The sequence below is a fragment of the Mytilus californianus genome, unplaced genomic scaffold (assembly GCF_021869535.1).
Source record: "Mytilus californianus isolate M0D057914Y unplaced genomic scaffold, xbMytCali1.0.p SCAF_6, whole genome shotgun sequence".
Taxonomy (NCBI): Eukaryota; Metazoa; Mollusca; class Bivalvia; order Mytilida; family Mytilidae; genus Mytilus; species Mytilus californianus.
Window position 1 is genome coordinate 23,975,836 of NW_026262712.1, and position 61,227 is coordinate 24,037,062.

The window sequence follows — 61,227 nt, forward strand, 5'->3', positions numbered from 1 at the left end:
GAAATACTTTTACACAATATACTGATGAAATAAATTGTGAGAACTGCTTACAGACTGCGTGGTACTGTTCAATAGTCCACAGCTAGTATATAAAAAAGGATCGTGCAATCGATTAAATATATGCGCGGATTACAATATGTACCGATATACTACTATAATGTAGTTCATTGTATTGTTTGATACGTGTTTCCATAGTTGCTAAGTCTTTAGTTTTCTGTGTTGTGTTTTGTGTACTGTTGTTTGTCTGTCTGTCTGTCTGTCTGTCTTTGTCTTTTTTAGCCATGGCTTTGACAGTTCAATTTCGATTTATGAGTTTGAATGTCCCTTTGGTATCTTTCGCCTCTCTTTTATGAAGCAGAAAATAAAGTGTTTGGTGATTGCTTTAGTATAGATAAAATTATATGTTATAGATATTTCATATCTTTTGGATAGTTTTGCGGTGTTTCGTAAATTATACCATAGCTTTTGTTGAAACCCCCGGCAATAACCTCACGAGACGAAGTCGAGTGAGGTTGCCGAGGGGTTTCAACAAAAAACTATGGTATAATTTACGAAATGCCGCAAAACTATCCAAAAAATATGGAATATCTGTTTTAACCTATCGCATCTTTTGATGTTTAAAATTGTATATTTCATATATTTTGTTTGTTTACTTTAAAAATAGTTTTGATAAGAATCAGTTAAATAACCCTTTTCGGGCCTTACACATAAAGCTCCGCCTACTTTTTAAAATAAGCACGGGATTCTGAAACAGCGGGAAAATCAGTAAGACGAGATGTTTCGACAGCGATGGATGCACATGTACATTGGTGACGGATAACGTTACAGACGAACAAATGTTAAAGGAATTAGATGTTCTGGATATGGTCATTATGGACGCAAGAGACCCCAGATTAAAAGTTGAACTGCAAAGTGTTAGTTTTTTTTTATTTTATCAAAATGTTAGAATGTTTCAATTTTTTAATATTCATTTATAATTCTGAGGAAATTAATTTCACAAGAAACTTTTTGAGAGTTTGGATGAATCATTCCACATTTTAATTTGTACTGAAGCCCAAGTCGTACATTAATTAAAAGGGATTTCAAAAGTTCATGATTAAAATCACATGTTGACTAGCAATAGTTTACACAAAAAGTAAGCTTCATTTAGAAAAACCAGACGCTATCTAATTTTAACATTTCAACATTATTGTTATTACTTGAGCAACCTCGTTAAAGTCTTGATGTTAGCAATGTATAACAAATCGGGTGCGGGTCCAGGAAAGGGGGATATAGCAAGCCAATATTTGGAGTAATACAATGAAAAAGTCTATGAATTTACCAAATATGAAGCTCCTTAAAATGGGCTTGCTCCCTGCCCTCCCCCAAAAAGCCGCCTCGGCAAATTCAAACCTATACATGTAGCTGTACAGTGAAGCCTATGGAATACAATCCAAGTATAAATCTCAATAACCAAAAATCAACTTGTATTTTCCAGTACAATATATACACATTTATATACTTTTTAAAACTTTATTTGTTTGTTTATTTGTTCTAGGAGAGATTTTTTTTCATTTAAAGATATAGGACAACAGAGTTGGTGTACGTGGGTTCGATTCCCACCCTAGGCATTCATTTATATCGGCTGGTACAAAGAGGGCAGTTTAGCTTAGTGGCCCCGCACTGACTCTGTTGTTCAAATGTCAAAAAATTCAGGCAGCAAGGTCTTGCTATCTTTCTTTTTCTCGAAGAACCTATACAACAAAACCATGGTATAATTGTGAAAATTATACCATAGATATCTGGTATAATTTTCGGTTATTGAGATTTATACTCAGGTTGCATTCCCATAGGTTCCATTGCACAGCTATAGGTTAATATATACACATTTATATACTTTTTAAACTTTATTTGTTTGTTTATTTGTTCTAGGAGAGATTTTTTTCATTTAAAAATATAGGACAACAGAGTTGGTGTACGTGGGTTCGATTCCCACCCTAGGCATTCATTTATATCGGCTGGTGCAAAGAGGGCAGTTTAGCTTAGTGGCCCCGCACTGACTCTGTTGTTCAAATGTCAAAAAATTCAGGCAGCCAGGTCTTGCTATCTTTCTTTTTCTCGAAGACCCTATACAACAAAACCATGGTATAATTGTGAAAATTATACCATAGATATCTATGGTATAATTTTCGGTTATTGAGATTTATACTCGGGTTGCATTCCCATAGGTTCCATTGCACAGCTATAGGTTAAATAAGAGTAAAACAAGTTATTTGTAAGCTTAAATATATTTAATGTCATGATAATCGTTCTACACTTTTGTCTCAAACACATTGCCATGAATATTTTTTACATCCACAACACCGTGGGAGCCAAGCTCTTTTAGTTGTTAAGAACCATTTTCCATTTTTTGGACAGGCCACCAGTAGATCTATATAATAGTAACTGTCAGGCTGACACACAAACCACGTGTACCTATTTGGTGATGTTATTCCATCACATAACCTACAATAAAAAGAGAGAAAATTTACTATTTATATTTGTCAGTATCACAAATAACTCCAGACGTTGCAGTGCTCCTTAAGTATAACAAATCAAAATTTAGATGGAAAGTTTCACGCCTTCCTATAACAATCATTTGGTCAATAGATTCATTTACAGAATAGAAAATGGTTTTGAATATGAATGACATATTTGCCACTGAAAGTTAAACTAATGACAATTAATCAGAATTGACAGTACTTAGTTTTTCAATATACTTTTATAAGAAAGAACAAAATATCTGGGTGAATGGACGTCACTTATACACCAAACAAACGACACAAATAACCAAAATATACCTCGGTTATGTTCATTCATTATTCATAGAGGTAGGGCTGTGTTTGTTTCATTCATAGGATCAGAATCTGAAAGTTGTTAAAACGTAGCGGATTTGAATATTGTAGAATCTAAATAGCGTATTTAGAAAAGATTTTCAACAATTCTTATACACATTTGAAACCAAAACCATAGCGCTACACAATTGTGATAAAATACTATGGAACAGTATTGCATATTTTACAATAATTAGTAAAAATTTATATGCAGATGCAGATCCAGGATTTATAAAGGGGGCTCCCAAACTAGACAAAGATTGGAGTAGAACAGGTTAAAAGTCTGGATTAACCTTTAAATGAAGCTCCATACAAAGGAGGGTGCCCTAAATCCACCTCTGGTATAGAAGGACATCATTAACCCTTAAAAATGTGTGTGTGACTGAAAGACATTACATAGCTTTACTTCCAAAAAGAATTTAGGTTTTGATTAAGAATTTTGATCTTTATTTTTTAACGGAAAATTTTGGACCACAAAATAAGTAATTGAAAGGATTGAATTTATCTAATGTGTTAGCCATGTTAACTTAGCTGTGTTATCGAGTATGATTGATATATACACCACATATTTTCCAAAATCATAGCAAAAGTATCTAGCAAAAGATCCCGAACCTGAACCAAGTTTTTCACGCTACACAATTTCTGTGCATAATATTAATTTAAACGCATCGCCTACACCACTGTCAATAATATTGATAATAGTTCTTACATTCATAACAATGGTATAAACAAGATAAACGTGTCATAATTTGATTTTTGTTACCATAGTTATAGATGCTTACTTCGGGTTACATTTAACATGTGGGCACACCCAATTCCTCCATTCACGGTATAGCCAACAACCATCTACCCATTTTCCTTTAAACGTAGTAGAAGTAGGATTAGAGTCGCATAATGAAGTAACAACCCATTTTCCTTTTTGTGGCTCTGTGTATGGATCAGAACTGTAATCGTCATGTTTGGCAGTGGCGGAACGGAAATTGCTTCTACATGAAAAATATAGCAAATATATGTGTTATAATATTAATTGCCTATATCTTATGCTTTTTTAAGTCATTTCTTTATTCAAATATCCATTTATTCAGTAAGATTTGATTTTTTTAATCTAATGTTATCATAACCGTTCTAACAAATTATAGATTAGAAATAAAGTTATCTGTTTATTTTCTAATAGTCAATGTATATATTCATCAATTTGCAGTGATATATGTTACAGTAAAATTTGTTTAATTAGGGATTATATGTATAATTTGAGGTAATCTAAAAGTTAGTGATGATATATTATTATTAAAATTTTCAGGAATATTCCCTAAATAAATTGTCAGGCATTATTCAAAATAACTGGAATTACAATGTACTTAAGTTCAATAATTTATTTTATAAACTCATCTGAAAACTTAATCTTTTCAATGTTTGTCCCGTTTAAGCCAGGACACTATTAAGTATGAATTCACGAGAAAACATTCTTGTAAATAGTAAAAATAAAAATAAATTGAAATAAAAAAAAAATGTCCATTTTATGTTATCATTTCCCTCCTTAAATGACAAACGACGAGTACAGCAGGTTATATAAGCTTTATGTCAAATTGGTTTAAAATGTTGCTATACGAATAAAATTCCTTGAGTACCGATTTCAATTCCCTTTTCTACTGACTGTATACCTCTCTGGAACATGTCACTTATTCGTATATGTATGCAGCTGGATCAGAGACGTGCATGGAAAAAAACCCAAAGGAATTTACATAATCGATGTAATTAAGTTACTAAGCAAATTCAAACGTACCTTATCCCGATCTTAACTTTGAATGTAGATAGTGCTAGGGGCCGTCTTAAACTTGCTGTGAGGTGAGAGGTTTTTTTTTGTTTGCTCCGTGTTGAAGACCCCATTGTGATTTTGAGATGAAAACAGCAATACAAGCGCTGTTCCTTTGCTTTTTGTGTGTATCTTTGCTATGCATGTACTGATTTTGTGTCATGGATGGATGGATACCCATATCCTTTTTTTTTTCTATTATAGACCGAGAAGACATGTACAGAAATCGAGACCTATACGGAGACGACTTTCAATATTTCTATATTGATTGTTCACGTGAGCAGACCGGTATATTGGAAAACTTTGTGAAAAATAGGTATATTTTGGCAAGGATTTGTAAAGTATAGTATACAAATCCTTGATTTTGGTAAATTATAATATGCTAAGGACTATGTGGGACACTCCGAAAACTGATATTTTTGAAAATTTTGTATCTACACGAGTTTTTCAATTCTTTTTTTTTATCAATATGCAGCAATTCTAATGACGATACAACATAACACATAATTTCTTTAAGATATAGGATTAATGTTTAGAAATAACTTTTGACGAGCATCGTCACCGGCATTGTTTTACTATTGATTTTCTCCACTATTTCATATAAGAGTGAATTTTCTATTGTTCTTTGTCATCGGTTTTGCAACTGAATAAAATATCACTGGAAAACTGTTCACTTTAATAAAAGATTTGATAAATGCACAGGGCTGGGAATGAAAACTGTCTAATTAAACCCGACGATAAAGGTGTAATACCACCAAATCATAGTACATCACATCCGGTTGCATACGAAAAAGGGTCGAAAAAAATATTCCCTTGAATTTGATAGTTGTAGGAAATTAATCTTTCTTTTCATTGTAGTAAAAAAAATCTTGGTCAAAAACAAATATCTTGGGTGTTTCAAAGCACCGTTATTTTTTTATTTAGTGTTTCTATAGAATGATAGCATCGATATCACGCATTATATCTAGTCTTAGGTTGGGTTACCACGATGGAAACTGTTCTATTAACCAACACCATGGATACAGGGCCCTCGAACGTCTGGACGATATAACTCTACCCCCCATTTCACAATGGGTTTTGGAGTGCATTCTGACGTGAACGATTTACAACTTGTTGTACTGTACGAGGTTGAGTCAGTTTGCTGTGAACATAAATCAGTGTGTCGTTGAAACATACATCTAGCGTAACATCTTGCAACTAGCAGATGTTGTAGAGCTGATCCAGCACGTCCTTCCAGCTGTAAGGTTTGAGACGTGACTGACCATGATGATGATTCAGATATCACCGCATAATTAATAACACGACAAACTAATCAACAACAGGAGCCTATAATACCAAACACCTCGTCCTTTAGTACCCGGCGGATATCTGTCTCAATGTCAATCATACCGTATCCCCTTTTTCTTATACGGTCAATTTTAAAACAGTTGAAATCTAAACATCTTAGGAAATTTAAGAGAACCAGCTTATAATTAACATATAATATATGTTAATAAAACATCAATGCATACTTACTTATAGCAGTACTTTTTTAGACGATCCAACATTCCTTGTTCATCGATATTTGACCTCTTGAGTCGTAACTGTTTTACAGATGGGTCACTAAAAACAGAAATATATAAAAATTGACGTACGTTCACAATACCTTTGTTTTTGGTACATATATAGAACCTTCTTTACCTGAAGTTTAAGCCATAAATACACAATGTAATGGGATTTTTGCGGTTTTGAAGTCCCACATTTTATTATATCAGCAGTCTTCGTAAACATGTAGTAAGCGTTTCCTAAAAAAAGTAGATGACACTGTTAACAATTTTTGTCCCTATATAGTTTAACGTTGTTTGGTTGGATCAATTGCCAAATGTGTTAAAATTATTGTAATTTAAACATAGGGACAAGTGTTCCGGAGCGACAGAGTAATTCGAAAGATGTTGAAAATCCTTTGGAAAATTTATGGCATAGGAAAATCTTTTGGAGAATATAAGGCATATGTAAATCATTTGTAAAACAAAAAGCCTAGATGATACCATAAAGAGATTGACCAGACGTAAAAACTTGAAACACAAACAATCCGACATCACCGAGAACTTAAAGATTTCGCAACCCGAAATTGCAATTAGCATGCACTTGGGAGTAATCTTACAATCCAGCATACACGATATCCACCATAAAATTACTGGTACCATATAAAAGCTATTTCAAAGATTTTAGTTCTTGATTTTTGTGTTGTATTGAAATTTTCGTAGCATTATGTTTATTAAATTGTAATGTTTTTTTTCTTGTATAGATATCTTTTGTTAATCTTTTCTGATTTTTTTCTTAATTTTCTAAATTTGACTAACTCCTACAGTTTTTTTTATCTATCATGCCTGTTCTATAGTAATTTCATGAATTTGATACCTTGACCGAAGACCTTTTCCGCTGTAACTGTATCCCTGCAACTGATAGTCTGGTTGTGACAGACATTCATTCGATCCACAAGTTACATAAACCACTCCAAACAAGAGCACACATAATACCTGCAGATAGATCATGAGAAAAATCCATAAATATGTAAAGAAATAACGAAGACTGTCAGTATTGTTCCGTGCACTTCACCTATATTATGCAGCAGGCATTTATTGTACTTTTATTAATAATCGACTAATTTATTTTGAGCAAGTACGACATTCTGAATTTGAATTATCTGTGAAATGACGTAGTTGGGTCGTGTTTGTGTTGTTCAGTGTTTAGTTTTCTGTGAAGTGGGCTGGTTTTTTATGTTTGTTTGGTTTTTTTTCGTCATAGTGATTTATGTCTGTTTCCAACTTATGAATTTCGATTGACCCTCTTTCTATATCTCCTCCCTTTAAGTGCATAGAGTTAAACTTATAGCACTGTTGACTACCAGGGGCGTAGCTAGGCCATCATGATGTGTACTCAATGCCAGAGGAGAAGTCATACGGCAGGGGGTATGGGTGCTGCTCAAGGCCCCCAGAAGCTCTGGGATAAATGGTGCAAAATCCTGCATTCTCGCAATTTTCTTGGACTTAAAATGAGCTCAAGAAAATATTATTTTCATGAGTAACAAGTCAACTTCTGAAAATAAATTTGAAAAAAATATATCAATTAGAGAAAAACAAACAAGTACTGTTAGCTTAGAAATTTGGTTTATCTATTGTGTAGTTGGTTGAGCTTGGTTAGGTATTAAGTACAATTAAAATATATGTTGCCACCACCATATATTTTAAATGTCACCTATTCAGACTCAACCTTATATACATTAGAAAAACCAAATTTCTAAGCCAACACCGTGCAACTTAAAGGGTTTTTTTAATTGAGAAAGTACATAAATAAATAGAACTGCATTTCTCTATGTTGTATTTCATAAGTGAACAAGTAGTCTTTCTATCAGCTTTTAATTCTCAAAGTTAAAGAACACGTTGAATGAGGCACCCGTCTTGCATGGCCTAACGTAATACAAAAAAGTCAAAAAACGTTGATCGTCAAAAAACAAAAAAATAAAACATAAAAAAACGGCGAAAATGTTGCACGAAAATTACCCTTTACCACCCCCGTTCAACTTAAGTTTGACTGGACTATTTAAAAATCTGTTATGATGATGTATGTAACTAAGACTATATATTATCATCTCACAGGAAAATCATAAGAATGAATTGTTGTCCATGGTCTCTTTAAAACGTCATATTTTATTTCGTCAGTTATTTTGAAATCTTTAGAAAAGATGTCAGGGTAAGGAGGCATACATAGAAGACGAGACAATTGTTTAATGACACCCCGAGGACTCAGTCATTTATTATCAATTATTTGCATCAGCAACATAATCACGATGCTGGTTACATAAATGAAAAGAGTAGTTTCAGGAATGGAATATAGCTACAAAGTAATTATTAACATGTTTCTGTAATACTTTTTAATTAAGTTTATTACTTTAGTTTTATTCTTACTAAATTTACCATATTTTAATTTTTGTCATATTTTCGATGTGTACGCAACTGCGTTTTTGCGTACGGGTTGCTACGCGCCTGACTACTTCCGTCAGTTAGTTCTTTGCCGACAAAAGGTTCTTTGTGTTGCACTGTATGCATAAAATATGCATTTACGTCTTATTTGCTCATTTAAGGCATTTAAAATTCACGTATTGTGACCTGTTTAAGAGTTACTTGCTGTTGTAAAAAATGTGCCAGTTAATTTATCCCATCAATGTATTCTCACCTTTTGGAAGCAATACATTAATGTTAAAATTCCCTTATGTATTTTCCCTAGGATTTCATTTGCGACAGAATGAACAAATTAGTGTAATGAAAGAATACCGCCAGTGCATTTAAATACCGTAATGTGACCGAGTTGTCTAAATAGATCATATACATTTTATCACTAGCCTGTCAAGACTTCGAACCCCGCACGTGGCAGGTGCGTTCGACTCCAATCTTTATTGACTGGATTTGACAGTTTTTCTACCAATAATCGGTGATTCTTTCCGGGCACTTCGGCTTCCTACCCCATTAAAAACTGACCGTAACGATCTAGCCAATATAGCTGAAAGATGCGTCAAACACAATCAATCAATCAATCAATCAATCACCGAAAGATCTACACACCGAAAAGAAAGTACGCTTACACTGATGCTACCAAAACGCCTTGTTTTCAGAGGCTTTAAAATTATATATTTACCCAATCTCCCTTGGAACTCAATCTAAGATCACGAACGAAAAGCATAAAGTTAACTTGAAGAAGTCAGAATGAATATTCATGAAATATTTTCAACTGGGCTGAACAACACTAAATTCATCACATACAATGTCACTTTGATAATCCTTGTTATTTGTTTAGTTTATGCAGAGGTTTCAGAAGCTGTCCGCGAACATAACTTGTTCTAAAAAAAAATGCACCCTCTTAAAAGCAACCCGGTTGTCAGAAACGACCAAACAGTCTTTGGAATAAATAATATATTCCAGTATTACTATTCAGACTTAAATTTAAGACTATTTAGGTCTGAAAACAAATGTCTGCAAATAAAACAAAATGATACATCTAATAATGTATAACATTCAATTTTGATATTTTCAAGAGATGTTGCTGGATCCTGGAGTTTTGAACTAGAGGCTCTAAAGAGCATATGTCGCTCACCTAGGTCTATGTGCATCTTGAACAATGGACACTCTCCTACATTGTGGACTAGAACAGAATTCATGACAAAATCTCTTTTTTGTTGATCTTGTATTGCTGAAATTTTTTCTGTTTACAGAGTTGACCGATCAGCTTTAGCTTTATCCCACCCCTCTCCCCCAAAAAGGGTATAAACCGATCGTCATTTAAAGGCAATTACTCCTATACGGTTCAACTACTGTTTAGAGTAAAATTTGTATATCTGTTTTGCTGATAATGTTTGCTATTTAAAGTGTTTTCTCACTTTTAAAGATTTCAAGGTGATAAGCAAAAAAGCCCAAATTGGTTAAACTATCATCATTAAAGAGCAAGACCTCCAATAAGGAGTCTACTGACGATTTCTGCCATGTTGATTTATTTGTAGATATGGTCTTGCTGATCAATTTTACTTTTAAAGTGTCTATCTATCTATTATAGTTTTCAAGATAAAAGGCACAAACGTTAAAATTGGTTTAAAATCATTATTAAAGAGCGAGACCTCCAATAAGGAGTCTACTGACTATCCTACTGTCCTATTTGTAGATCTTGTCTTGCTGATCATTTGTGCTTGTTAAAGTGGTTATCAATCTAGTATAGTTTTCAAGATAATATGCACACACGCTTAAAATGGGTATTATTTTACTTGTTTGGCTTTATAACTATTTTGATCTGAGCGGCACTGATAAGTCTTATGTAGACGAAACGCGCGTCTGGCGTATTAAATTATAATCCTGGTACCTTTGATAACTATTTACACCACTGGGGCGATGCCGCTGCTGGTGGATTTTTCGTCCCCGAGGGTATCACCAGCCCAGTAGTCAGCACTTCGGTGTTGACATGAATATCAATTATATGGTCATTTTTATAAATTTCCTGTTACAAAACTTTGAATTTTTCGGAAAATTAAGGATTTTCTTATCCCAGGAATAGATGACCTTAGCCGTATTTGGCACAACTTTTTGGAATTTTGGGTTCTCAATGCTCTTCAACTTTGTACTTGTTTGGCTTTATAACTATTTTGATCTGAGCGTCACTGATGAGTCTTATGTAGACGAAACGCGCGTCTGGCGTATTAAATTATAATCCTGGTACCTTTGATAACTATTAACATGATACATATTTATTATAAGGTTAAATCCTAACTACCCTAATGCATGTCGATACTTTTATTTTGGCATTGCACAAGTCATGTCTTCTTTGACTATCCATGGCGTTAAAACACTAAATCCCTGGGATTTGTTTTAATTGATTTTAGTCTCTGATGCATGATATCTTATTATTAATTGTTTTTGGCTTTTAACTATCTTTCAGTAACTGCGAGTACTCCCAAATCGTACTTTCTTGTTAATTTGCCCTGTTGACACAATTTGTAATGCATTTCTGTTATTCAATGTTTACTTATTTTGTGTTATATCTCGTCTCACTATTTTTAATATGTACCACCTTTGATAAGTATTTAGTATGACGATAAATGTTCACTTCTGTACTCGTACTGTTAACAACAAATTCATTTTTTTGTAAAAATATTTCCGTACTCCTAACAACAAAATTATTATATTTAGATTTACCTGTGAACGTTATTTTATTTAACGCCATTTTGTCCTAGGTTAGAGTTAATATTGTATCTATATTGTGTCATAGATCAAACTTATTCGTTCAGTGTATGTTTACTTGTTTTTGTTTATGTCTTTTTGATCGAGTTAAGCCATTTCAATTGATATTTTATAGTGTGTCTTTTTATGTTGTAATGTTACACTATTGTTTCAGGTTATGGTTAAGGTTGGCGCCTGTTAAAACGTTTAAACCCGCTGCATTTGTATGCACCTGTCCTAAGTCAGGAGCCTGTTGTTCATCGGTTGTCATTTGTTTGTGTGGTTCATAAGTGTTTCTCGTTTCTCGTTTTTTTATATAGATTAGACTGTTGATTTTCCTGTTTGAATTGTGCACTAGTCATTTTGGGGCCCTTTATAGCTTGCCGTTCGGTGTGAGCCAAGGCTCCGTGTTGAAGGCCGTACTTTGACCTATAATTTGTATATCTGTTTTGCCGATAATTTTTGCTATTTAAAGTGTCTTCTCTCTTTTAAAGATTTCAAGGTGATAAGCAAAAATGCCAAAATTGGGAAAACAATCATCATTAAAGAGCAAGACCTCCAATAAGGAGTCTACTGACGATTTCTGCCATGTTGATTTATTTGTAGATCTGGTCTTGCTGATCAATTTTACTTTTAAAGTGTCTATCTATCTATTATAGTTTTCAAGAAAATAGGCACAAACGTTAAAATTGGTTAAAAATCATTATTAAAGAGCAAGACCTCCAATAAGGAGTCTACTGACGATTTCTGCCATGTCCTATTTGTAGATCTTGTCTTGCTGATAATTTTTGCTTTTAAAGTGGTTATCTATTTAGTATAGTTTTCAAGATAATAGGCACACGCTTAAAATGGGTATTATTTTACTTGTTTGGCTTTATAACTATTTTGATCTGAGCGCCACTGACGAGTCTTATGTAGACGAAACGCGCGTCTGGCGTATTAAATTATGATCCTGGTACCTTTGATAACTATTTACACCACTTGGGCGATGCCGCTGCTGGTGGACGTTTCGTCCCCGAGGGTATCACCAGCCCAGTAGTCATCACTTCGATGTTGACATGAATATCAATTATATGGTCATTTTCATAAATTTCCTGTTTCAAAACTTTGAATTTTTCGGAAAACTAAGGATTTTCTTATCACAGGAATAGATTACCTTAGCCGTATTTGGCACAACTTTTTGGAATTTTGGGTCCTCAATGCTCTTCAACTTTGTACTTGTTTGGCTTTATAACTATTTTGATCGGAGCGTCACTGATGAGTCTTATGTAGACGAAACGCGCGTCTGGCGTATTAAATTATAATCCTGGTACCTTTGATAACTATTAACATGATACATATTTACTATAAGGTTAAATCCTAACTACCCTATTACATGTCGATACTTTTATTTTGGCATTGCACAAGTCATGTCTTCTTTGACTATCCATGGCGTTAAAACACTAAATCCCTGGGATTTGTTTTAATTGATTTTAGTCTCTGATGCATGATATCTTATCATTAATTTTAATAATAAAATTATAAATGAGCAATAACTCCCAAAAGAAGTCAACCGTCGATTTTGGTCAGGTTTGACTTATTTTTAGATCTTGCATATCTGATTATTTTTTTCTATTATAAATTTCTATCAATCTATATTAGTTTTTAAGATATAGGCCAAAAAAACGCAAAAAAATGGTAAAAATCGTCGTTAAAGAGCAATAACTACAATAAAATTTTTAAAAAAATGTGAAAATTAGTCATTTAAGGGTACAATGTTTGCATAAAATGAAAAAAAATTCAACATTTTCATACTGAGGCTACCAGTCTTTCAGGGAGGAAACTGAATTCTACATGTTTTCACATTCTAAGAAAAACATTACTTTTTAAATATATTGTATTTTTAGGTAAAACACCGGTCTAGCATCAAAATCGAATATTTATGATTTTATATAAAAAGGGGCTAATCAAAGACAGTTCCAAAGAATAACGGCAAATAAATAGGGGAGCGATATATGTGGAAACTTTAGTTATATTGCACAGGAAACAGATTTCTTAAGCATTTAAAAGCCAGTATAAGAAAGTGAATTATTTATGGACTTTGATGATCTTTATTTAATTCATTGATATACAGCTAAAACAATTTATGAAAAATGTATTTAAATATTTCGCGGTATTTTTAGTTGGATGTTTAACGTTTGAGCTATACTTTTATGTTTATATGAATATAAAGTAAGACATACCTGATACATCAGCAACATTTTTAGAACAACTGCATTCGATTGCAATAGCCGAATATGATATATATATTCCTATACCTACTTAATATTACTTATATTTACAAATTCATATTGTTTTCATTAACTTCTTGCAGATGTTACATTGCAGTCAATTACATGCAGAAAATATTCTTAAATATTAGTTATATCATATTAAACGAACGTTTTGGTAGCTTTGTCCCATGAAAAATGCATCATACTAATGCAGATATGTTAGGATCTAATACTAGTAGATGGCGCATAATAATTTAATCGAGTAACAATTATATCCATATCTCAATCCGATTTTATGGTATATCCGCTTCCTCCTAGTTTGAGGTCACCAACTTCAAGAAATTGACCAAAAAACCAATGTAAATAGCGGAAATGAACTCGTGTTATTGTTTTTTTTTTTAGAAGAGTAGTTTTCATATAAAATGCATTTCAAAATTAAAATTGGTGCTGTTTTTTAATGACTGGATAATCATTCATAAGGTACCATGTACCAAACTTGACTACTTTAATGAGTAATGAATGGAATATATAAACTATCTAAAATAACATTCATAAAATATATGTAGGGCTTACTTTAATGAGATGATGCAATAACGAAATAAGAAACTAGAAAAAGAAAAAAAAAAAAGAAAAAAGATGTCAATGTCCGCCTGATCCGGTCTCCAACAAAAGACATGTGCCCATACAATAGGTAAAGCTCTAATTTGTCTCGGGTCTTAAAATATCATTAACACCACATTCACTTAAGAATGTAGTCACGCAGGTAAAATAAAAAAAATTTAGAATTTAAAATTGATATTATAAGTCAGGAGTGCATTTGAAGCTAAACATATTGATAGGTTATGGAACCCTTTTTCGAGATATTTGTTTTAAAAATGGCGGGAAAATGCTGACTCGGACTTTTACCTTATATTTAGCATTGGCATCATGTGGGTCTCAAATTGTAAAAAAATAAATTACGAATCTGCTTAAATTTTGGTAATGACCTTTTTATGAGCTATTGAAGTCTCCTATGAAAAGAAAAGTGGTTGATATGGGGCAAAATATTTTACCCTGTATCGTAGGATAAAACCAAAGGAGTTCGAACATCTATCAAAAATTCCTAAACCTGACAGGACTACATCCTTACTGACAAAACAGTTTAAAATTTAACACAGTTCATCTACCGACAAAGTTTTACTTCGGATTAGGAAAGGCAATATGGAAATGTGTGTATTGTATTTCTTAGTCTAACTTCAGTGTTTTACATATATGTCACAGCCTAACTGAGTTTTATGAAATTATATAACTAATAAATATTACATATGGTATTTATGATTTTGTATATGTTTTTTTCTAATCCTCTCTTTCAATCATAGTATAGAACAAATAAAATATTGATATTGTTAAAGTTATGCAACTTAAAACAGCTTACACTTTCGACCTAATACAACTTAAGAACTTCGTGCAATTTATTCAGAATGATCTTTATATGTATGATTCATTTTACTTATGTTTTATTAATTTTTACCGATTTATTTTGTAAAAGGGCAATGACAAAAGAAAACAATTCGTTAAATTATATCACATATTATTAAACGGAGATGTGGGGTACATGTCAATGAGACAGCAACCAAACGACACTAACCAGTAAAATACATCTAGAGGGAAAAACAAACGTTGTCTTAAACAATAGACAAAGGTCCATTCAGCTGACCTGCCAATGTTTATCACAACGATTTTACCTTTTTAATTGACAACCAAGGAAATGTTTACTGCCGGTTTGCTTAGTGTCTACTACACGCCATCAGCGTTAATATGTTTTCGCGGAATGAGAATGTTAAAACATGGTGTAGAAGATATATCAAGCATCAAAGCTACGGATTTCACTGTTTTAGAGAAACTTCTAGGATTTGAATTTTCAAATTTTTGGCCTTGAGCATCGCTGAATAGATGTTAAGTGTTAAAACACTCACCTTGTTTCAGTTAAAATGGTACCTTAATTGCTATTTATAACAATAAAAGATAAATTTAAACTTTATTTTTACAGCTACACTTGAATGTGTGAAAACGTCCTGATAACTTTATATCTGACTTCTTTTAGAGTGACGTATACTATGTTTTGTAGGAAATTTTACATACGTCCTCCTTTCAAAAGCGATCGATATTGTATGAAAACACTATTGAATATGTACCGAAGAAATTGTGTTTTGAAATAAGCTGTATAATGTCATTTTTTTTTCTCGACAGCGACGATAGTCGCGGAAAGCGAGACATACGAATTGCTTTTCCGGCGACTACGATGATGATGATGTTGGCGTCAAGAATTGTTAAGTTTTCTGTTTAAGCTAGTTTGGTAGGATCTACTTGTGACAGAGATCAATGAAATTTTGTTTGAGATCGCATTGCTATCAGTACCTATCAGTTTGCCTACTATATTCAGGCCCTGTCAACTAGATCATGGTACAGCGACTTTTAATTAATAAGCAATGGTGCTGACCATCAGATTGTCTTTTTCTGAATTATGTGCCGACAGGCGAGACATATTTCCGTGTCAACAGTTTATCTAAAGTAACAATTTGTAACCCTTCCGGCAGTAGATACCATACGAGATGATACCGAGATATCAAAATATGGTCACTTGGAGTTCCCCGTCAAACATGCAGGAAGAACTGTTTGGCTGTGCGGGATGTATAGATACTTCGCCCCCTCCGGTCGCAAACAATTATTTCAACTGTTTTGCTGTTCAAAAAGGTCTACATTTGCCTTTTTATGAATTGTTTGAACGAAAAAAGTCCAAAATATAGCAATAAAAATAATTTAAAGTAACATAGTAAGACTCGTCCCTAACGAAAACAAAAAAGTATGGAACGCCAAATTAACAAAAATGGATAGTCATAATTACAATTTCGTCGATTTTGCACTTATTACTATAGCAAAAGCCTTTATTCTTAACTAATATTGCATTGTCTTCATATAACTAATTGTAAATAATTATTTTCTTCCTTTTTTAATGAATTATTGCCGAAAATAAACTATTTTGTAACTTTATTTCAGCTATCACTTGAAGTGACCTATGTTCGATTCAGCGTCATTATTTTATTGGAGCTAACCACAGTCACTGTGCTAATTGTTTAGCGCAAGGATCATTTCTATATCAAGTACTATATTATATTATTCTGAATTTCTTATTTCCATGAAAATAATTTATCACAATGGAGTCAAAAATATTTGATTGCGTATCTTGCTCTATCAATAAGTCAATTCAAAATGAATGGTTAACAAAACAAATGTACGAAATATGCTACAGTAAAACACAATCGAAAGTTTTCAAGTAGGGAAAACATCGAACATAGTATACTTTTAAATGCTTTATGATAAATATTGTGCTTAGTTCAAGCTGCTCGTTTCTGTGTGTACTTTGTATATTTTGTCTTGTTTGTTTTTATGTCCTTTTTCGTTTTCTCGGACGCGATTTAAGCCCATTGATTCAACTTCTCTTGTCATCCTTTTGGACACTTCGGTATTCTCGCTTTTCAAATAATTCATTATCTTCAGTAGGGTTAGAATTCCTAAGAAATTGAGAAATGGACAAATGAATTACAGTGTATAGACACACTAAAAAAGAAACATCACACGAACAAGAAAACATTATTATTTAGAGTCAACGTTGTTAATACTTCTTGTTCCGAATAATATTATAATGTGTATTGATATGTTATATGACATATAATGATTAAAGTATGCATCAACAAATAATTTGTGTTCTAACTCTTTTCAGCTACAACTATACCATGGAGAAATGCATTGTGTGCCTAAAAGATGACCACCCAACAACGCTGATCAAATTGCGACAAAAAGGTTGTCTTGGGAATCATCAGAGCTAGCCAGGAAAGAGGAGACTGTTTGTCCGCATTAGAGGGTAATTTTGTCCATCAACTCTGCAGGAAAACATATACCAATCCAAATGATATAAAGAAATACAAAAAAGAAAAACTTGTTCTACGAGAAACAAATACAAACACTCCAAAATTACAATCAAAGTCCCATTTTGATTTTAAACATCATTGTTTATTCTGTGGAAATGAAGCAACAGACTCCAAGAAAAAAGACAAAAATGTATTTCCAGTTCGTACTGATGATTTTGAGAGTAGCAAACAAGATGCTTGTGATCTTCGAAATGATGATTGGGCAGCCGAGGTTCGCGGAAGACTTGAGAGCGTGAGCGACCTCCATGCAGCGGATGCTGTTTATCACCAGGCATGTAGTGTAAACTTCCGCACGTGCAAAAATATTCCTGTATTTCGTTCTCCCATATCACCGGACGCAAAGCCTGAAAACAAAAGAGGAAGGCCAGCTTTGCAAGAAGACGGCTTCTACAAAATAGTCGACTTCCTTAAACATCATGACGACGAACAGATTTCGATATCAGATCTTGTTGAAAAAATGGACGAGATGTGTGATGGGAATGCTTATAGCCAGATATATTTGAAGAAAAGATTGAAGCAACATTTTGGAGACGAAATCATTATTACCGATATACCAGGTAAAAAAAGTGTTGTAACTCTACGAGAAACCGTGAGTTGTATTCTTCAGGACTATTACCAGAGGCCAAGTAATCTAAATCCAGATGACGAAAAGAGAGCTTTGATCAAAGCAGCTGCCAAACTGATAAAAAGCGACATCCGATCTGTAGATACCACAAAGTCTATTTATCCAACTCCAGCCAACATTGCATCAGTTGATACAAATTTATCATACTTACCCGAAAGCCTGCTGTTATTCCTTTCTACTATATTTTCTGAGAAGGACCCATTAGTGAAAATAGCTTCCATAGGACAAGCAGTAATGCAAGCTTCACGACCTCGAGCACTTATTACACCGCTTCAACTCGGTCTAGGAGTACAAGTGCATCACAACTTCGCTTCACGATTTCTTGTGTCCACATTGAACAGCTTAGGATTTTGTTCGTCATACTATGAAGTCCAGAAGTTTGAATCAAGTGCTGCAGCTGTACAAGGAGTTGACCGTCCAGGCGATGTAAGCAACAGCTTTGTACAATTTGTAGCAGATAGCGTTGACCACAACACAAGAACGATAGACGGCCTCAACACTTTTCATGGCATGGGCATTATAGCTGGAATTACGCCTGGTACGAAGAGAACACAACCCATTCCTAGAATAGCTTTTTCTACTGATGAAATAAAGGCATTAGCAAAGATAGAGATCAAATATTACAAACCTCAATCAGATCGCATAGCTGAATTAAGTTATGCGGAGTTGAAAAACTTAAACACACTGGATAAGACTTTTCGTCTTGATCTGCTGTCGGTTATTGTTTGGCCTTTCAAGTATCCAATACCAATGTGGTCTGGCTTCATGCAGATGGTTCAGACAGGAGACTACCCAGGAAAATCATCGGTTTCATTCCTGCCTATGATAGATTTAAATGCTTCGGACATGACCTGTATTTATTCCACATTGAACTTCGTCGCCAAACAAGCAAAGCGTTATGACATAACAGCAATCTTGACTTTAGATCAACCTCTGTATTGGAAAGCCTTCTCAATTATTGAAAACGAAAATCCAGGAAGCACCTTGAAGTCTATGGTTTTACGATTAGGACCATTCCACCCAGAGATGAGCTTCCTCGGCTCAATAGGGAATCTTATGAGTAATACTGGTTTGAAAGAGATGTTAGAACTCATATACGCTCCGAATGCCGTCACGCATATCCTTAGCGGAAAAGCTGTAGCTAGAGCTTTAAGAGGTCACATGTTGGTGGATACAGCACTGTATTGTTTGTTGATTGCAGAGATATTCAATATTGACGTATCTAAACTTTTGGAGGAACCCAATTCAACCCTTGAAACAACTGAAATGAAGGAAATTGATGAATTATATTCCCAATTATCCTCTGGAGAGCTGTCAGCTTCAGAAGCGGGTGAATCGGACGTCTTGAAAAACCTAGAAACAACGGTCCGGAAAAAAACTGAAATTTTAAAGCAAAGTCGTACAGCAAAGTTGTGGCTGCAATATTCAGAAATGCTTCAGGTTTTAAGACAATTTATCAAAGCAGAGAGAACCGGTAACTGGCCTCTTCATTTGCAAAGCATCCAAGCAATGTTGCCCTTTTTGGCTGCATCTGGACATAATCTGTACACGAAAACAGCATACGTTTACTTAATGACAATGCAATCTTTAGACAAAGACCATCCTGATGTGTATGCTAATTTTATCAATGGGAATCATGTCATAAGACGCAGCAATAGGTACTGGGCTGGAATATCTTCAGATTTATTTATAGAACAAGTCCTAATGAGAAGTGTGAAAACAGCGGGTGGATTGACGAGAGGTCGAGGAATGACCGAAAGCCAGCGTTCCCTTTGGCTTATGTCCATGCCAGCATGTGCTGAGATTAATCAAGCTATGCAGGATTTGTCCGGGGTAGGATACTTTTCTAGTGAACAACACAAAGACGAAACACATGCAAGACAAAAAAAGGACACTAACGACATTCAAACTCTTCTCACGTTCTTGAAAAGTCGGAATCCATTCATTGATTTAGAGGTAGACCGTTCACTACGAAACATTGAGACAGGAGTAGTAGCTGATAAAACCTTGAATGTAGATGATGCCAAAAAGGTTGGGACTTCCATTCTACCAGAACTAGTAGGAAAGAATATAGCTGATCACACGTTTAGGAGAAAGAAACAAGCCATTACGCTTGGAAACAAAATTCAGGCAAAACTTGACGGCGAACCTATCAGAATAGATTCACAGCTCCTTTTTCAGAGATGCACCACTGCTGCGCAAGGTATTTTCGAAGATATTTCAGAGATATTTCAATTTGAATTATGCGGAGTTCCTTCATCAATATTTGAAACCACGGGCCTTCCAAGAGAACCCCAAAAATCAACCCTTGCCGAATATATGTGGAATTTGATTGAACTTAAACCAAAAGCACCAACAGAAACCCACTTTGTACTTGATGGTGGTTCTCTTATACACCGTTTACCATGGACAAAAGGAGCTACAGTTGACACCATATGTATGACTTACGTCAATTATGTTAGCAATCACTATAAAGATGCAACTGTTGTGTTTGACGGATATCCATCAGTTCCAACTACAAAAGATGTAACTCATTTCAGACGTACTAAAGGAATCATATCTCCAAAAGTCAATTTTAACAATGACACACCAATTAAAACAAAAAAAGATGAATTTCTTTCAAATTCAGAAAATAAACAGCACTTTATCAATACCCTTGGAGAAAAACTTAAGGACGGACATGTTCAAGTTATCCATGCAGAAGACGATGCCGATCTAAAGATTGTGCTTACAGCAATAGAAAAGTCGGCACAACATACAACTACCGTCATAGGAGAAGACACTGACCTACTCATACTGCTCTGTTATCATTCAAAAGATACTATAAACAAGATTTACTTCAAATCAGAAGCCAAGCAAAACACTCACAAAATAAAGATTTGGGACATAACAGAGACAAGGAGAAAAATTGGACCACTTGTTTGCAATATTTTGCCATTCATTCACGCCTTTAGCGGATGCGACACAACATCTCGAATTTTTGGTCAAGGCAAGGGCACGGTTTTCAAGAAAATTAGTACTAACATTAAATTACAAGATCATGCAGCTGTCTTTTGCCAGGAGTCTAATGTCGAGAGCCTTCATAATGCAGGAGAACAAATCTTTGTTGCATTATATGGAGGGTTACAAGATGTTGAAACATTAGATATGCTGCGCTACAGAATATTCGCCTCCAAAGTTTGCGTTGGAAATATATATGTACAAGTGCACACCCTCCCACCAACATCTGACGCTGCTAAGCTACATTGCATGAGAGTTTATCATCAAACTCAAGTTTGGATTGGGAAAGGTGATAAATTAGATCCAAAGGACTGGGGTTGGCATGTTGAGGACAATAAATTGCTTCCAATTAGAACAATACTACCACCGGCTCCCGAAAAGCTTCTTAGGATAATCAGATGTAATTGCAAATTTAACTGTGACACAAAACGATGCTCCTGTCGTAAACACGGAATAGACTGTTCCCCAGCATGTGGGGAATGTCGGGGAATGAATTGTTCAAATACAAGTAACATTACAGAAGCCGATGAACTTGACGACATGTGAAGGCATCAATATGCATGTACATTGCAGAGACATATAACTATACATTGAGAAGACTTATATCAAAATTGTCTGTTTTTTGTTAAATTAAAACAAAATCAAATATTTTCAAAGATAAATTTTTCAGAAATTATATTTATCATCCTAATACTTTTAGGTGAAAACAAAAGTAACCAAGTAAAAATCAAAGTAATCAATTATTGAACAGTTTAGGCCATTTATTATATTAATTCAATGAATGTTATAACAAATCTAACATTAAAACATTTTTTGTAGAAATTTATTTCATTTTTTATTTGGGGGGGGGTAATTTTGGACTAATTTCGTTGATAGATAAACAGATTTTCCTTAAGACAACCGTTTGCTTTCTTTTTTCACTTCGTAAATAATTGTAAATAATTGTGTTAAATGTTGTCCTTCAAAGCTGCCTTCAAAATAAAACGTTTGAAAACAGCCATATATGAATCTCAAATATATGGCTTTTTTTTTGCATTTTTTTTTTTGTGATTTTATCATTAAAAGGGATAATTTCACCAATAAATTCTAACTCTGGATTGTAAATTTTACATCGGAAATGTTCTTTGTAGTTGTTTTTGTCATCTGAATTCGTTTTTGACATTTGATTGGCTAACATAGTGCCATAATTTCGATTTTCAAAATTTTTTCACAATTTTCATCGATTTTTGGTTAAAATCAATGTTTTTAGCCCAAAATGGTGATTTCCGATCGTACGATTTTTCTAGACTTTTCATATATGATTGTGTCATGCTTTGGTATTGTAAAACCGTTGAAACCATTTCTGTTGCAATTTGTTTAGATTTATGCAATATTTGCCGTAGACAGACTAGACTATAAGGTATTTCAACTTGCAGCCAGTGAAAAAATCATTATATGTATAGACTGAACATACCTTTTGTCAATATTTTTAAACAAAATAGTTCCTACACATAGCTGTGACTTGTCAGTAAGTAAAATATTTGGGTAATTTTGGTATCAAATGAAAGTAAATGACTTGGGATTATTGTAGAACCCTTGTTAAAAGTTTAGTTTGAATAATAATAAAGAAAAATTACATGAAATTAAGATATAGGAGGGCATATTTGCCCTGTAGTTCAGATCAGAAGTACCCTTTTTTGTACTACCAAACTTCCGGGAACCAATTAAAGGTATATTGAATTTATCAGCACAAGCCAAGATAAGGCATAGTTTTGACATGAAATTACTGTCACTTTATCTAAACTTAAGATAAAATAGCTATGAATGCTAAAAGTTGTAGATTTTAACATAGAAAGAAATGGGACTATGAATTAGTGATGTTATTCTTTATTGGAGGGTGAGATAGTTACATAATCAAATGGGTTGAAAGATTGATTTTCATATTCGCATCCCATGATTACCTTAACAAATATAATTATAAACGCCCGTCAGGTTTAATAAATACAAAAATGCGGAAACATTACAAATAATACAAAAATGCATATTTTATCTTATTGATAATTCGTGCGCAAAATTTTCACCAACAGTCTGCATTAATATATTTGTCACGTAGACATTGAGTTGAATCTGTACACACTTTACTATATCAGATTTAGTGCATTTCTTAACTAAAACGCTTTTCGTCACTCTTGGTCAGTTTTGGAATGACCATTTTTGCAAGTATCTAATTTTCATTCAGTCGCTTTCCTTGGTTAATCAAGATCATGATAGTCCAGAACAGTTTTTAAATACTTAAATACATAAAAACTTAAATCAATCAAAAAGCATCATCGTGACCTAATTTTCGGGTTTTTAACTAAGAAATAGTAAGCAGAACGACATTGACCAATACCAGAAGAAAGAACACAATATAAAACTAAAATCAGCAGAAACGGATTTTTTTATAAAATCAAATTGGATAAATGGTACTAAGGTTTAAATTACCCTATGGTCTAATATTTACAAGGTGTGTTTCTAATCGAAATCATCGATTCAAGACAAAAACGCGATTTTCTTATTCGCAAATTTAAAATAGTTTCACTCAAAATTTCAAAAAACCGGTATTTGAACTTTAAATTTGAAACACGAACAATGTATGATTAAAAGATTCAATTCCTTCTTGAAAACTGATCTTATATTTAGATTTGTGGCTGATTTACTGCAAAATAAATTTTGACTAAATTTTTTGAAATAACACGGTATTTTTCTCACTTTTTGCCTAGGTCAGCTTTTTCTTATCATATGCTTTCTCTTTGGAAATGAATGAAAAAAAAAGGAAAATCACAAAAATACTGAACTCCGAGGAAAATTCAAAAAGGAAAGTCCCTAATCAAATGGCAAAATCAAAAGCACAAACACATCAAACGAATGGATAACAACTGTCATATTCCTGACTTGGTACAGGCATTTTCTTATGTAGAAAATGGTGGATTGGACCTGGTTTTATAGCTAGCTAAACCTCTCACTTGTATGACAGTCGCATCAAATTCCATTATATTGACAACGATGCGTGAACAAAACAAACAGACACAATAGGTAAAAATGTCAATAATAGGGGTACAGCAGTCAACATTGTGTTATCATCTTAATCACTATAAAAACAAACAAATGTAACGAAGAAGCACAAAAAGGCATACATCAAATTTAACATCCTCATTTTGTTTTTTAATTATACGATTTTATTTATCTATGTAAAATCCACCGATAAAGGATGGAAGGTTTTAAGTACTGGCGTAAAATCGCGCGTTTGAAATTCGCACAGGTAGACATAAAATAATTTTGTCGTTCAAGGTATGACGGGATACATAAGTACAGAGTCACTTAAAATGGATATCACAAAAAACAGACTTAACAGTAAAAGTAATATTAATAAATAAAAAATAAAAAAAATTTCACGTCGTTCAAAGTATGACCGGATACATAAGTACAGAGTCACGTCAAATGGATATCTCAAAAAACAGACTTAACAGTAAAAGTAATATTAATAAAGACAAATAAAAGAATACTATAACACGTAATTAAGATGATAAACAACGTCAGTACGCAGAATCTATACTTCAAGACCATCGTGTATTATTTGTGAAGTTGATACGGAATATTTATCAACAAGGTTTTGGTACCTTCCGATGAACTTTTTTAGAAAAAGGACGAGACGTTCTTTGACATACCCCTGGTTCATCAACGTTCTGCTCAGACACTGCAATTTATTGGATATTTTTTTTAGCAAGGGGAGTAGGTCCGGTAAGTGCCGATTTTGGCCTCAAGTTTCAGGTTTATCTGATAAAAAATGTTTGACAATTTTTAAACACGTAAGTGTCTACTTCAGTCAATTTAATTAGTTCATGTGAAAGATTTGAACTGATTTAGTCATTAAAAACGCTCAAATTCAAGCTTAAATATGAAAAATCTGTCAAATATGCCATAATATGTCATTTTTCAGATGTTTTTTGTAAAAAATGAAAGTGGCCGCATCCGTGTTCACTCTCAACGTTTATATATGTTATGTATTATCATCAAATACAACTTACATTTAAATATTAAGAATAAACACAAATGCGGCCACTTCCATTTAAGACGGAAACCGTCTAAAATTTAGCTTAAATGCTAAAATTGTGAAGATTTCAGTTATTTAGCATGACTTAATGATGCTAGTTCCCAATATATGTGCATTGTATCGTCAAAAACAGCCCATATTTGTGTAACAGAAGTTTTTTAATAAATTCGAGATCACACTTACCTATCGTTACTTTTACGGACTAGTATATATAAATAGATTTAGAAGTTTCCTGGTGAAATACTTTTACTGATACTTACGGAGCAAGATCAGCTTAATCATTTGAGCATTCATTTCCTTCACGGTTGAGTTTTGCTGCTATGTCTTTAGATTTTCGTCCTTCTTTGTTTTGTTATGTGTTGTTTTTCGATAAGAATAATTTGTCTTTTTAAAAATTTTAGTCACTGACAATGTCGTTTATTTCCTAGTTTTTCATAATCAATCTGCAAATGCTTAATTTAGTTTAGTTAATACAACCATCTCCGTAACCAGAGCTTCGTTTTGGTATGCATTAGTTGATACATTGTAACTGCTAATATTCTGGTTCTTAATTAAGCCTAGATTGCAACTGCAAGTTGACCTATAAATGTTTTTTTTTGTATCGATACTTCCAAACAATACAAGCTTAATTGCTAATCATTTGTATCGTTTGCAAGATATATACAAGATGCATAATTGGGATAAAAGATATATAAAGCCATAATCTACATATCAAATATTTCAATAAAATGATATACCAAGTCAGGAATATAATGGAATTCTATGCGACAGTCATACAAGTGAGAGATTTCGCTAGCTATAAAACCAGGTTTAATCCACAGTTTTCTGCATAAGGAAATGCCTGTACCAAGTCAGGAATATGACAGTTGTTTTCCATTCGTTAGATGTGTTTGAGCTTTTGATTTTGCCATTTTATAAAGGACTTTCCGTTTTGAATTTTCCTTTGAGTTCAGTGTTTTTGTTATTTTACTTTTTATTGTAATGAATATTGAGTTACGTTGGAACTAAATGGCTTCATTCTCACATTGAATAAAAGTAGTTCTTAAAATTCCAATACAGCACTCAAATTGACGAACACTTACTTCTTTTTATTAATGTATATTTTCTACTGTAGTAATGGTTTCCCGCAGATTGTAAATTCATCGAAGTTAGGTATGTATTTAAGGATTGACATAACACTTTACATCCCATTAAAAGCACTAAAAGCTTACAATTCTTGTACATACACTTAAATGATTCAACCAGTTCATTACAATTAAAAGCCAGCTTTTCGTTTTTATTAGCCATACGCCTGTATGTGACACATTATTTCTCTATCTACTAGAGCACTTGAAGTCATGAATGTTGTGTTTTATTGGTATATAAAACATAGATTAAAACACCACTCGATTGTTATTAAAGAATTGAATGCTTTTTTTTTGTAAATTGATTGGGGTGTAAAAGCGTTGACCGAAGTGCATTCTGTATTCCGCGCTTCATTCTAAAAATGTGCGCACGGTCAACGCTTTTACAACCCTATAAAATTACTAAAAGAAGCATGCAATACTTATAATTACATTTTTTTGCTAGGACCATGAAAATACGATTCCTATTGAGTTTTTCTTTTATCTACCTGTGCACTTTATTGTGGAAGCTCGTGTCATCGTGAATGTTACATTTCATTTTGAAATGAAGATTAATTTCAGAATGACGCGAAATTGCTGTTAGCCAATCAATATAATGTATTATAATGAAACACACATGTAATGTAATTATTTGCGAATTAAAATGATAGAATCCTAATGCCAAATCTGTTCAATGTACCAATATGAAGAAACAATACAAAACTGACATTTATTTACCAGTTTTAAATTGAAAAACGCACACAAAGCAGTACCATTTTGTCCAAATTGAAAAGTAGTTCAACCCAGAAACCAGTGTCCTTTAACCTTGTCTGCTTTGATTGTCAAGTGGTTGTTGTCAATTGAATGATATGATGAACGATGAAAAAACCCTATCATAAATTGGTCGACCTTCATACATATTCTCATCAGTTCTCTAGCTGGATATGCGGTCATCTAATGGAATCGAGACATTATTTTTATGTCATTTTCCTGCCATTGACATTTGAAACGACATGTGCCATTTGAAACGTCATGTGACGAGTGATTAAGAAAGCACCGTGGCTGATATCCAGTTGAAATTAAACAAAAGAAATGGAACTCTTTCTTAGAGAAGGTGAACATGGCTAAGTTGGTATATTTGAATTGTTTACATCTGTTTCTAGTGCCTTTTATTCTGATTTTTAATGGCCGCCAAATTATTGGTTGGCTTCCTCGGTAACATTTTTATTTAAAAGTCATGAATTTGCCACTGAATTTTGAATTTTTTTTCTTCTTAAAAACACACAGTATGCCGTTAGGGAATTTCGTTCACATAATTCATACTTGTAACAGACATAAAGACAAACCGACAAAACACAACGAAAACAATTTGTTACTAATATAAGAAATGTAATTATATTCTAAATATGGGCGTATGACATTCGGTAATCCAATTTAGAAAAAAATCTAAATTTTCATTTCTGCCAAAATTATAATTTCATTTAAGCGCTAAAAAGTTCAAGCCATATTAATTTAGAATGTTTGTACAATGATTTAACATGACTGTTTACCTGGGGCCTGTTTATCGAAACTGTCCTAAGATCGGTCCTAAGAATTCCTTAGGACAGAAATTAGGATAAAGTTAGGACCGACTTACGACATGTCTCAGCATGCACATCAAAGCTATCTTAGGATTATCTTAGCTAGGATTCCTAACCGCTGTCCTAAGTATTGGCGTTAGAGAAAATAACAAATTAAAAATGAAAAAAATGAAAAAATTATATCAAATTTAACCAATAACTATAATTTAAAAAAAAAAGATAAATAATAAGAAAATGATTATTAGTTTTAAATTAAAGATGATAAATACTTTTTATATTATAATTGTACATTTAAACTCATAAAACAAAACATAAGACAAAAAATATAACTACGTTTTATATAAGAATTGAAACAAGCGAATTGTAAATAGTTAAAATAAAATATATAATCGGTAAAATCATTATATGCTTTGAGTGAGCTGAATTCGAAGTGTCACGGTTTCATACTTAAAAGTTCAAAAGCAAATCTCGTGCATCTTTCAAATAAATACTGAGTACTTCAACTATTTTATTACTGCAAATAACATGCGATGATACGTGTGAATATAAGAGACGAAATTCGAATTCTACCGATGCAAAACTACAGACTCTCCTGGACGACGTGGACAAAAGTAACACTTTGCTTTTTGGTAAATTGCCAAATGTACCAACAAATGGTGCTGAAAAGAGGGATAGGGATTTAACATGCATTATGGTGTGGGGGGGGGGGGGGGGGGGACTAGGATGAAATTTGAAAAAAGGCATCACAGGAGTTTGGAGTAAAAAGGCAGGATGAGCAACTTTGCACAAAAAAAAAAGCAAGATGACAATTTATGTAAAAAAAAAGTCTGGATAAACCCTAGGCCACCCTCCCCCAACCCCCGTCATAAAAATCAAATGGTAGTTCCCTAAAGTAAATGCAACCAATACAGACCATATTTGTTTACAAAATAACCATCCTAAATATATCCTAAAGTTATCCTAAGACCATCTTAAGACACCTAAATTGGTATCCTAAAGTTAGGACAATTCCTAGGATTTTCCTAAGTTACGACATGTTTGATAAACCCACTTAGGACTAAGATATGTCCTAAGTTGGTCTTAGGACACGTCCTAATCCTAAGATTGCTTCGATAAACAGGCCCCTGGTATTTGGCGTAAATGAAATAGTTTTTAAGGGCGCAAATGAAACTTAATTTGCGCGAATGAAATGCTGATTGGCACAAGCGCAAAACGCCGCTAAATCATTAGGCAAATAGCTGAATTAATATTTTTAACACAAGGATCGTTGTATCTTGATCCGTATTTTTCATAGTTTAATAAATTTTTTTTGCCATGGGGAAAATTGAATAATGAATATTAGTTTCACAAGAAATTTCCCGTTTTCAGACAAAAAAAAGTGAACAATCTCGATATATGTATATAATGTATTTTTTGTCAACTTAAAGTGCTATGAGCATTATCGACGTAAAAAAATATAAATATTGACAATCAAGAATGGCGCAGTGAAATTTTCAATGATAAAGCCAACAAAGTCAACGGCAATAAACTCCGTAGATATAAGCTGTATACAGAAAATGTATGCGTTGAACCTTCGTATGAACATGAAAAAAAAGAAGAAAAAAAAAAGAAGATATATGGCAATGTTTTGCGTCGGGACGTGGCCTGTGGCCTCCGATCCTTGTAAGTCGGACGTTACACCAGGTCGCCGATTTAAATTGAATAAACGCTATGTATAAATACTATGATCTTGATCATGATGAAAAACATGTTCCCATTATATATCCATTACAACCAGACTTACGTTTTGAGATACTCTATGAGAATGCCAAATTCATGTCCAATTTTGACGACCTCCATGAAGATACAAATCAGGAATTGTTGAAATACAATATCTTTGTAGAGTGTTATTTCCAGACGAAAGGGTTTGCGCATTTGAGTGATTATAATAACAACTTTTAATATAACTTTTGATAATATTTTGTAAAATATGTAACATGTGCAAAAATATGTTTTAAAAACGTGTCTCACAAGTCAACTTCCATGGCTAGGCTTTGATGGTTTTATAATGTATTTGAATAATGTAGAAGGTATGTAACACTTTGATCAAATACATTTTATTATTTTAAACTGATTATTATCATCAGTTTGGTTCCTGGTATAAAAACAATTAAATTGCGACATTTAAATTTTAAGTCGGCTTGAGATACATGTAAGTAGTCAAACTATATTTTACCCCTGGTATAAAAACAATTAAATTGCGACATTTTAATTTCTATTCGTCTTGAGATACCTGTAAGTAGTCAAACTATATTTTACTCAAACTTGAGGAGAAAAAGCACGGATTCAATTCTTTTATAGAATAAATCCTGTTTTTTGAAACTTTATACACAATGAAAACAAGTGATTTTCACATTTTGAATGAAGCGCGGGAGCTTCTTAAAACATAACATTCAATTCTTTAATTTAAAGATCTTCGAAATAAATAAATACATGCACATACAAATGTTGTTAACACATAAATCATAAATCGTCGACAGAAATTGTCTAGTAAAATGAAGGTGTCACATTAGCAATTAACCAACTCACGTTTAGAACATATATAAAAGTATCCCTACTCTGACAAAAATAGTGCTTTTGATGTTGTTGTTTTCTTTAACTAGCAAATACATTTACATGATTGAAACTTTTGCTGAATGAGAAATACATTTTTACCATTTTAAGCCATAATTTACTAGTGCATAAATTTGAATTACAATTTAAGGGTAGATATGGTACACATATACAGTATGCTCAATAAGATTTAGTAGTAGGTGACTTCCGGAACGTCATGTGTCACTACTAATCATAAAACATTGGTACATCAGGATATACATGGTTTTAGTTAAACTTTAGGTGAAATATCTAGAGAACTGTAAAACATTTTGGTTGAATATATACGAATTTTGAATTGGTGGTGAGATACCTGAAAGCAGTATCTATCCACGTGAAATTATACGCTATATATAGCTGAAATAGGTAAAATGAAGATGTCGAGCTTTCAATAATTATGTATAACATAAATCTGAACATCCAGGCGTTTAACTTTTATGCTAAGTGATATTTATTATACCCCTCGGACTTTACAGTAATAAATAACACAATTTATTCTCTATATTTATTTGAAAGTCTCAAGAGATATTTGAATGAAACTCAAAAGATGTATTCTCAATAGAAATATAATATGCGAAAAGTGATATCAAATTAAAAAGTATATTTTTTTGTCAAAATATCTAAAAATGCGCGCGTGCTTTGCGAGACAGGTCTTCTGATTGGCCACTTATATGTCAATTAATATAAAAATTTTAAAATGTGGTATAATTGCCAATAAGACAACCCTCCACAAGAGACCAAATGTCAAAGAAGTTAACAACTATAAGTCACCATAAGGTCTTCAACAATGAGCAAAACCCATACCTCTTAGTCAGCTAAAAAAAGGCCCCGAATGACAAATGTTAAACAATTTAAACGAGAAAATTAACGGCTTGATTTATGTAAAAACAATGAACGAAATACAAAAATGATATACAGCAAAAAACGGCATCCACTGAATTACAGGCTCCTGACTTAGGACAGGCACATACAGAATGTGGCAGGGTTAAACATGCTAGCTGGCGTCCCTTAACCTGGGACAGTGTTGTAACAGCACAACGTATGAACAAACTATAAAAATCAGTTGAAAAGGGCTAAACTCATCAGATCGATACAAAGCAGAAAAACAAGTAACAAAAACACTAACCAGACGTGGCAGGGTATTTATACATTCTAACAAAAAAGACTATAAGTACAGATCAGAGAGTACTCGCAGTTCCTGACAGCTAGTTCAAAGTCAATAACAACTAATAAAAAAATCATGTATCTAAGACTAAAGTATCAATCAGCACACATCCAACATCCATTGGATTTAGTGTAAAGACGTCATTAACAGTCAAGAGAAAAAATGACCTTCAAGGCTTGTGCATTGTATCAAATTGTAAATAACGAACTTTCAATTTATACTATTTATATTCATATTGTTAATGTGTTCCTGGTATCCATGCATTATGTTGAATATGTATTTTTGTCTGACGTCAAGGCGTCGGACAATAAGATTATTTTTTCCGACTTCTGTTTCAGTTGGTCACGGTAGGCGTTCACTGCTTTGTAATGTGGGTAACATTACATCGTGGTAATAACAAAGTAATAGCTGTTCTAAAACGTTTGTAGTTTCAACGATAATAGCTTTTCTAAAAAGCTTGCTATTACAATGGTAGTCGCTTTAAAAAAATGGTATGCTTAGTAAAATTAATAAATACTTTCAATGAGAGAATATCTGTTTCAGTTGTAGTTGGCGTCCATTGCGCTGCTATACGGTTATATTGTATTATTGCAAATTTAACAGCTTCTGTAAAGAGCTTCAAGTGTCCTGTCAAAGCTGATTATATACGAAACTGTTTGTGATATGCATTTCATAAAAGAAAAGACACATTTTGAATCATATCCATATTGGGGCGATGAATTATAGGAACTTTAAAATGTAGGTAATTTCTAGATAATCTGCAGTTTTACTTTTGTTATTTCAGCATAGATTTGGAACCAGTATGTAGATTTGGAACCAGTATGTAGGTTTTCTTATTTTCCTATCTTATCATTGGTTGGGAGAGTCCTATGTCATGCATCGTTGTTTAGATCCCCGACCAGATCACACCAAAGACTTGCGAATTGGTATTTTCTGCTTCTCCGCTACGCACGCTTCATTTAGGAGAGCAACGATTGGTCTGCACGAAGAAGGAATAATGTGCCCGGTTATGGTGGAATGTCCTCCTGTGGACTGTTACCATGGGAACAATTTTTTTTAAATCCGGCTTAATGTGTCTGACTATTAAACAGCAGGTCTTATTTCAAAATCTCACTTACGTGTTTCCGCATTGAATATGGATTTCACTTGCCATTGGACTTTAAACAGCCATTTATAGTCACCTTTACCTAATTGTTCAACGAAGTCAACTATTTAGGAATATAATTGGTCTTCCTAACTGTTGTAATAGTTTACAAATCATTACAATCTAATTCTATACAATAGTTATAAATCACCCACAGTTTTCAGTATGAAGAAAACAAAATAATAATCACTATAAGTATATGAAATATACTGTAAACACAATTCCCTTTTTTTGTAATTTTGATAGTATTATGCAAATGTTGAATCAAACCTTGGGTCAATTACATGCAAAATTAATTAATTACATTTCAATTACATTTCAATTACATTGATTTTTAAATGTAATTAATTACATTTCAACTACATTGGTTTTTAAATGTAATTATTTACAATTACATTGTCAATGTAATTAATTACATTCAATTTTTTTTGGTGCTATGAACTTTATATTATTGGATAGCATGTGAACCAGCTAGTTTGGGGATTTTTTACATGCATTGTTTAACATTTAAACATTTGCAGAAGCTTTGTTTTTATTTTGAAATTTTATATTCCATTTTAACATTTACTCGTTGATAGATATATGTTTGAAAGGCGTCTGTTATTTAAGTTTACCTTGCACAATATTTATTGTATTTCATGCTTTTCTATAAACAAAGTGCGTTTTTCAATTTAATCAATTCTTATCAAATTTTATAGTTGGTTTTTGTTTGTTTTTTGTTATTCTACTAAACCTATATTTTCTCTGGAAATCCTATGTTTGTCAAAATAAGAAACAAATACATTGGGAGGATCTAGTCAATAATTATTTGCGCTAATTAAATTTAGCACATACTTACAACTTCTAGTCCAATTAAATTGCTTGAATTTGCCTTCTAAGTGTAATAGGACATACTTTTTTCCATGTACCAAGTAACTATGCATGAATGACCACAAGAGTAAGATTTCATTGTGTCGTTTTCAAGATATTAAAAACAATTTATTGTTCCATTGTATATGGTTTGTTGAGAAATAAAGATATATATATCAGAGTAACAAGAAATGTTATTAAGCTACCAAGCAAATACTCCAGTGTGATTGAATGTAATTGAAAGTAAATGAAAAGTAGTTCATAATTACATGACAAAAAAGTAATGTAATTCATTACTTTCAATTACACACTACTTCAAATTACTATTAAATTTGTAATTAATTACATGTAATTTCAATTACATTTGTAATTATCCCAGGTCTGTGTTAAATTTAAATGGCAATATTTAAACATGTAAACTATAAAAAACAACTAAAGTCAATGAACCACGACTGAAGGTGTAGGTCCAAAAACCTCCATGTACATAAGAAATGCTAATGCTGAAAGACTGCATACCAAATACCATTGACTTATCATAAGTGGTTACCTTTAAACCAACCTAAACACAAACTTTTAGCTTGAAAACTCTTTAAATTTACAAAGTGAATGAACCATGATGAAGGTGCGGGGCCATACAATCTTAATGGAACTTAGACTTGCAAATGCTAATACAACTGCATACTACTTTACACTGATCTGATTATAAACTAATACATTAATAGTTTCAAGTTAATAGACCGTAGCTGAGGGTACAAGACCAAATAAGTTTCATTGAAATGAGATTTGCCACTGCCAATACAACTTCATACCAAATATCATTGATCTACCTAAAGTGGTTCTCCATAAACTGATCTAATCGCAAACTAATATTAGTACACAGTTGACACACCTCGCCGACGGAAACATCACGTCTAAGTCTCGCATTTTTCGACTTCGTCGAGACGAGACAAAAACTAATTGAGAGCACGTTTTCACCACAGCACATTTGATAATTTCATAGTTATCTGTTGTAAATAATATAATTACCAAAACTCCATATTTTATATTATATTGTCGTGGCAAATATAAGCTTCGACAGGATGTAGGATAATGAGTATTTTTTAGTTATGTTTTTTAATCTATCAAAAGCAAAATCAATGCTAGTACCGATAAAAACAATATCTAAAGATTTTACTATATTGTAAAATTGATAACCTTTAAGAAGTTTGCTCAAATGATGAATGATTTTTACGAGGATCGTATCTAAATTTACGGGCTTTTTAATCAATATCACAGTATAATATAGAATGTGATATTCCATTTAAAATAAGAATTCTACAGGTACAGCCAAACTTCCTAACCAAATCTTTGTATATATGAAAGAACTTGGTAAAAGTTTTGAATCATTTGTGGTAACGAAATCCCTGACTCATGACTAAATAATTTACCAGTTATACATAAATTATGTTCATTGAAATCTAAAACGCGACTAAAGACAGGGCATAGCTAACACGTTGTGAAATATACAGACCGTAAGAAGGGACCAAAGGAACATCACCGTCAAAAAAGAGAAAATTAGCAATAGGAAACGAAAAATTGTCTCTTTTGTCGTAAATTCTTGTACATAACTTTCCGTGTGAAGTTGAAATATCCAAATCTAGATAGGACAATTATTGCTGTATGTAGTAGAGTAATTCAAAGTAAGTTCCCTTGTGTGAATGTCCACAGAAAAATAAGAAAATTTGATTATTTAAAGCAAAAATATCGTCAAGGTAACGGTAGTTCTTTTAAATTTATCAATTAAATGTAATTAAGATGGATCTTTACTGTTTTTGGCCATAACTGTGTTTATACAAAAAAGGAAAAACTCTGCTAAAGGGGCGCAATTCGGACCCATAAGAACACATACAACGTGCTGATAAAATTCATTTCCAAAACGTACATAGATATTGTCAAGGAGAAAATTTACAGCTGTATAATGATCTCATCACAGCTCCAATAAGACTGTTTAATTGTCTTATTTCAGATTTATTACATAAACGATTCCAAATGAAATGCACTATAATTTTAATCGTCATTGGAATTAAATACGGAAGTGCATGGAAAAATGAATATGACCAGCTCCTACATTTCGATTGCTCGGATGGACAAGGAATATATCAAATAAAAGGTACGCACTCAACAGGACACAAGGATAGACGGTTCGATTTCAAATGCAGATCTGTAGGAGGGCAACAGAAATGTGCATATACTGGTAATTTGATTACTGATTATATAAATAATTTCTTGGCTGATTTTAATTTCAGTCAGTTTGTCACTTTGTATCTCTTGTCTCTTTTTATAACTTTACAGCACTGCAAAACATGGCAAGATAGAAGCACAGTCTTTAGTGACGAGATATTTATCATGAAGCTGCATTGTTCATCGGATATTTACATGGTTCAAAATGCAAAATTTTCAACTTTATGCACCACAATGATTACATATTTCTTTTTCTTTTTGCACGGTATTGCGAGAAATACTGATACTTTAATAGGTACAACAGCTTAGGTCAATTTTGATGTTATATTTGTTTCTCCGGATTGGTGATTTAAAATTTTTATCTACAGTAAGTCACAGTACCATAGCCTTATACTTTGAGTGTCTTGCAACAATATGATATACTAGTAGGCCTTTTTATCTTTTTACATACAACAGAAGCTAATTCAAGATTTAGGGGCGGCGTGATCCTTAACAAATTTCTCCGGTCGGAGCGATGCGTAACATTTTTGACGTTTTGTATGATACAGAAGATACATTGATGGTCTATTACATATATATGTTTTATTATTAAATTATTTTGTTTAAATTCTTAATGCCCAAGTGCAGTATTTCAAATCACGACAAGATCAGCATCATTGAATTGCCTTCATTAGGATTCTGATTTCACTGATATTTGACGTCTGGTTGGAATGGGAATGTAAAACACGTGATCATCGATGCCAAGCTTATCGATTGGGAACCCAGACGCTTGTTTTGTCTACATAAAACTTATCAACAGCTCTCGATTCAGGTGGAAAGTCAAATCAAATACGAAATTGAAGAGCATTGGAAATCAAAGCTTCCGAGAAGTTCTCTCAAATATGGTTGTCTATATATGATATTGCTAGAAGTATAGACATCCGATGCTTCGTGTAGGGTAAATACCACGCTCTCTCCACGTTAAAGAACCATTGAAACAAAGTGTAGTGGTCGGTTGGTGGTCTGTTGAAAGGTAAAATTTCTGACCCTAGCCAACATATCCTCATTTTCTAGCAGCAATTAAAATTTGTGGCCCTTTATCTCAGTCTTCCGATCTTTAAAACATTCCTGTTCTGTTTATTGCCAATGTGTCCCCGTCCTCTATATGTATGAAATATTTGCTACATAACTCAAAGCAAGAAACAATCAATCAAAAATTGATAATAAAAAATTAATAATTGTAAATATCTATTGATTTTTATATGAATACAAGAAGATGTCGAGTATAGGTAAATGAGACAGCAACTTAAATGCTTATAAATGATAACATTTTTTGTTAACGAAACAGGGGAACGAAGTATGGATGGACAATTATCGAGAGTTTTGAAAGATCGGAGATAAAGCATCAGCAGTGGTCCCCTCTGAGCCTGCTCTTAACGAATGATGTGACACACCCTACCGAACCACAGGCAATTCTTACAAGGGGAACGATTGCAGATTAGGAGTCGTACCGCGGAGTGAAAGAAACTGTGTCCAATTTCCAAACTCAAGGGTTCCGTTAGGCGGAATGTATTGTAGTCAACTAGGTTTCTTATCTGTTCGCTTTGTCGTCAAGTTTATTTCATCGTATTAGTTGACATGCCTATTGTATGGACTACATATTTATTTTAATTCAATGACTAATTCTGCTTTCATAATGAATTAGTACTTGTTTGTTTGATGGGTTCAATAAATAAAGAAACAAAATTCTCGTCATTTCAGATCAAGTTTATGTTTATTACAGGATTTGTAAATAACTTCTACAGAACATGTGCTTTTCAATGTCAAGAAACACATACATTGCTGGGATAATCAGTGAACATAATAACGGTTCGGAAGATCGGAGATTCAAGTTTAGGTGCTGCGAAAAATCAGGTATTGGACATTTATTTTTCAACCATTTACACCATCATACCACATGAAAAACTGAAAATCCGTCTAAAAGAAATAGTCCTTAATGCTTTTCTTCAAAAATAGGGTACCATACACATCACATTTTTGTTTGTTTTGGAATACAATTCGGCATCTCTTGTTAAACATTAATCCTATGATAAAACATGCTACACCGACAAATAAGTGATCAATATGCTGAAGTTTCTCATTGACAACGTATTTGGTGAATTTAGAGGTAGAATATTCCAGTTGACGGCAATCAAACGGGGAACCAACTGTGCGCCACTCCCTGTCGGCTTTTCCTTATTTTCTCATCAGTTGAAGTGCCTTCAGTGAAGATTTATCATTTAATGTCACATGCAAGTAAATTTATAATATTCTTTCTATTAACATTCCGGATTGGGTCCCATTAATATATCCTCCTGAACTAGAGATTAAAGAAATCACATATACAACTTCCTCCGCCTTATTTTTAGACATGTACCTCGAATTTGACTACAGCGTTCATCTCAGAATCAGAATCTACGACAAACGAGACGATTTCAATTTTGAAATTATAAATTTTCCTCACCTTAGCAGCATTATTCCAACTTCACCTGCGTATTGAATATACATTTCTCAACTTGTACGATATTAAAGAAATACTACTCAGACTTTGTTAAACATCATCACTGTCATCAAAAAAACTAATTAATAAGTCAGTGTTGAACTGGATAACAATGTAGCATCAGGTGGGTGTTTTGTCAAAGATCGTTTCGTCCTATTTCTCAACTCGTTGATCGGAAAATGCCAAGACTTAATAGATGAATATTCGGTGTCTACTTCACAAATAATAGAGGATGGTCTTGAGTTATAGATTTTAGGTGATGGCTCAGTGTATCATTTTAATAACTTTACAGTTTTCTTCTCATTTGTCTTTGTACTGTTATGCTACTTCTGGTCGCCAGTCTGGTATAACTCTTGACTTGGCTCGTTATTTGTGCATCCAGCTTTCGGATTTTTAGCTTTGGACGTTCGGTTCGGAGGTGCGATTCGGACACATGAGGTATTTATAATATTGTTTTCATTTTGTAAACCCTTGTATATATATTCGACTTAATTTGTATTTTGTCAGGAAAGTGTAAATGTTATTATGTTTTACTATACTGTACGTAACTATCAACTACAAACATGTTTTTTGTTGGCGTTCCTGTCAGATTTATTTGTATGTTTGTTTGAAATGTTAAGTCAATTGTGTTGCATGTCTGTGATGTATGTTTACACAATTGTGGCTGCTTGATCCCAATTATTGTCATGTTAACTAATTATTTTTCTGTTTGGGTTGCTCATCCAATTTGTTCAATACACGGTAAAATAAACAATTGTCACACAAGTGGGAGGTTCAGCTAGCTATAAAATCAGACCAAACCCATCATTTTCTTTGGAAAATGCCTGTGCCAAGTCTTACATATGACAGTTATTTTTCATTCGTTTCATTGGTTGGTATAGTCGAGCGTTGGATTATGTCAGGTTTTATGGACTTCCCTCTTTCTGATTTTACCTTGGAGTTGGGTATTTCTCTTAATTCTTTTTTGCACATCTTATTGCAAGTATATCTCAATAGATTTGATATATGTTGATGAAATGTAAAAAAAACCCAAATCTAAATACTCGATAAAGTTTTTCAATAAACGACCCCGTGTTATATCTTGATGGTCTAATGGTATTGTGCTTTACACGAGACACCACGACGATCACGGGATCAATCAGCTACTTGACTGAAAACAAAGCCTATTACATTTACATTAGTATTTAGAATAAATAAAGGAGAACCTATGTCTGGTAGGTTAGGAAATTTGACAAAAGAATTTCATATTTCCGAATAAAATCTGAATATAAATATGTCCGTATTTCTTAAATAATCGACGCGAAGATAGGCATATTAGTTCACCTTTTGTTCCGAATTTATATGAAGACGGAAAAAAATCAACAAATAAACAGTCAAACCTCGGAGTGAAATAAAGAATATCACATGAACTTCAATCAGGGCAGATAATAATAGAAATATGTTCTGTAGAAGGAGTGTTCAAATAATGCATTAGTGGACCAATTGACAACTTCAGCATACATATAGCAGATAAAAGCTATGATAAGCTTGCCTCCTGGACCTACAAGCAAACGTTGACACTGTTTCCCCGACAAGACATGCGCTGTAGTACATATAGAAAGAAACCAATTTAAAATCATATGATATTTCAAATGTAAAAAAAAAGGTGAATATGTTTTTTATTAGATTTGCTAAGTGTTAGTAGTAACCACGTGTACATAGACTTTTTTTTAAAAGAACATCCTTTATTTTATCCGAATCTTCAAAAAATGTAAGAATCGTCAATAGTCATCTCTATCTGAGCCATCTTCGCTAGCCCCTTGGCTAGCGAAGATGTATCTGAGCGTGTCTTAACCTTTGTTTTTGCACAATTGTATAATATCAACTATAGCTACACGTATCTAATAGGCTTTCTGATTCAATTTCAGCCTCGTCATTGGCAAATTCATGTTATTACACATCGAATACTGCCTTGTTAGGAACTTTTGCCAGGACAGCGGAAATTGGCTTTATCTTAAAGGGAGTTATTAGTCAACATTCAAATAAACACGAGTAAGTTTATTTAAATTTTGAACATCACAGCTGTGAACCTAATTTGAAAACGAAGTATTTCTATTTTTTTTTTAAAACTGTTTAAGAAAGGAATGTAAATTATCATTTTAAATACTGGACCATGTTGTTGGAGGAAGATTATCACGTAATAATGATGACAAATCTTAACTTCGAAAAATGACATATGCAAATACACAGTCTTTCCTACTTTGTAGAGAAGTAAAACTGCAAGTCATTGGTTCATTCCACCTATTCCCACATTTCAAAATCGGGAGAGAAAAATTAAAATTTCACTTGGAAATAGGTGGAAAACCTGTGCAAACAAAGGATTAATACTGTATAAACATTTTTTCATTAAATGTTAATTGATAAGTGTTGATTGAGGACAGGTAAATGGGTTATTTTTGTATGTTTAAATTCTTATTTTTAATTGATATATGAAAGAAATAAAAACAAATGATAATAAATTATTTTATTAATTTTATAACAGCGGTATGCTACCATGACTACTGTTGCCATATTTTGACAATGTTACCTATTATGTCTGTTTTGTTCACGCATTGTTGTAAATATAATGGAATTTGATGCGACTGTCATAAAAGTGAGAGGTTTAACGCTATAAAACCAGGTTCAATCCACCATTTTCTACATTTGAAAATGCCTGTACCAAGTCAGGAATATGACAGTTGTTGTCCATTCGTTTGATGTGTTTCATCATTTGATTTTGACATTTGATTAGGGACTTTTCATTTTGAATTTTCCTCGGAGTTCGGTATTTTTGTGATTTTACTTTTTATATATAACACTAATTTTTCAGTAGACTCAAGCAAGCATATATATGAAACACAATACATAAGCACTAAAAAAGATCACATATTATAGACAATAAATTACAAATTAACTGCACCTAAAGTCTGTTACGGTTCATAAATCTATTTGACGTGAAGAAGGTGGGGTGCTGCATCTCCAAACTGTACGTTTGTTATTTCCTGGTTACGGTGTCTAACCTTAAGATCTTCCAATCTGTTGTTGATTTGACGTACTTTCTCTTTTGGGCCACTCTCTTCCCACTGGTTGCGTACTGGATCATTGGCAGGTCGTTGAAAGCAGTTTAATGAGTTTAAAGATGTTTGGATGTGGGTGCTGGGCATGTTTCTTCAGCTTGCTATGTCATCCCTCTAGATGATTAGTAGTCCTATGTCCCTGTGCTGTGTAGTGGTTTCATAAGTGTCTGTTCTGTTCTACCCAGTATGTTGGTACATATAGTCTGTAAAGAAAATGTTGCTGTTAGTATCGACCTAATATATGCCTGTAAGGGCATTAAACCATACATCTTCGACCTCAACAGTATGTATCAGTGGAAGGACAGCGTCACGGCGTACTAGTTGATGAAATTTGTTTACTTGTATCATATGTATGGAACCTGCAGACTTGTTTTGTGCGCTTTTCTCCAGATACTTTGGGTAAGTTAAAAAAACAGCATTTTGCGTTGATGCCAAGCTCGGAGTTCAACAAATAAGTTTGTAGTTCTCAGCTTATCAGATATTTTGTCAGTTTAGTAGTTGACCATCAATTATTGTTTCGTTTTTCCAGCTTGGATAAAGTCAGTTGAAATAAATCAAACCTGATTGCTGTCGGTTCAGTATTCATGCTTGGGGTAAAGTGAACAGTTTTCACCCATTATTCCATATCTAGGCGTAGCCGACGGGTTATTCTCTTCCGATCTTAGAATAAAGTGTTCAAGGGTCAAAAAGAGAGGCAAAAGATACCAAAGGGACATTCAAACTCATAAGTCGAAAATAAGCTGACAACGCCATGGCTAAAAAAGAAAAAGACCAACAGACAAACAAAAGTACACAAAACACAACACAGAAAACTAAAGACTGATCAACACGAACCCCCCAGACTCTGTGGGTGATCTCAGGTGCTGCGGAAGGGTAAGCAGATCCTGCTCCACATGTGGCATCTGTTTTATTGCTCATGTTGGTACAAACCCGGTAACAAGCCTAATTCGCTAGGTCACATTCGGGGAAAAGGGGACGGGATTGTAGTAACGACATTTAGAACATATCCGTTATCATTTGTGAAACAGATATTCCATAACGGTCAACCAACTCGTGATGGCGTCTGTAAAATTTACACAGGGATGATTTCAACTTCACCACTCTCGATTTAATAGCTTTGTTGTGAGCAGCAACCCTCTGTCAAGGAAATCATGATAGGAAATACAAGCCCTAGAATATCGTTTCAACTGGGAGATATATACTCCGTATACAGGCGCTGCTAAAATGTTGCTACATCAAAAATGATCTCTTTGATTGGATTCCATATCAATAGTTCTATACAACTTATGTTTTCATGACTTTAGTTTACTTGAAAATTGGCCCATTTGATATTATTTCTTTTTTGTGCGAATGAAATAGTTGTTTTATTGCGCAAATGAAAAAGAGGTGGCTTAATGATTTTTTTTGGGCGCAAATGCAAAACACCGTTCACATAATAATGTCGATCCGTCGTTCGAGAAAACACGAACATTTAACAAAACAAAAATGTTGTTAGAGCATTATGCATTTTGATGATGTCTTTTTCAGATTTTTTTGTAAGAATAAACGTTTTTTTCTAAGTTACGTAAATATTCCCTGTTCATTAAACGAGATATTTTGTATCTACGATGTCCACACTTATCCTGAAATAATATTAAATTGTCGTAAGTTTACCCAGAAGAATACATGTACTAAGGATGAAAAAGTTTAAATGTCAGTACTATTATATGAGAAAAAGAACAATGGACTATGCATTTGAAGATCTATTGAACTGTTCAGTCAGTTTTTTTTAATTAAACGTCTCTTTTTGTTGTTATTTTGGCATGTAAAGGCGTTGAAAGAAGTACATTTGTATAAATCAAGTGTGCAATCATGGATACTTTCTTGTATTAGGGCCCAAAGCATTACTTTAAGTCATTTCATGATTGTTGTCTGTCAGTCAAAACGATTGACTTTGATAATTTATTTAGTCTCATCTCTCAATAACATAATAATCTTTATTGCAAAATTACGTCCATAAGAATCAAGCAATAACAAATAAATCACATACATACATACAAGAACAAAACAAATAAATAATTGCATTGATACACACATGTAAGATTTGATTTAGTTAATCTACATAATATCATGAACCTGTCTGACATCGGTCTGTCTCCCTCAGTTCGAAGTATTGTTCAATAAAGACTCCAAATGTAACAAACAAGTTCAGGGGTAGGCTAAGAATGCATTCTTATTATTTATCAAAAGTATCAAGATCTTGCAATGATGGCACGCTGTCATTTAGATGAGCAAAAACAATCTGGGCGTCATCATCTCGGACATCAATATTCCTCTGTATGACAATAAGGTTTAAGCTTTCCATAAAGACAAAGTTTAGATGAGGAATCAAATTTTGAAATTTTGTCTAAAGTTAATTTCTTGCATTTACCTGAAACAATTTTTTTTTAATTTACAGTTTAACAAATAATTTATATATATGGCAACATTACATTAGTGTTGTATATAAATATGAAATAGAGAGCCATTCTATACAGAATTATAAGAGACTATAAAGTTTAAACATTACAGCAAATTTGTCTTTTACGAAAAAAACATATTTATATGAACATTATTTACAGTATAAAATATTTCTACGTCTATTTGAAACAGAATAAGTTTTGTTTCAGCTACGAATCAAATTTTTATCATTAAATAAAAACACTAAATTTGGTTCATCATAATAACACATAACATTATTAAAATACTTTGCTTCATCAATTAAATTTTGCCTTTAATCGTCATATAATGGACAATATTGGTTTGATATTCTAAAATATCTTTACAGTTATTAATGATTCATATGCAAAATTTATGTAATGTATTGATATAAACAACAACAAACATACACATACATATATATATATATATACACTTTTTTGGTCTTTTGGAAAATGTTGTTTGTGCTGCATATATATATATATAAACAAGTCTAAATTGAAAACAACGTTCAAACCTATGATTGAGTTGGATAAAAACCGCAATTTTTATACGTGTGCATGCAAAACAAATTTCTTGGTAGAGGAGTCTAAATACAGCACAAACAACATTTTCCAAAACACCAAAAAAGTGAAAAAGTATATTTAAACAAAACGCATTTGACTAACAGGTCGAACAACGGATGTTCTTAAACCCTGCTGACTGCCATATATGTATATAAATCAGCAACTCAATACATGAATTTTATTTAGAAATAAAGTTTTAAGTTGCACCATATATACGATGTTTTATGTACTTTCAGGGATCGTATATTTTGGTTCGAGGTTTGTAAACTGAGCTAAGAAGAATATTTCAAGTCTACCGATGAGAGCTTCTATAATAGTCGAATATAAAACATTAAAACAGAATAGCAAAGAAGATAGCTACACCATTTTGATTACTATAAGTACTTCACAATTAACAAAAATATTTTAAAGATAAACATAAATATCAAATTCATATGCCTTATGTCTTCAAGTGGCATTATTCATGTTATTCGCAATAATAAAAACCTCTCAATAATTTCTAAATTTACAGTAATTTGTCACCTTATTTAATACCTTTGAGAATGTCAAACCTTCAAAATTTTACTGAAGTGAGAGGAGGGAATGGAGCGGTGGATCGGCAATGCTTGGTTGGTAATGTCGAAAAAGTGTGAGGAAACTTTACAGTTTCCATCCCGTTTTTGGATGAAGAGAAAAATCAGATACAGTATGGTTTCTGATACATATATTTATAAAAGTCGCAAATATTATAAAAAGGTAATCATAACGTATGATCCAGATTGCTGTGAAAACTACACGTGTTTTTAATTATTCGTCTTTATTTCTCCCCAAAAACACAAATTTTGGACACAAAATATATTAAACATGAACAAAACCATAAAACAATAGCCGGTCAAACAGAACAGTCATCGTAACGTATGATCCCGATTCCTGTGAAAACTACACGTGTTTTAGGTATTCAACTTTATTTCTCCCCAAAAACACAAATTTTGGACACAAAATATATTAAACATGAACAAAACCATAAAACAATAGCCGGTCAAACAGAACAGTCAGTACTGTCTATGTGTAACTTTTACCCAATATCATAAAATAAGCAATAAGAATTGTGTTATTTATTATCCATGCCAATACCGAAGGTTTGTCTGTTTTAGGTGTCAACGAAATATATTTAGACCATTTTGAGCCAAAATTTACTTGCATATTAGTTTGCATTAAAAATTGAAGATTTATGCGCTCCATAGTATACTTATTTGAGATTTCAAGAAAACCAAGGGTCATTTTTAATAGTACAAAAACATGTAGTTACCGTCGGAACGTTGGTATTTCGCTACAAGACTCTAAACATTGATTGAAAATTGTCATGTATAAAGGTGATATATGTACAATTCAGGATGTATATGGTTTATATGAAGTTAAACTTAATGTAAGATATATTCCAGAAAGCTGTGAAAATGGAAAAATTTGGTTGAATAGATAGGGATATTGAATTAGTGGTCTGAAACCTTAACGGACGGTGACCACGTCTTTAGCCGCCATGTCAAATTGAGTTCTACTACATTAAGGTTGGCTATTGGGTCATTAAATTTTCGTTTACAGATCTTTCAGCACCGTTGAAAAGTGAGATAACAATTAATATTTTCTTTATATTTTATTTGAGTATATTATTGTCGTGTAAACGAAGGACTTTTATGTAAAGATTGTAAGTCAGCGGTTCAGTTAGCATATCAATAAACTCTCGAAAAAATGTGTTAAATACATAGAATTCAAACATCAGTCTATCTTTTTCTTTCAATTTAAACACTAATAGAACCCCAGGATTCCATTCATGAATATCACGCATGAAAAGATCACAGAGAAATCGACAAAGTACACGTGGTTAGTACATAGGTTACGAAAGAAGGTACAGCAACATGGTCTATCGTAGTGTGAACCGAGGGAAATTTTCTAACGGACCAATCATAAAAGAATTATTTCAAAAGTATCGTGGGATCATCTGTCGACTGATGTTTTATGTTAATGATTATGCTACAGTGGTGTAAAAAGGGTTTACTTAGCCACTTTAACAAGCTCTTTATTTTACATTTGTAAATACGGCGGCGCTTCAATGTTTGGTTTTAATAATAGTATAAAAGGCATTATCCTATTTATTCAATTAGTCTTTATAATTCATACCTGAGAATATAATTAAAGTAACAGTTGTTTAAGTTTATGTCTTAAATACTTCTTATGTGAAAACAAATTATTTTATCATTAAAGTTACTCAGGAATAATAAAACTCCTCCAATTGGTGATTTTGTTTGGGTGATAACTATATAATGCATTATCAGGTTGTAACATTGTTAATGATATATGTATACAGACTATGCAATGCTATTTATTTCACAGGAACCTTGGTACAGGATTTGAATATTGTTTAGGTTTTTTGCATTGTTTGCACTGAAGATTAAAAATTTCTATTTTCAAATCAAATACTTAACACTATTATGCATGTCCTACATTGTTTTGAATGAAAAAGTAAAATAATAAAAATACCGAACTCCAAGGAAAATTCAAATCGGAAAGTCCCTTATAAAATGGCATGAAATTTATCATCTCTGACACATTGTCTCATTTTACTATCCATACTGTAATAAAAAGAACTATATTCAAAATCCTCACCTGCCTGTAATTTACCGACCGAGGTCCTTACGACACGTGATTGTAGGAGGACCCTTATCATGTACGCTCGAGATCAAAAGGTTTTATGTCTGCAAATTCATATTAAATTTCCCGATGCATAAAGTACACATCAGAGGTAAAAGTGAGATAACAAAATATACTTTGTTTATATATCATAAAACAATATTACAGTGAACAAAACATGAGTTTATATCAAATAAAAAGCGAGGATTAAAAAAAGGAGGGAGGGTAATTGTGTTCCGATTAGATATCTTACAATATAAAGAAACGAATTTCTTTTTAATATAAGGAACGAATAAAACCCTTTGTTTCTTGTTTTCTCCACGGATGCAATCAAGTATATTTTCAATCAAAAACGTATCATATGAATGTCACTTCTGTTAAAATTCAAACCTCAGTATGTGGTAAATCTGTTATTTCAAATAGCCTTCTCTTTATTTTTGAAGGGCAGCTTTTTTCCGTTAGTAAAATAACGGATTAATCATTTCTGGTTGACATGTCAGAAAAACCGTAACTATAGAACAAAAATGTGCATAACACGTATGTTCAAAGGGAAATAACTATAGTAATGTATTGATCAATATTTATCTGTCAGGTGAAATGGAAAATGAATGGAATTTCATTGTCAAGCTTTTAAAATGTTCGAATATAGCTAAATAACCACAGATTATTAAGAAAAAGGTACGTTTTGTTTTTGTTATTTTCAATATTCTAACATGTATAGGCTTAGTCTAAATTGGTTTACCAACAGCTAGTTCATGTATGCCACTTAATTGTACACGTTGCATCCTTTTTGGTCATAAAGCTTTTCAACTGTTTCGGTTCATGTAAATCCTTGGCTTTCAATATTCGGCTTTGAGCGTTCCAGATGAAGGTAAGTCCGGAAAAGCGCTTCGAACGCATGACATTTATAAAATGTAGTTTAAAGCACTGGGTCGATACCGCTGCTGGTGGACTACCAGTCCCCGAGGGTATCATCAGCTCAGTAGTCAGTATTTTGGTACTGACATGATTTATAACAAACCTTGAATTGAATTCATAAACTATTACGAAATAAAGGTTTTAACTCCCTCAGGCAAAGTTGACCTTAGATGGAATTGGCTATTATTATTATTTTTTTAGGTCATATAGCTCCTCAATTGTTTCGGTTCTTGTAAATCCTTGACGTTCAAATAATCGGCTTTTAGCGTTCCTGTTAAAAGTAAATCATGAAAAGCGATTCGGTGACCTTATGATTATTTTATATCATTAAAAAGGAAATTTATGTTTCAGCTTTATAAAGAAAAAAATATGGGATTTAAAATTGGAGATTTGATGATTTCAAAACAATTTGAGAACGTTTTCGCCAATTTCATGTGCTTTCTAAACAAAAGTTCACCTATTTTTACACATACTATCTTCTCAGTAGACTATTGCCATATTCGGCCATAGATGTATGCTATCACAAAGAACAACAACAATGTGTCCATAGTACATGGATGCCCCACTTGCACTATCATTTTCTATGTTCAGTGGACCGTGAAATTGTGGTCAAAACTCTAATTTGGCATTACAATTAGAAAGATCGTATCATAGGGAACATGTGTACTAAGTGCCAAGTTAATTGGACTTCAACTTCATCAAAAACTACCTTGACCAAAAACTTTAACCTGAAGCGGGACAGACGGACGAACGGACGGACAGACGAACGGACGGACAAACGAACGGACGCACAGACCGAAAAACATAATGCCCCTAATTGGGGCATAAAAAAGAGGGTTCATCCAACAAGCGCCTGTGAATAAAATTCAACATCAATGACTACATTTACTCTTCATGACGACTTAACAAAACATTTGCAAAATGCGATGGAGTATCAAAACAAAACAAATGTTAGCCTTGATTTCACTCGTAATTTCATTTGTTTTGCATTATGATGCAATGATAATAAAAGAATGGAAGCATTGTAAAGTTTCTGCTTACTCAATGTTTTTGTGACTTCAAATTTTATGTAATGGAATCTCGCCTGACAAGAGACAAGAGATATCAAGTTCAGACAATTAACTTCATCATTTAATAAATTCTCAGAAATGGGTATAATTTTGATTTTAAATTCAAAACTTTTATTTCAATTTTGTAAAACAAAAGAATTTTTTAGCAAGTCTAACATTATTCACCTCGCAAGTCTCATCGACCATTTTGGCGGGAAATTAACATTTTCGTTAAGATGAAATTCCTTCGACTACTGTGTCGATATTTCAATGTATTGATATACTTTGATTATGGATAGTACAATTTTCAATGTTAAGATAAACATAGACTTTTTTACTCTATCTTGAAAAAACTGAAGAATGTAATACCCTAACAATCATTTTCGTTCAGATATCCACATTATCAGGAAATCAACGTGTCAGGAAGCATTAACAAAATTAAAGTGCTTTCCAGTTTATTTTACATCTCTGATCAAGGATGTACATAATAGCACGAAAACTACCGTTGTTTATTGCTTATTTTGGCGGAATTTGTTTTTTTTTTGCGCCTAGCACTTTTCAGATATTTCGCAGCGATTTGTCTTCGTGATTTTCTAACTTTGTTCTTGTATCATTACAGGAGGAAATCCAAGTTTGACATATTTGTCACTATCTGTATTTGCTATATCTATATTATTTTTCTAATAGCAAAACTTGCAAAATTAATTCGCTCGTGAATATGAATGGTAACAGTATTCAATATTTTTTTATATACAGTCCACAAAGACAAAGAATTGTTAATGTGTGTTTCTGTGTCTGTCTGTCGGTCTCTAGAAGTCAAGTTTAACCAACTAAATAGAATAGCTGTTTTCGTATAACCTCGCTATCTTTTGGTGCATTATGTTTAAACAATATTTTAGTTTTCAAAAGTGCACAATTGACGAATATTCAACAAAAACAAAGGGATTCGGAAACATGAAAAAACAAATCCGTCCCACTTAACAAGATGACAACATTAGAAGCATAGTGTAAAGAAACATGCTTCAATACATGCTTCAATACAATATGCAATAAGTGTATATTTATTATGTGGTTTTTCCAAATTAGATCGAAAGATGTGATCATCTCACTTCGAATGACACTCTTTGATTTGAATATGTATTTATGAATGTATTACACAATCTCAAGTTCATTAACAATATATAAATTAAAATAACAAACAGTATAAGGCGCCAAATCTCACTATAAAAATATTTTGTTTTCCTCTATACTGAGTAGTTCACTACCTGAATAATTATAAGGTGTGTATAATAATATTCCCTGTTAGAGGGTCGATGATGGTATGACAGTAAAGTAGAAAGTGCTTCCTGTTCTCAACTTGTTCACACTTACAATGGTTGGATTGAACAATATTTTTCTGGAAAAGGTATTCATTTAAACCACTGCAGTTCAACCTTAGCCTGATTTGAAGCACCTAACATTTCCTGTTGCAATTATATTTTGAAGGAACGTACTTAAAATCACGATTTGAATAATGTTTTTTTAATGTAATATTTGATTGATTACATCTTAAATTATATGGTAAAAAAATGAAAACAACAATTTGAAAATTGCATCCCTCTTAAGCGCTTTGGTAAGTTATTCAATAAACTTGGTAACATTGTTGATGTACGAGTCAGCACAGATAATCATTGGCTTGAATATGAAACATTTTGGGAAATTTCATGATTTAATGTTTAGATCTTCTTTCACTGAGGGGTACCCAGATAATATCCCAATACATTTTGGTTTTAGAATGATGTTTTTATTACCCATGTAAGATAAACACCTTTTTTTAGCGCCTTCTTAAAAAAATTTCTAAACATGGAGTTAGTAAATTACTTTTATTTTCCAGGATGGCAGCATCCAGTTCTAAGCTGTGTGGGTCATGCAAATTCAGACACATTACATCAGCTGCCATTTTCGGGTGCACTACCTGTGACGAGGGATTGTGTAGCATATGCGTTGAACATCACAAGGCTAACAAGGCGAGTCGTAAACAACAGGCCATACAAATCAGTTTGTATGCAAATGTTGAATAATTTTCTTCTAGCATCAAGCAGGAATGCGAGAAACATGACCAGAAGATAATCTTTTACTGTCTTGACCACGACGTTACTACCTGTGGAATGTGCATACAAGAAAATCATCGGCAGTGCACCGGGTTAAAACCAATAAACGAACTTGCCCGTCATGCAAAGATTTATTGGACGTCGAAACAGGTTTTAGAGAACTGGGAAAAACTTTGGAAGAACTTAAAAAAACAGAAAACAGAACATCAATGCAATAAAAGATGACAAGAAAACTATCACCACGAAAATTGAGTCTTTAAGAGAACAATTTGATAAACATTTAGACGAAATTGAGTCAAGTATATTAAAAGATTTAGATACAAACGCCAATCGGAATTTGTCCGAACTTCACCAGTTTTTTGTCAGAAATGGAAGAAAAGGAAAAAAGCATTGAGCAGATAAAGAAAACAATAAACATAATAAAACAAGTAAATTATGGATTGTCAGATGTTCATGTCTTCTTAGTCACAAAATATCTTAGGACAAAATTACACGAGATAGAACAGTGGGCTTCGACAATTTGTCAACTAGATGCCGCAAAAGTTACTAGTCTAAAGTTAAAAATCAATCCAAGTTTAGAGAAACTGTTTTCGGAATTGAGATCTTACAGGCAAATACAAGTTTACCGGAAACCCTGTCAGATCAACGTTCGAGCATGGGAGCAAAAAAGAGCGCAAATTAATGAACCTACTATATTATTTACTAAAATCTGTGATATAGATAATATACAGCTGAAACCAGAACGTACATTTCAGTAAACTGAAGATACACATAGAGGATGTATTATTGTCCCAGACGGTAGAATGGTTTTTGCTCTTTGTTTTGGAAATCAACTGTCAGTGTACAAAAAGGATGGAACGATTTCTACAAATATAAAGGTTGAAAAGTGTCCTAATGGTTTAACAGTAATTAACAATAACACTGTGGCAGTATCGTATAAAGATTCTAAATCAATCAATATTGTGAACATTGATGAGGAGATTGTGAAGCAAAGCATTGATGTCGGTGGTGCATGTAACGGCTTAGCATTCTACAAGGATAAACTTTATGTCCTCGTCAAAAACAAAGGAATACGTGAGTTTGATGTTGATGGATATCTGCTCAGAACAATTCCAGAAGACATTCCGGACAGCAATGACTACTTATCCATTTACAAGGACAATTTTGTTTATACTAGTAATGAGTGTGCGTGGAATTGTAACATTACATGCTGTGATTTAAGCGGAAAACAGAAATGGCGATCACATTTCGCTGGTTCTGGTATTGCTGTCGATCAGTTTGGTAATTATTGTGCTGCACACTATTGGTCCAATACATTAAAAATAATATCTTCGAACGGTAAAAGAGAAAAACAATTTTTTTCAAAAAGGGAAGGGATTTATCATCCGGAAGCCGTGTACTTTGACAAAAGTAATAATACTTTACTTGTTACCTGCGAAAGAGGGATGGCAGCCCTGTATCGTGTAATTTAATTTGCACATTTGATTTCAAACTATTTTTGTACTACTCAAACATACTAAATCACTCAAATATATGACCTGTGCAACCTTATGTTTGTCTAACATATACCGGTATTAGATATATTGACTTGCATTTTCATTTTTTGTACCACAATACCATAAGCATAAAATTGTTGATGTTATGTTTTAATAAACGTACATGTATATTTAAAGCAGTAAAAAGTCTGTCGGACGGGACAAGTACATGTAACCATCTACTAGTAGTCTGTTCAATAATTGAAATTACCTTAATCATGTTAATCTAAACCTGCCTTTTGGTCACTTTCCGCTTATTTCATAAATTCTTATTTCAGTCTACACAATTTTTCGTAAATTTTTGCCCTAATTATGTTGACATTGTCACAATCATAATAATAAAAAAAAGAGAGACGGAAGATACCAAAATTAATATTCAAACTCATGATGACAAACTGAAAACGCCATGACAAATGTAGACATTAGGGAAACATATATCACACAATAGTGTTGGAGACACCCATCTACTTATAAATTGATACAATTGTTATCTGTACAAAATATTAAAAAAACTAAACAATCTCGGTAAATACCTAAAATTAGCTGAGAAACTCATTGCTTATATTGACAGTACTATGTCTATGATACATACTCTGCGTTATACCTAATATTGAATTATGTATAAGATTGATTTAATGTATTTCAATGTAGTTAAAATTTGATTATATATCTGTTTATGTGATATGGTGCATATAAAATAATTTGTTCAAATATTGCATATATCCTGTTAACTGTACTTGGTTTTGGAATAAAATATTATTTGACGATAAACCATTGAAAACAGCAGTCAATATACAAACCAGAACATATAAAACTAAAGACTGAACAACACGGCACCCACTCCAAAAAAAAAAATAAAATAAAATAAAACAGACCTTTAGTGATCTCAAATGACCCGGAAAGGTTAGGAGATCCTACTGCACATGTGCTCATGTTAGTACAAACTCTGTGTTAAGTTTTAATTTGGTGATGTCACACTTGATGCAAAGTGAGAGGACATCATCTATAAAGCGGAACATGAAATTAAAGGAAAATGCTAGCGTCTTTTCAATCTTCCTAAGAAGATCATGTATATGAAGTCAGCCGTTATGAATAGAGAGACAAGCAGACAAGAAGACGAACAAAGTTGGTTCCCATTGAATAATCGATTACTTGTTAAAAAACACATCTTCCAAATATGGTGTCTATCAAGAAAATAAGCATCTCGATAATATCAGTTTCAGAGAGTGTTTTTTTTTATATATCAGAGTGTTTTTTTTTTTCAAAGAGGATTTGTACCTCCCTAAAATAAGATATTTATATATGAGTTGGTCATTATTTTTTATGAAACAAAGCATATTAACAAATTCTTATAATTTGTCTTATGTTTGGAATGAATAATACTTATGTAAACATGGTAAAGATTAGAAAAGTCGAAGGCTTTTATACTGTTATAAGAGAAAAGTGACTAAGATTGCATGTAGAACTTTAACATATCTTTTACATTTTTAAGTACGCCATCTGATTCATACAGCCCTAATGTGGGCAGTTTCACAATAAGTCTGAAGCTCGACTTTGATTGTTAATACAATTGGTTGAATATATTTGAGAGAGAGAGAGAGAGAGAGAGAGAGAGAGAGAAAGAGAGAAAGAGAGATTGAACTGATTTATGATGAAGGACATTGCCAGAGATGATGGCATTGCGACCTTTTTTGGCAAAGAAAAGATTTAGAAAGCATCAGATTTGAATTAACATTTAAAACATGTTTTCCGATTTTACAAATTTAAATCTTCAACGTTTGTTTTACAACAGATTATAAAACATTTCACTGGTTACTCATATATAACTGTTCGGACTTAATATTTCAATACTTACAACATTCATTTAATCTAAGAATCATTGAGAAATGACTATGTTACTTGATAACTAGTAATTATTAAAAAGAAAGAAAAGAATACTTAATACTGGTTCTTGAGATACCTACGACTACCTATCTTTGATGTTCACTTCTCACACTTTGAACTTTTCCTTACTATTTTGTTACCCTTTATAGACGTTTTCGTTAATTAGAATTTAAAACATCATTGCACCGACCTCTCTATAAATTCACCATGTTTTCTAAGACTAACATCTGAAATACACGCCTTGTAAAGTATTTAGAAATAGGGAGTACTTCGCAGTATCATAAATTAAACACTTAGAGAAACTGTTGATAACAGGCGTACACGATTACAACTTTTTCAATAGGATACAACATTTATCATGAACGTCGTTTCTTTGTGCAAGGTCCATATGAAAACTCTAAAAATTAAAATCAATCTATTGCACATTGTTAAAAAACAATTCTTTTTCAAATGCTGAGCTTATGATAAATATAAATAAAAACAACTACATTTTGAACTTATGTTTAAAGGGAAATAACCGTTGAAGTTTAACGACCGACATTTACATGTCAGTGACTAGGCACGGCAAATGCATTCAACTTCCTTGTCCAATTTTAAAAATTCTTAAATAGTAGCTATAAAACAACAGATAAATCAGAAAAAGGTATGTTTTATTTTTGTATTACTAACAATCACACATACTTAACTGATATATTTTGTAACACTCAGATCTTGTAAGTATAATGGACATCGAATTTACAGTTTCTATTCTTCCATTTCAATGGCAATTTTGATTTAAAATATCTTAATCTTCTTATTTTCAAGCTAGTGGTACCCTTTTATTGTAGAAGTTGCTCATAGTAATTGAATTGATCTTCATTTATTAACATTAGACTACACTCTTTGATGTTCGAATCATCGTTTCATTAGTTTTAATTGCACATGCTGCACAATCGAATTTTTTGTTATTGCATTGTATCAATTTTATACAAATAAATCCCGGACGAGCCATACAGGCTCTGTGAACCTCTAGTTCAGTTTTCTTTAACTTTTAATGTTTAAACATGTTCTGATTCATCTCTTATTAAAAATCTTAATTTGAGTTGCGAAACATTCAGATAACAAGATCTTCATTTCCGCGGTGTGGGGACCTAGAAACGCCGATCAACTGTCCGTCCTGCTGTACGTGATCGCTTACTAGACTTCTGTGAAATTCATATCAATGTCTCGGAATAGTTTTTAATAGATATAGGAAGATGTGGTAAGAGTGCCAATGAGACAACTCTCCATCCAAGTTACAATTTATAAAAGTAAACCATTATAGGTCAAGGTACGGCCTTCAACACGGAGCATTGGCTCACACCGAACAGCAAGCTATAAAGGGCCTCAAACATGTTAAATTGCTGCTTGATAAATCGGCTGAAAAAAAAATGGTCTATAAAAAATTCGAACTATAACAAACTCGGAATGTAACAATGTGTAACAAAATCGTCCTAACAAAAAACGTTATTAACGAATTTATGAGATAATAAAAGATATTTCTAAGAAAAAATATATAAAAATGTACTAAATAAACTGTGTTTATATTGAATGAAGTTTAATATTGAGATATAAAGTTTAAACATTATACTATAAATTAACATGATTAAGGATAATTACCTTACATTGGATATTTCATTTATCCCTCATTGTGTTATTGTTCTAATAGTTTTTGTATTCTTGTCTTTCATTTATGCTAATGGGCATTGCCTCAGCTGTATTTGGCAAAACTTTTAGGAATTTTTGATCCTCAATGCTCTTCAACTTTGTACTTTGTTTGGCCTTTTTAACATTTTTTTATTCAAGCGTCACTGATGAGTCTTTTGTAGACGAAACGCGCGTCTGGTGCAAATATAATATTTCAATCCTGGTATCTATGATGAGTTCATTTACAACCACTGGGTCGATGCCACTGCTGGTGGAGTTTTTATTCCCCGAGGGTATCACCAGCTCAGTAGTCAGCACTTCTGAGTTGACATGAATTATCATTGTTATGATCATAATTATAAATTAACTGTTTACAAAAATTTGAATTTTTGAAAAACTAAGGCTTTTCTACCTCAGGAATAGGTTACCTTAGCTGTATTTGGCAAAACTTTTAGGAATTTTTGTTCCTGAATGCTCTTCAGCTTCGTACTTTGTTTGGCCTTTTTGACATTTTTTTATTTGAGCGTCACTGATGAGTCCTTTGTAGACGAAACGCGCGTCTGGCGCATCCTGGTATCTGTGATGAGTTTATTTACAACCAATGGGTCGAGGCCACTGCTGGTGGAGTTTTTATTCCCCGAGGGTATCACCAGCCCAGTAGTCAGCACTTCTGTGTTGACATGAATTATCATTGATATGGTCATAATTATAAGTTAACTGTTTACAAAACTTTGAATTTTTGAAAAACTAAGGCTTTTCTACCTCAGGAATAGGTTACCTTAGCTGTATTTGGCAAAACTTTTAGGAATTTTTGATCCTCAATGCTCTTCAACTTCGTACTTTGTTTGGCCTTTTTAACATTTTTTTATTCGAGCGTCACTGATGAGTCTATTGTAGATGAAACGCACGTCTGGCGCAAATATAAAATTTCAGTCTTGGTATCTTTGATGAGTTTATTTGTCTATATGCCGTTTTGTGTTTCTTTGATACATATGCCGTAGCTCTGTACTTATACATCCCATCATTGTGTTATTGTTCTATGATAATTTTTGCATTCTTCTCTTTTATTTTTGCTAATGTGATTTGTCTATATGCCTTTTTGTGTTTCTTTGAAACATATGACGTGGCTCTGGAAGCCTGCCTCCGGGTGCGGGATATTCTCGCTGTGCATATGATATAAATACGGAAATAAAGAAAATGAAAAATAAGAGAAAAGAAAAGACAAATGTTGTAAATTACAACTGAAATTAGTCTGAAGGTCTGGATGGGATATGGGGACCTTCATTCTTGTATTCTTTACCATTTTTCTTTATTCTTTATATATTTTACCAAGAAGTCTATAATCTTTATATTTTAACACCCCATTATTCTCTTTTCTTTATTTTTAGGCACATTATTTTGTAGTAATAGTCCATTATTTTCTATTCTGTAAACCAAATCCAGAGTCTCTAGTCTTTCTTTTCATTTTATATCTTGTTAAATTAATTTGTATTTCTTGCATGTAATATGTTCAAAATAAATTATTTGATTATTCTAACTCATAATCAATTTAAAATTAGGTACTGATAATTAATTCAAATAAAGTAAATATCATCGTTTATCAAACTTACAATCTTCTAGTAGTCCGAGTTTGTTATGGGCCGTGTTATCAGGGAGTATTTTCAAAGCAGTGCCGAACAACTGTTTTCAAGAGTAATGATGATAAAACATTTCGGAAAACCAGAATAAAAAAAATCAAACAATGTTAAATTAATGAATGAAGGGCCAAATTGAGACATCATTAAACCATATACTAAGTTTACAGCAAAATATTGTGTTGCACTCTTAATACTCATGACGTCATGAAACCTATAGTTTATACAGGAAAACCCACTATATGAAATAGCTTTCAGATCGTAATCCTTAAAAGTAGTATTAAACAATAAGCATGAAGTAGCTAATAATTTTTTTTTCAGGATGGCTTTATCAAGTGGGAAAGTATGTGGTTCGTGTGACGTACAACACATCACAGAAGCTGCCATTGTGTGGTGTACGACCTGTGAAGAGGGCTTATGTAGGACATGCTTGGGTCATCATAAGATTAACAAGGCGAGCCGAAAACACGAGACAATACCTATCAATCAGTATGCAAGTCTTGAAACATTTTCTTTCAGCATCAAGCAGGTGTGCGAGAAACATGACCAGATGATAGGATTTTACTGCCTTGACCACGAGGGGACTGCCTGCGGATTGTGCATACCGGAAACTCATCGGCAGTGCACTGGACTAAAACCAATAGACGAACTTGTCCGTCATGCAAAGAATTCTGCCAACATATTAGACATCGAAAGAGGTTTTGAAGAAATTGGAAAAACTCTGGAAAAGCTTCAAAATAACAGAAAACAGAATATCGATACAATAAAAGACGACAAGAAAACAATCTCTATAAAAATCAGGGCTTTAAAGGAACGGTTAACTAAACGATTAGACGAGATGGAGGCAAACATATTGAAAGCTTTAGATACTAAAGTCAGTCTAAATTTGTCAGAACTTGACCAGTTGGTGTCAAAAATAAAAGAAAAGGAACAAAGCCTTGAACAGACCAGGAAATCAATAAAACAAGTAAAAGAAGGTTTATCAGATGTTCAGGTCTTCTTAGTTACAAAAAGTCTTAAAGCAAAATTATGTGAAGAAGAAAATTTGGCTTCGAAAATTTGTCAGCAAGATGCTGCACGCGGGTGTTCCCTTATGCTACAAATAAACCCACAGTTAGAGCAACTGTTTTCCGAATTGAATTCTTACGGCGAAATACAAACTGTTAAGAGGCCGTGTCAGATTAAGGTAGGAGCATGGGATCAGAAGAGAGCACAGTTAGTTGTACCAACTACAGCAATCCGAGATATAGATAAGATGCAACTAAAACTAGAACAGAAAATTCAGTTGCAGGAAGGGGTTTATGCAGGATGCATTATTGTACCTGGAGGCAGAATGGTTTTTGCTCTCTGTGAAAAAAATCAAATATCAGTGTACAGAAAGGATGGACAGAATTCTACAAGTATTGATGTTGGACGTTATCCTTACGATTTAGCAGTGATTACTAATAATACTGTGGCAGTATCATGTAGTGATTCTGAATCAATCAATATAGTGAACATTGATGAGTGTGTGGTGACGCAAAACATTGATGTCAACGGAACATGTCACGGCTTATCTTACTACAAGGACAAATTCTACGTCCTCATCCAAAATAAAGGAATCCATGAGTTTGATTTAGATGGATATTTTGTCAGAGAAATCCCGGTAGACATTTCTACAGAATTTGGTTACTTATCCATGTCCAATGACAAGTTCGTTTATAGTAGTAATGATGTTTATAATCCAGACAATCGCTACATTGCATGCTGTGATTTCAGTGGAAAAGAGATATGGCGATCATCTTCTGCTGATTCTGGTGTTTCATTCGATCAGTTTGGAAATTGCTTTGCTGCAAACTTCTGGTCCTATTCAATTGAAATCATATCTGCCGACGGTAAAAGAGAACATCAACTTTTGTCAAGTATTGATATGATTTATGCACCTGAAGGTGTGTACTTTGAGAAAAGTAGTAACACTTTACTTGTTATCTGGAGCAACTGGAAGGCAGTCCTGTATCGTGTCATTTGACTTGCACATTAAATTCTTTTTACGAACAAAAATAACTGAAATCCAAGAACTATTGTGTAGTTGCCCTAAATTCGAAAATTTTATGTTCCATTGTTTGTACAATAAACTCAGCATAGCCATAATACCAGAATTAAAGTTGTATACGTCAGACGCGCGTTTCGTCTACAAAATACTCATCCGTGACGCTCGATAAAAAAGGTAAAAAAAAAGCCAAAGTATGAAGTTAAAAGCATCTTGCTGTAACGTTGGTAGCCTATATATATTAACTAAGAGACAAGCCATGTGTACTGGTTAACATACTTTAATATAATGCTAGAGCTAAGTAAACAACACAAATACATATTGCAATATGACGCGCCCTTATCTGCTATGTCTATCCACACAACACGTGCGTGAACTCTTGAACTATATAAATATTTATGAATGAATGAAAGTTACAATACTATATCTCTTCCTTTCTCAGATTAAAGTTCTACTTTAATTAATTATATTACTGTCTGTGTAGTCATAAAATCTGTAACTGTCTGTGTATTAACAAATAAAGTGATAAGATGCGTAAAATGATATCAATAGAAAATTAGAACTTTATAGTCTGTGATAAATGTAAATTATTCGGTACGCGTACTAATGTCAATATAATTAGTGGATCATCTGATCAATCTGATGAGGCTATCATTACGAGTGTGAATAGTAAATTCCACAAATTGATTTGTATCATAAATTCACAAACATATAAATCAACATCAAACCTAACTGATACATCAGAAAGAGCACAGGATTATTCCTGTAACACAGCTCTTTAACATAATCATCGAGATGTTTTGGTGTTTGTTTTTCTCGTGATGATCTTCTCAATGATGTGTTTGGTATAATGTCATCATCAATAACTTCTTCTATTTTCTCATCAGTCATTATTTTAGATTTTCCAACCTTTTTGAAGTGTGACGAATTTCGAGTTATGTCTTTATGTTGTTCGTTCGTTGCCGTAATCATACTACCCTTTTTTATTCTTGATTGTTAATGGTTGAGAATTATACGGGGTAGACAGTTTTTTTCTTTTCTTGTTTAACTAGGACGGTATCTCCTACTGTAAAATCAGATACTTTAACTGAATGTTTTTTTCTCGAAAT

At 32.9% G+C, this 61,227-nt stretch overlaps 3 protein-coding genes across 3 annotated transcripts; 2 read left to right on the forward strand and 1 right to left on the reverse strand.

Moving 5' to 3' along the window:
* Window positions 1–2,243: 2,243 nt before the first annotated feature.
* Window positions 2,244–13,767, reverse strand: LOC127706104 (uncharacterized). Its single transcript, XM_052210570.1, has 5 exons — window positions 13,628–13,767; window positions 7,066–7,184; window positions 6,181–6,267; window positions 3,635–3,838; window positions 2,244–2,484 (listed from the first exon to the last, which is right to left on the reverse strand). Exons 1-5 carry the CDS (start codon window positions 13,643–13,645, stop codon window positions 2,304–2,306), a joined length of 609 nt encoding a protein of 202 aa, XP_052066530.1. The 5' UTR covers window positions 13,646–13,767; the 3' UTR covers window positions 2,244–2,303.
* A 22,139-nt stretch (window positions 13,768–35,906) lies between these two features.
* On the forward strand, window positions 35,907–45,004 carry LOC127706105 (dermatopontin-like). Its single transcript, XM_052210571.1, has 4 exons — window positions 35,907–36,027; window positions 37,777–37,907; window positions 40,440–40,563; window positions 44,887–45,004. Exons 2-4 carry the CDS (start codon window positions 37,802–37,804, stop codon window positions 44,924–44,926), a joined length of 270 nt encoding a protein of 89 aa, XP_052066531.1. The 5' UTR covers window positions 35,907–36,027; window positions 37,777–37,801; the 3' UTR covers window positions 44,927–45,004.
* Window positions 45,005–55,315: 10,311 nt separating this feature from the next.
* Window positions 55,316–60,658, forward strand: LOC127706090 (uncharacterized). The gene is made up of 2 exons (XM_052210545.1): window positions 55,316–55,433; window positions 58,411–60,658. The coding sequence occupies exon 2, from the start codon at window positions 58,412–58,414 to the stop codon at window positions 60,095–60,097; it is 1,686 nt and encodes a 561-aa protein (XP_052066505.1). The 5' UTR covers window positions 55,316–55,433; window position 58,411; the 3' UTR covers window positions 60,098–60,658.
* Window positions 60,659–61,227: the final 569 nt, after the last annotated feature.

What these genes read in the sequence shown, in the direction of transcription:
- LOC127706105 (XM_052210571.1), top strand. Translation starts at nt 37,802, where the DNA reads ATGTGCTTTTCAATGTCAAGAAACACATACATTGCTGGGATAATCAGT. An exon ending in TAGGTGCTGCGAAAAATCAG is followed by an intron (nt 37,908 to 40,439) that starts GTATTGGACATT and finishes ATTCAATTTCAG; the next exon opens with CCTCGTCATTGGCAAATTCA. An exon ending in CAACATTCAAATAAACACGA is followed by an intron (nt 40,564 to 44,886) that starts GTAAGTTTATTT and finishes ATGTACTTTCAG; the next exon opens with GGATCGTATATTTTGGTTCG.
- LOC127706104 (XM_052210570.1), bottom strand. An exon ending in GGAAAAGGTCTTCGGTCAAG is followed by an intron (nt 6,268 to 7,065) that starts GTATCAAATTCA and finishes TTCTGTTTTTAG; the next exon opens with TGACCCATCTGTAAAACAGT. An exon ending in CATGTTAAATGTAACCCGAA is followed by an intron (nt 2,485 to 3,634) that starts GTAAGCATCTAT and finishes TTTTTATTGTAG; the next exon opens with GTTATGTGATGGAATAACAT.
- LOC127706090 (XM_052210545.1), top strand. Translation starts at nt 58,412, where the DNA reads ATGGCTTTATCAAGTGGGAAAGTATGTGGTTCGTGTGACGTACAACAC.